The 72,089-nt window shown below is 35.8% G+C and overlaps 2 protein-coding genes across 2 annotated transcripts; one reads left to right on the top strand and one right to left on the bottom strand.

Moving 5' to 3' along the window:
* Window positions 1-36,667: 36,667 nt before the first annotated feature.
* Window positions 36,668-41,821, top strand: LOC149805963 (uncharacterized). Its single transcript, XM_089950755.1, has 2 exons — window positions 36,668-39,060; window positions 41,198-41,821. The coding sequence occupies exons 1-2, from the start codon at window positions 36,846-36,848 to the stop codon at window positions 41,227-41,229; spliced, it is 2,247 nt and encodes a 748-aa protein (XP_089806881.1). The 5' UTR covers window positions 36,668-36,845; the 3' UTR covers window positions 41,230-41,821.
* Window positions 41,822-51,355: 9,534 nt separating this feature from the next.
* Window positions 51,356-61,309, bottom strand: LOC149805962 (uncharacterized). The gene is made up of 4 exons (XM_089950754.1): window positions 60,824-61,309; window positions 56,811-56,896; window positions 55,059-55,153; window positions 51,356-51,691 (listed from the first exon to the last, which is right to left on the bottom strand). The coding sequence occupies exons 1-4, from the start codon at window positions 61,159-61,161 to the stop codon at window positions 51,659-51,661; spliced, it is 552 nt and encodes a 183-aa protein (XP_089806880.1). The 5' UTR covers window positions 61,162-61,309; the 3' UTR covers window positions 51,356-51,658.
* Window positions 61,310-72,089: the final 10,780 nt, after the last annotated feature.

Raw genomic sequence — 72,089 nt, 5'->3', positions numbered from 1 at the left:
TTCATACGGTGATCGTACTCGTGTTCCCACATTTCCACCACTTGGTATCCTTGCAGTTCTAACTTTAGGCGTCGCTGACAAGTGTCCTGGTACAAGTCTTCCATGGTCCGTTGTAAAAACTGATTTTTAGTGTCACGGTCAGGGTAACAGACGGGACATCCGTGAAATAAGCAACCGTTAAACTCGTACACGATCTTGGGGTTTTCTAAGTCCCAGCCATCGACCGAATACGTTCCGATGGTCTTTTCACCCCCTCCGTTGCGAGCATGCTGAATCCACTTGTCTTCCTTGTCGCACAAGTAATGTAACCAACGTAGGGCTTTGACCGAGTATTGACGTTTGACAAAGTGGGTCGTTTGAAGGCTGATGACAGCCACGGTGTTTTCAGGCATGAATCGTTGTCGATACACTAAGGAACACGCTTTGGCAATGGTGCAAGCTTCTTTCAAAGGATCGACCCCTCCGTGTTCCATGAATAATTCTCGAAATTTTCCACAGCAACACCGTAAAATGTCCACGTCGGAACGACAATACTTTAACATTTCTTCCTGAAAGTCGAAAGGGTCCGAGGCGTGAGCCTGGTACCAAGCGTAGAAAGCTTCTCGTTGTTCGGTACGCATGTTGTCGGGGTCGTAATAGTGAGCCTCAGGTAAATGGGGTAGAACGGCGTGTTGATTGGCTTCCGTATTGAAAAAGTGTGGAAAGTACCCTTTAGCCATTTCTCTCATTCCAAACGTTTTAGGCATTCGACTCAAAGGCATGGCCAAATAGCTCATCGAATCTTTAATCTGCACTTGTCCCACTTGCATGAAAATGATTTTGGCTCCGTTCAAAGTGACTTTAGGACGTTCGGTGCCTTGTTCCGTATAGTACCTCAAAAGAAACTGTCCATCGTATCCGGAAAAATTGTGAGCCATCACCGTGGCATGACGATGACAATCTCCGTAACGTTCGATGTCCTCTTGGCTCCACGTCTTGTCGATGGGGTCAAACCCATTGGGCAAAATCGGCTAACGTGTTCGGTCCCCGAAAGATTTTTTCACGCCCTCCAGGAATCTTGCTGCAGTGAGGGCAATGACTGAAGATAGGTTCTTGAATGCACTTCTCGCACGCTCGATGAGCCACGCAAAAATTAGGAATGTGAATGCCGGTCTCTTGCATGCATTCGAAATCGAAAAAGATGAAATTGCCTTTCTTCTTGTGACCGTCCTCTTTCTCTTGTGGAGGTTGGTATTTTTGCACGTAGCATTGGTGTTCCAAGTCCACGATGTGGTGACAAATGTGACATTTTTTCTTTCCTCGACATACGTGTGCCTTGGCATTATTGGTAAGTATGCCTTGTCCACACGCGGGGCACAATCTCAGGAGTTGACAAGCACATTTCTTCTGTGAACCTTGTGTTTTCAAATGTTGTTGGTAACAGGTAGGGCTGACAAACGTGCGCAGACAAGTTGAACAAGGCACTGGTTCTTCGCTCAGACAGGGTGGAGAGGCCAAACATCCTGGGCATTTCCATCCACAATGCTTGTGTTGCTCTCGATTATTATAACCATAATCACATTTCTCACAGTAATATCTGTATCCCAGGAATCCGGTGATACTGGTAATGGTATCGAAATGGTCATCGTGATAATAAACATGAATGTATTTTCCATCCTTAAAATCTTGGCCTCGAAACAACAGAGGCCCACGCACTTCTTGAGGGTGAACTTTCAAGGTGTAGCGTGGAGCTAGGTCATCTTGCAATTTTTGCATCTCAGGAATGCCACAGGGTGTGTCTTTGGACAGGCCAGCTTGTTGCAACAGGAGTTCTGCTTCGTTTCGTTGTTTGGTTCGGTTCGATTTTCGAATGTTCTCCCAGGTTCTTTTCCATTCTACCGTGTCGTTCTTGTTGGCATAGGTTCGTCCCACCACGATGGCACGGGCTAAACACATCTGGTCTTGAGGGTTGTTAATTCGGACGAGACTTGTTTTGGTGTTGCGAAGTCGTCCACCATAACATCTTTTTGCGTCCAGTCCCTTGAGGAGGAGAGACGTGGGCCATTTTCAGTGTGGCTTTACCAGCGGTGATGTCAAACTGGTCATTAGATTGTTGTACGTGTTGAATCTTGTCCATGACTTTGGAAGGGGTTAGTTCTGCGGGTCTGCTAAACTCGATCCAAACAGGGGATTTCAAACCGTCGTGATCTATGGATAGTGTCAAGCGATCGTCTTCTTTGGGTTGACATTGTCGCTTGAGTGCGGTGAGCAAAGAATCCCACATCTCGGTGATAAACCCTTCTGCTTTCTCCAAGGGTACGTCGGCCTTGAAATCTTTAAACTTCACCGTGTAGGTGTAAGCCGTGGTTCTAAATTTTCTAGAGGAGCGCTTTTCCGTCTCTCGAATGGAATAGTATTTTTCAGGGTTGACTAAGGGTGGTGAACTTGGTTTAGAGGTTTCAAATTCTGGTTCACTCATGTCCTCTTCAAAATCACTGGCATGAATTTGTGCCAAAATTTCAGCCCTGGTACGAGGCGATAGATCACGTTTCTGCCTCTTACTTTCTTCTTCTTTCTTCTCGAATGAATAGGATCGTTTCATCTTGAGTGCAAAACGTCAAATGACTCAAGTTTAAACACCATAGACTAATTTATAGTCATGGCAGACCAACGTATATAAAAGGGTGTGTGTCTTGTCCTTTCACTATTCATTTCACTCTCAAGCCGAGCACAACGATGGAAGAGACTAACCAAATCGAACGTTTCGTCAGAGCTTTGCGAGGGGTCATTAGAAAATTCTCTTCAGACCAGCCCACGGACTACTCTCCTTCCTTTCGAGATAAAAGTCAAGATACTTGCTATATCTGTCAGAAGAAAGGGCATTGGTCTTCAGAGTGTCCAGACCGTCAAAAAAGAAAAAAAACAGGGGCTAAAAAAGACAAAAGTCAAGATACCTGTTATTATTGTAAAGAAAAAGGACATTGGTCTCCAGATTGCCCAAAAAGGAAACAAGAGGAATCAGAAGAAAAGAGGAATTCTTCAGAAGAAGAGAGGGATTCTTCGGAAGAAGAGAGGGATTCTTCGGAAGAAGAGAGGGATTCTTCAGAGGAAGAAGAGGAAGAAAGAAGACAATTCTATTTAAAAGAGGCAAAGAAACAGGAGAAGAAAAGAAGAAGGGAAGAAAATGAGGAAAAAACGGTGAAGAAATTGAAAAAACAGAGATACTAAACAAGGAGAAAGAAGAAGTCAATGAACTTTTAATTAAAGTGTTGTGTTGTGAATTGTGAATTGGATTGTAACAATGGATAAAAGAATAAATTAATGATACAAGGTAAGTGTCTTTGAGTTGTGATTTTAAAATAAGAAGCTACACTCACGCACTCATACACAGACACGTACTATAAGGGTAAAATGGGTGGGTTTTTTTTTTTTTTTTTGAGTTATTGGCAAATTGAAATTGTATTTCTTTTCGAGAAATGTGGGTGGCCCTGAAAAGGGCCTTTTTTCTTTATGGTGTAGGGGTGAGTTTAAGCAATCAACTTTAACTGCCTTAAGCCTTTGCCACGGCTAAGGCCTACTTCTGGACTGCGTAATGTTGATGATGATGATTGGGTTGAAATCACTAAGGGTGGTACGGTAGGCTTAGTCACAGGGTTGACGTGTTTAGCTCGGGAAGGTCGTATTCTCTTCGGTCGTAATAAAGAAGTCTGATACATTTGTTTCAGACTTCTTAACTCCGCTAAAATGTCCAACAGTACCGTGACCGTTTGATTTTCACCCTCTTGTTTCTTTGCTGCTACTTCTTGCTGTTGTTGCTGTTGTTTTTTTCTTACCTCCTCTTCTTGCTGCTGTTGCTGTAAGAGAAAAGCTTGTTCCGCTTCCTTTTGTCGTTGTATAAATTTCTCCAATTCTTCTTTCTGTCTCTGTCTAAAATTCTCCATTTGCGGTAATGAAGAAGGTAACGAAGGTTCCGGAACAAATTCTTGCGAGGAGAGAAAATCCACAAAATCCCAATTCACCTCTTCTGAAAGTAAGTCCGGGTTCCCTTGGGCAGTCTCCCCTGCTGGTGCACCCCAATGGATCGTTTTCTGAATTTCCGTCATGTTGAATCACTGTCGCATAGATTGACTGTACACAAGCACTAGGGAATCTATATAGACCACGTGACGTCACAGACTGCTCTCTTCGGATTGGATGTGGGCTGACTGAATTTTGTAACGCGTGTTCAGATTGGTGAATGAACTCAATCCGTTTCAATCCTTCCTCTACCTATAAATAAGCGCAGTTCACTGCATTGATTCACCTGTTCTCGTCGCTTCAAGATGTGGACCACAGTTGAATCATCCACCCTTGTGTCTTCCATGATGTTTAGGACGGACATGCTCATGTATGTCCGGTCCAAGTGGACCGTTGTCCACAGGACAAACACCAGCCTGTGGATACGTAGGATCTACGTTGAAAGACAAGGATGCCTGAAAAGAGTGCTGATTTACCGGCCAACAGTGAGACGCAGCCTAAGGACAAGAAGAATACCAATGCGGTGCCCTTTATGTTAATGAATACATTAACATAAACCCAAAGGCCCTTTTCAGGGCCAGCCATATATCTCGAAAAGAGAATGACTTTTCAATTGCCTACCCCTTTTTTAAATTTTTAAAAAAAAAAAAAATCCCATGTTCAATTCCCCTTGTCCCTAGACAAGCCCAAACTCTATTCCTCATGTTAATTTCCCTTGTCCCTAGACAAGCCCAAACTCTATTCCCCATGTTAAATTCCCATTGTCCCTAGAGTGGCCCAGCGTTTTTCCCCATGTTAAATTTCCATTGTCCCTAGAGTGGCCCAGGGGTGTTTTTAATGCTAATTCCCATTGTCCCTAGGGTGGCCCACCTTACTACTATCGATACTCCTTGTCACTTTGTGACGACAGCCCTCATGTATACATCTAACCTCGGGTGGAGAATGTCGCCACAACCTTGGTGATTGACCTTTGTTGAGCAAGATTGCGGCTTGAATCGGCACTTGAGTGAACAAAGCGGCTGCTATTGTAAAGAGACGAAGTAGCTTGTAAAACCTAAGAGGCTGTTATTCACACTCAAGCAATGGCCTAGCCGCGGGAGAAAGAAATTTGACATGTGCATGAGAAACTAGTCAGACTACATTTCACAGAGACCCCAGTATCAAACCAGGGCTGAGTTAGGGAAATATGGGTAGAGCACCTGTCCGAAGAAGACCCTTATTCTACAGGTTATTTTACGATCACTTCAGTATTCGCCAGGATTTTGACAAACACAGAGGTCTAGCAAGTATGGGAGCGAATTCTAACAGGCTTACCCCGAATGCCCGGCATTCGTAAAAGGTAGAGTGGGAATTCAGACTTGAAAAGCTTCTTAAAGGTAAGAATTCTTCGCTGAACATTACTGAGAGTTGTAAGTTTATATGTGGTATGTATAAACTGATTAATAGAATTATATTGATATGCAGAAGTTACCTTTATTAGAGTTAATCTCACCTAAGCATTTGAGTTTTTACCTATCGGAACGTTCTGTAGAGAAATTAGTTGATTGAATTACGTAGATTGTTAGCCTGTGATTAGAATTAATTGTGTAGTTTGCTGCTGTGTGCATCGTATTGAATTATTGCATTTATTAATGAGTTATGTTAGAACTTATACTTGTTTTAATTTTGAATTTGAATACATAGTTGTGAACATATCGTGAAATATCTGCATATTTGTGTTTGAACATTGTGTGTACCTCTTATGAATTGCAAGGTACGGAATGCGTCTGATTGTGTGATGTTGGTAGTTACTAATCTCGAGAATTAAAAATGTGTACTCATGTCACGGATGTTGTTGATGTATATATCAGGAGTCGTTAATACCGTTGTTGTATTATTACCCTTATTTTATCGTACAAGCGTGTATGGAATATTTTGACGTGAGTGTATGCGTAACCTAATGATTTTAATCGCCATTATGCTGATGAAAGGTTGTGTGAGGGTGTAAGATTGTCTTGGTCGAAAGGGAGACTAGACTATATGGACATAGAACACAATTAATTTTACTATATGTTCTCTACATTTGTTTCTCAGTACTGACCTTTCCACTGTGTGACAATCAATGCAAATCATATGTTAATCTAAAATACCTTCAAAGATAACTTCACTGTGAAGTTCTTGTCAAAGGTTGACCTGCTCTTTTATGAGATGCTGGACTGTCAACAGAGCAGCATGTAAACAGAACACAGATTTCACTTCCGGATCATCACCAAGGCCTTATTACTCACTGTGCACTGACACACACAGACAACAACACCCTGAGCTCATATTATCAAGAATAAACAGTTACCTTTAAATCCCTACCAAAAATGCATAAATAAAACTCTTCTATCACCACCCAAATGAGAGAGAAAAAAATGTTCTAAAAAAAGACTAGACCTACATTCTTTGGGTACCGAACTGGGAATACTAATTGTGACCCGATTCCATACGTCGCTTATTATTTACAGAGAAGCTTTCGGTGCTGTTTGGGGTTGATCGGGTTGGACAGAGTGCCACCCAAAGGTGACAAAGTAGGGAATTTTTTATAGAGGTCACAGGACCGGATAGAATAACGGAGGCAGATATTTGAAGGCGGACCGGAGAATGGAAGTGGTGGAAATGGAAGGGTGAAGGACGTAGTCGAGAGGCGGAATGGGTACTGGAGTACCAGTCAAGGAAAAAGAAATAATACAGCCGAGTAAAGTAGCAGGGACAGGTGGAAACACTCTCACTTGCATATCAGATGATGAAATTAGCAAATTAAACAGGTCGACCGAGTGGAGAAATTGTTTAAATTTACATGTGTTGTTTGAATATTTAGATATGTTATTAAATTGTTATTCCTCCCTTTTTATTTGTTTATAATATCCACCTAGACTGTCGGCATTGCTGACTGGGAGCTCGGAGCTATCTATCCATCCATTTAAAAAAAATTTATACGTCCTCCAACGATATTAGCAAAACTACCCTAGGAGACAACGTTACACTCCTTAGCTACACAGAAGATTGCCATGAATCTCTACACACAGGTTCATTGCAAAATATAATGTCTCTTAAATGAAAATGGTGTTGCTCATATATCCAGTATAGTCGCCACAGCAGCCACCTTGAAAATCCTTTATATTGCTACTTCTTCCACACAAAAAATGGTCACGTAAAAATGGGGTTTTTACTAAAAAGAATACTTACAAGGTCTAGTTAGGCCTAAATGAAAATTGTGGTCTAGTTTGTCCTAAATGAAAATGGTGCCGATCTAACGTCCAATATGGCCCCCACGGCAATTGTCATGAAACTCTTGTATCGCTACTCCACCTTAATGGATAGTAAAATCAACGTGGGGCTCTTACAAAACGTCTTCAGCTGATGTATAATTGGTCCTAAATGGCAGTGATGCCAATCTTATATCCAATATGGCCGCCATAGGGGCCATTTTAAATCTCCTCCTAATGGAAAGTCATATCAACAAAGCGTCTTCATCAGATTTATTATGATGTTTAGATGGTACATAATGAAAACTGCGCCGATATGATATCCAGTGTAGCCATCTTGAAAGTCTTGTTATTGCTACTCCTAACTGGGATTTTTAACGAAAGTCAATTACGATATCTAATTGGTTCTTTGTGACAGTGGTGTCCATAAGATCTCAAATATGGCTGCTACAATTAAAATCTCATCACTAATTATCCTAAATGGATGCTTATATCAACTTGGGGTTTCAACCAAAAATCTTCTAATGGTGTCTTGTTTGTTCTAAATCAAAATGGTGCCAATATTAGCTCTAATACATATATATGCCTAAGTGTGAAATATAGAGTCTTACTGGCGAAATAATTTTCATATTCTTTTCATTCCTATATTTTCATACGTGAAAAATATATCCTTATATTTTCATTATAAGATTTCCCGTCATGCCATGCGACGCTTGATTGTGTGTGCCTACAAACGTTGTACATGCAGCCACAAAAAATGGTATTTTGTGAGCTAGAACAATTACATAGAGATTGCATTACAATTCTGACATGAAAATTAATCTTTGATAAAGTAATGTCATCAGACGCCGTTCGCGATTCTCTGAAGTTATTGCCCCTTACACCCATGACAACAACGACAAACCCATAGTTTACATAATGACAAAAATGTAATATACTGCAAAAGATTAGTCAACCCATCCTACCGCTTTCTTAAGTCACATATATTTAGATGATCAGCCTTTGAAAGTATGGTAAATTTACATAACGATGGTGTGGGGGATTGTGTTGTGCCGAAGAGTGAGTTTAATCTTCTAAAGTTTGATTCTGGAGCAAGTTTGGTATATAATAAAGAGAAAATTTTCTTGATATATTTCATCTTGTAGTACCAAAATGATATAGTGTAACTCGTGGTTTCGCCACTCGTAAAAAAATATCACGTTTATTGACACCACACGATGAAACTATACATTTTGTGGGCATCTAAATTTTCTTTTATGAGAATACATACCTTGTTAGTGAATTTGTTATCGTGCATTCTCCTAATATGAAGCGAGACAGGGTAAAAAATTTAAAACTTATTTTTATATGCTTTTCTTACTCATCAATGAAATTCTCTGTGAAGTGTCGTCTTTATTGAAAAACCCTGTGTATAAAGCATATTTGGCAGTCCTTCTATTAACCATGCGATTAAGCCATGTTTGGCATTCATTCTATAAGCCCTGGGAATAAACCATCGCGCTCCTTCTATAAACCCTGCGAATAAGCCCTACTTTGCACTCCTATAATCAAGGATACTTTTTCATTTTGCAGAATAGAATAGTTTTGGGGATCCCGTTCTCCACTTTCCTTGCAAACCATTAAAACGCCTTTTAATCCTATCCATGGAGAAGGAACTGTGAGAGTTCATGAAGTTTAATTCAGTGATATATTTATAATTCTCCACCTAATGAAGTGGTCATTTTAAATGAGAAACCCAGTAATAGTGCACAAGGATATAGTTGATCCATTAGTATTTGAAAGTCTACCTGGATTCTAAACCGTTTCCATATATTGTAAATTATATAGACTCTATCGGTACAACCCAAAATGGATATTCTGCTTCGTCTCTGGGCATGTTACTTTACTCCAGTTACCATGTCACCGATACCTTACTGGTGTTATTGTGCCGTAAGACATCGAACACCAAACCAAAGCAAACAGTATATTTACCAGTGGTTTGTGTTATTGTGCCGTAAGACATCGAACACCAAACCAAAGCAAACAGTATATTTACCAGTGGTCTGTGTTATTGTGCCGTAAGACATCGAACACCAAACCAAAGCAAACAGTATATTTACCAGTGGTCTGTGCATTACCTGCACCTGACAAGAACTATCTCAGTTTATCATTCATAATTATGTGTTATATCCTCTTGATTCTAATTGAATCTGAGCATCATGAGTATGCTAGTCATTCCACTCGAAAAATTTCACTAGAACCATATTCATTCCTATCACAAGTGGAATGAATGTGCAGTCCGATTTGAACTGTTCATTAAATTTGGTAGGGGAGAGGCTAGGTGCTTAAAGTTTTACCTTATTTTCTGCATTAGTTGATTTGCCAGTATTGTGAAATGCAGATGTAATCTAGTCGTGTAAATCTGTCCCTGGTGCAGGGGTGCACAACCAGTGGCTCGCGCCCGCCCTAAGGGCAAATTAATACAATATAGAAATCCGGCCCGTGAACAGTAATTATTTTAAAGAAATTAGTGTTTGCGGCCCTTGAGTGGTCTTAGAAAATGCAATCTGGCCCTTGGCCGAAAAAGGTTGTGCACCCCTGTCCTAGTTGATAAACTGCCATTTTGTTTTATTTAATGGTAAAAACAAATATCGATATTGTTGCCAGGTTAGATTTCTGAAAGAGCTATACATTTTTTTTCTCAATTACACAAGATTAAATTCTTACTGTTTAAATTCTAAACTGTAAGCAAAAGATGGATTGTTTTCCTCTGATTTAATATAAAAAAGTCAGCCCTGCAGTTTAACAATGTCGTGCTTTATATATATATATATATATATATATATATATATATATATATATATATATATATATATATATATATATATATATATATATCCAATATCAATCACTTCATTGTTATAATCTGTAATCAATAGAAGTGGATGAGGAGGTATAATTTCAGCCTGAACCGATTTATCTAAGGAGTGGAATTATTTATTTCAATAATTCATTAGAATTACAAAGTCTTTTTTGACATCTGGACTAACGCCATATCTCTCACTTACTCTCAGTTCATTCAAAGACATTCTGTATTGCATCAGTAATACACCAGGATATTCCTGATTACTGGAATTCATTTGGAACATTCGATACTTTCGAACTTGAAAACAAGGCATTTAGGATTATTTTGAGATTTAATTCACAATAATATGAGTGTTTCTTAAATTTACAATTTGTAACTTAAATAAATATCTTATTGATACTACTTAAATTTTTAGTTTCAGTTTCTTTCTCTTACTTATTTTAAGATCTGGTGTCGTAAAAGAAATTGATGGCTCGTCCGGGATCTGAAGTTCTTTAAAACATTTTAGAAATATATAAATTTGTCTTTAAAAGTTAAACTGACCTTGTTTTGGAAGTTTTGTTCTTACTGGTGAGCTTGCCAGACATTGTGATGTTTCGGAGGCGAAAGCTTCTTTAGCAAAGCAAGAAATAAAAAACATTTGGTTCATTATTTAGTGTGAAAGGGAGTTACAGCTGATGGTGCTTTGGGTTTGATTAGTAATTCTGTCCATGGTTTCGATAGGAAATTAAAGGAATTACAGTTTTAAAAACAAACCCATATATATTTAAAATTTAAAAAGCTTCGGCATCAGAAAGAAATGATGGAAATACAACTTCAGAAAAAGGAAAAGGAGAAATAAATGCAGATTCAGAGAAAGACAGAGAGATTGAACAGAGAGAAATACAAATGCAGAAAGATGAAAAGGAGAGATAGACTAAAATAGAAGATAAAAGCAGGAGAGGGAATTGATGATACAAAGGTAGAAAGAGAAATGCAATATAGATTAACAGAATCAGAAGAACTGGCAGGCGGATCACACACACACCCCTTGACACAAATTCAGGTTTTGATGTTATCAAAATTATTAGGTTATTACCCACTTTTCAAGAAAAAAAGGTAGATAAATATTTTCTTCACTCTGAGAAAATTGTTGATAATGGCCAAGAGAGCTTTTGACTGTGTTATTACAAAGTGTACTTATTTGAAAAGTTCATGAAGGCTGCACTTCAATGTCGATTCTGCTGATTGTGATATGGTTAAGGAATGTAACTTTAAGGGTTATCAGTTTGTACATGAGGCATATCGACAAATGTTTAGGAATTGTAGAAACTAGCCAAATCTATGTCCAGTTTGCAAGAGAGCAAAAACAACTATTCTTTGATAGGTGGTGATCAGCCTGAAGGTTGATAAAGATTACGATCTTACTGGGTTCAAGAATTCCATGCATAGTGATGGTAAGACCTTACTAAATGAGCAAAACGTGTAAATTTGGAAAATGTTGCTCGCACAGCTAATGCTTATGATTATTCCTTGACTCACAAACTTTCATTTCTCAATAAATCCTCCCCGCGTTTGTTTGGTTAAAAATTATTTCAAGCTTATGCGAGTAGTTCCAAATCTTAATCTGGCACAAATCAAACATTTAATAAGACTGATGTGAAAACCTTACCTCTTGCTTCATACACTTATTGTAAAATGAAGGGTCGCTTCATTTCTGATTGCTACAGGTGAAAATAAAGAAACAAAATAAATACATAGCTAATCCAGATGTTCTTACTTCAAAGAGGTCAGGGTTTCTGCCTTGCACTGAAAGCAGGTGCATTGATGTGGTCAAGCAAAGCCCAGTCTGATTCTATTTTGGAGACTTATGAACCACTTAGGTCAGAAGGTTCTATAGCACTTATTGGTGATTCTTCCGAGCATGTCATTTTAAAAATATACAGGGACAAATGAGCTCGACAAAGTCTTTTGTTTATCAAGTACATTACCTTATTTGAGAAGTTTTCTTTAGTGAAAGTATTTAATATTAGAATGAGATTTTGTTAATGTTCCTCTCCATTGTGTCAATTGGGCATCAGACTTAGTCTCAGTACCTATGTCTGTTGGAGTAGTGATTCTTTACCTATCGAGGGTATTCATTTTTTATTAATCAATGGCCTGGCTAGACATTAGTTTGTGCTTAAGTCACTTGCAACTGAGAAACCTCGCTTGGATCGTAATGGAGAATGCAATTCCCCATTTATATCTCACTTATGCAGTTACCAGACCTATGGCACAACGAACCCCTGAGAACGATGTTCATCAGGAAATTATTCATTTAGCTTACACATTTTATTTTTCATTCTTTTGATGAGCTCATGTTTGCTCCTAGTATTGATCATTCAATATATACTGATGAAAGTTGTCCTCTTTTTACTACTTATTCTCTCTATGCTGATCAGCGCGACGAAATAAAATCACTCATCGTCAAAAAGGAACAAGATTCTGAGATCTCGTGTTTGTTTCAGAGAGCTATTAACGAAAATGAAGCCACACGAGTCATGGTTTGTTATTTTGTGAAAATAATAGTGTCCTTACGAGAAAACTGAGACCACTTGAGGTACCCGCTGATGACGAGTGATCAGTGAGCTATCAAATCGTCGTTCCGAAGTCATATCGACAGCAAATTCTTAGTCTGGCATATGAAAGTCCATTGGCTGGTTATTATCTGTCAAGATCGTAAATCATTTTTATTGTCCGAAATTAAAAGTGATGTTTCTAAATAATGTAGAGCTTGCCATACCTGTCATATTGTAGGAAAACCATATTAGAATGCTCATCTGAAGCATATTCCTGCATTTGCAGAACCATTTAGCAGAGTAATGTTAGACTGTGTTGGTCTCTTACCTAAGACCAAGTCAGGCAATTTTGTTGACCATAATGAGTGCATCCCCAAGATTTCCAGAGGCTATTCTATTGAGAATATTGCTAATAAAACCATAGTTTAGGCATGGATGAAGTGTTTTTACATTTATTGTACTTCACAAATATGTCAAGTCAGATCAACGGTCAATTTTTGTTTCTGGAATTCTCCAAGAAGTTATGCATGAATTATTTATTCAACAGTTTAAATTTTTTCATATCACTCTGAACGTCAAAGGACTTTAGAACGGTTCCATCAAACTTTAAAGAATTTGATTCGAACATATTGTTTGATACATTAAAGGATTGGGATGAGAGAGTTTACATAGGGAATCAATTCAAGAATCATTGGACCTTCGTCCTTTTAAACTGTTTTGTGGACATATTGTCCGTCGAACATTGAATATATTAAAAGAGAAACGTCATTCTAATGAAAATTCCAAGATTAATTATCTTGACCATGTCTCTGATATCAAACATAAGTTGTCAAAGACTTGTGAAGAAGCAGATTCATTTCCAATGCCAAATATAGATAACTACATTGAAAAATTGGAAATGCAGGTAGTATCACCAAATTTGACTTTTTAAGAGGATTATGGCAAATTCCACTCACGGAAAGCATTTGCAACTCCAGATGGAATTTATCAATATAAAGTGATGCCGTTTGGTGCGAAAAAAAAATTCTCAATCAACACAGCGTAAATGATCATTATAACATCTGGTCTAAAAAATTGTGACGCATACATGGATAAGTCATTGTTTACAAACATACATTGAAATATTAATTGGAAATCATTTGGACATTCTTTGATCGACTCATTGACGCAAATATGACACTTAATTTAAGTAAAAGAGAGTTAAACCGTGTTTGCGTCATATTTTAGGACATATTGTGGAACATTGTGAAGTTATACCTGTAGAAGTTAAGGTCAAGAATATCTTTGAATTAACCGCACCTGTTAGTAAAAAGTAACTGATGCGAGTTTGGGGTATGGCTGCATATAATCGGAAATTTTAAGTAAGAAATCTACGTTTCAGTGGTATGACAAGTGTCACGAATCGTTGATAAATTAAAGGCTCTATTTAGAGTGCATCAGTTCTCTCAGCAACAAATTTAAGCCACTTATTAACATATCTGTCAATGGAAGTGATGTAGTGGTTGGTGCATTATCGAGTCAAGAAGACATATATGGTTTGGAACATCCAGTGTGCTAATTTTCTAACAAACTATACAAGCACGAGAGAAACTATTCTACAATTGAGAAGGAATGCTTGGCTTTAATATTCGCGTTGTGACATATTGAGGGGTGTATTAGTTCAGATCCTTTTCCCATTATTGTACACAAAACGAAAAATAAAAACAAAGATTATTAAGGTAGAGTTTGATGCTGCAGCAATACAACGTTGACGTTAGGTACATCAACGAAAACGATAATGTGATTGCAGATGCACTCTCGTGTATGGAAGAACTATGTTGCTTTATATATATATATATATATATATATATATATATATATATATATATATATACTGTGGCATTCATAAGACACCTTAGTATGTAATTTTAAGTATTATAGTATAAAATGTATATATGACGGATCCGTAAAAGAAAGACATATACAGTATATATGTGTGGGTGTGGGTGTGGGTGTGGGTGTGTAATAAACTGACAACGAACAATGCAAAACTAGTATCTGACTTGCATGAGCAACTTCGACTCTTAATGACAATTAAAACGCAAAAACAGTTGTGTTTGCAAAAATTTACATGGCTGTTTCTACAGAAATTAAACCTTTAAATGTATTATGCTTTAACTAGTTTATTTCAACTTGTTGCGGATGCTGGAGAGAAAAAATTATTCAATAAAAATATATATTACGATGATGAATATTTTCAAGTATTAAAAGTTTTAATTATGTTTAGATGAAAGTGGTCTATCTACGGCTGATTTTAAACCTCATCTTCAAGCGAAAATATTTAACAGGTCCAAATGTGTGTTTAAACAATGAACAACAATATAATGATAAATGATGTAAGAATAGAGAACAGCGCATTAGGTATTTTTAACACAAATTATTGAATCAATGTTCGAATATCACATCGAACCAACACCTAACCCTGAGGTTATCGAGATGCAAGGATTAGACACAAATAATCGTTTTTCGTCAGCACGGCAAAAGTATTAGATGTGGGAGAATATTGTATCTTATAACAATGAAAAAATTCAAAGTTGTATCTTATAGCAATCAAAAAATTCAAAGTTGCATCTTATAGCAATGGAAAATTCAAAATTGTGAATATCCACATGCAGATAAACGATTAGTGACTGCACAAGAGGAACAGAATTGTGATTCTGTGAGTGTTGTACAAATTATAAATTCAAAAATATCAATCGTGAAAGCTAATGCGATGTATTAAAACATATTAAAGTGTGAATAAAGGTGTTATCAAAGAAACGGAGTTAAAACAAATGAATGTTTATGCAAGAACAGTTCGAGAGTGTTGTTTATAGCTCGCTATTAGTTCGACATCTTGTGCAGTTAGAAAGACTGTTTAGAGAATGTGTTGAAAAGATTAATGAACAAATACAATTAGGAGAAAGACTGAAACAACTATTTCAAGAAGAGAATGTTACAAGAGGTGCTACAGCCACTGTAGCTATGACAACATCAACAATTGTTCAGTCTATTACTAAGAATGGGAAAAGTCATAGTATAAGGCGTGGAGGAACAAGTACTAGTAATGGATCCTTTTGTGGTGGAAAAGCCAATACAGGGTCACTTACTGACAAAATCAAAAAAGGTTTGAAAATATTTGTAACTATTATTTGCTAAACAAAACAGCGATAGTTTTACACCTTGTTTTCGGCAGTTTGATAGTTGGTTTGGTTGTTTCAGAGTGTTGCCAGGTTGTATCTTTCCAAGATTAGTACATTATATTATTTTAGCATAATCGTTTTTTTAATTATATATTTCGGATAAACTGTGTAAACAAAGCGTAAGGCAAAATTAATATTTTTTTTAAATATTTCAAAAACTTAAGTACAGCATCGTTTGCAACTATATGCATCAATATAAATGAATGTGTTACTTTATGATCGGCATATGTCAAGGTTTATACTCTTTAACTTTTATTGTGGAAATGCACTTAGCCTCATTCACATATTTTTTTCTCTGTCTAATCTTTGAAACATTTTTCATTATGATACCATTTTAATATCATTAAATTTGTATACTTTCCACATCTTTTCTATTGTGTATTTTTCCATTTGTTCTCTTTTTTTCTGCTGCAACTGTACATTTTTAGAATGATTACACCTACAGTATACTTGCGCACATCAATGATTAGACTTCATTTATAACATCTAGGTTTCCATGAGTGTTAGCATAAACCATTGTTGAATCTATCACTCTTGTGTATAGTTTAATAACTTCAATTTACTACCAGACATCAAGTAAAAGTATTTGTCAGTAAAAGATGCACACTTTAAGGTGTAATTACCATACCTTATTCGACGTCCCAATAAATCCCTCTTGATCACTCTGCTGGCCTAGTGATTAGAGCGTCCGCCTCGGATGTGGGAGGTCGTGGGTTCGATCCCCGGCCGAGCCATACCAAAGACTTACAAAAATCGTACTAACTGCTGCCTCGCTTGGCGCTCAGCATTACGAGGTTAGTGTAATAACTTGTCGGCCTGGTCTCAGGATGTCTGCGGCATGATGCCCGAGTGCTAGATATCACTATAAACTGACACACTGCAGACATCCATAAATCCCTCAACATTTATGAAAATTGCGTCTCCCTTTATTTCGTGCAAAATCGTATTGCCTAGCTTGACATTGTATGTTCTTCAGCTTTTTAATTATCTAGTTGACATCAACTTCATGATTGTGAATAATGTATATTTGCATTTCATTCATAACATATTTAGTTTCACTGCCAAGACACTTTTTCCAATGCGTAATATTCTGTTATTTACTATGGATGTTTATGGATGCACTTACTCTTTTCCAAAAGCTTTCTGATGAAAAGCACGTGTTATGACCCTCATGCTCTATGTTACATACTAAACTCGCAATGTTTTAAAACATCTAAAGGTTGCATGGTGCTTAGTACTTCTATCTAGGTTTGTACTTTCTTCGCTTATTTTGATGAAATATTTCATATTGTTCTCACCTCTTAAAAGATTCAACACATCTTTTCAATTTAACAAGAACATTTTGTATATGTCGTATTGTCGGTCATATATAGGTATAACACTTGTTTGTACAACATGCATTCCATCACCTCATTTTCAAGACTTCCGGTTTATAAAAATAAAAATAAAAAGATTGCCTAAAATTACTTGTTGTTTATATATTTGCCTCTTTCATTTTAGGTGTCACTTTTTAAAACTTGCATTATTTTTTAAAACGATTGCCTAAAATTACTTGTTGTTTATATATTTGCCTCTTTCATTTTAGGTGTCACTTTTTAAAACTTGCATTATTTTTTAAAACGTAGACTATCTCGCCTATTTTAAAGTCGTGTGTTCCAAATGTATCATTGTTCCGGTGAACTAATAGTTTCATCCCTGCTTTTTTATCTCTTTTCTACTTTGCTTGGTTCAACCGGAGATAGGTTTGTGATGAGTGTTATTGTAGCCATCACTGAAGTTTGATTACAAATCAGCCTAATGTATGTGTTATTGTAGCTCTCAATGAAATTGGCATCAAACCATACTTAGTTTATTGTAAGTGTTATGAAATCTGATTACAGATCAACCCATTTTAAAAGTTATTATAACGATCAATGAAATCTGATTACATATCAACCCATTTAAGTGCAATATTTCCAGATTCTAGTTTTCAGAATTGTGCTAACAAATCTACTACGTGTGCTTTTCTCGGCTGAGTGAACAAATATTCTATATTTTTTCCAACTTTTTCCTAATAGTCATGTTGCGCAACTATTTTCTTCATCAAACTATTTTCTTTCTAAAGGTTCTCAGCTGTTAGGAGATTTCATCAAAATCATCATATGTGTCATTTACCTTTTTATTCTCTCTTTACAGTCAAATAGTTATTTTTATATGTTTGCACGTCGTCTATATCCACCTGCCACTGGTCAACCATGTGACTTCCAGAAACTATTTTTTTTCTTGCTTGCATGTGCAGTATGTAAGTAGATTGTCCAATAACCACTCTTTTAATTTTAGCGTCTTTTATCATTCTGTCTTATTTTATCCGTTGAAACAATTGATTGATGTATGTTAATGCAACTGAAAGTTCAGAATCGTCCTAAATTTTGTTCTTTCTCAGTATTTAAAACAAAATGAAATCAACCAGTGAAAGCTTCATACCTTGTAAATTTCCTTTAGATGTTGTCAAGAGATCATTAGGACAATAATCTACAATACTTTTGTTTTCTACAGTTTATCGCATTGTATGTATCATTTCAAGTGTATTTCATTTATATGACAAAAGTTACCATTCCAAGGGTTTACTCTGCTATAGGTACTTCAAATACTGAGTCACAGTTCTAAAATCGAACGTTGCTTTCCATAAATTATAGCTGTTATTCAGTCATTATACAGTGACCATGTAAAGTTTACGAGAGCTTAAAGTTGTACTATTGATGTGAGGCTGTTATCATCATTGAACGTAACCTTCATACTTGCTCTATTTCTGAAGCATTGCATTATTTGATTTTTGTTATGCTTAAAGAAAGAAAATAACATGTTTTTACTCTTTAATTTTGATCTTGGGCATGTCTGGCTTTGATCAAAAGCCTCTGTCATATCCAAAAATGTGTAAAGGAAAAGCAGGCATTGATTCTTGATACTGATCGCATTGCCTTCGTGTTAGCCTCGTGAAACAGTTATATCAGTTCATCTACGAACTGTTGAATTAAGAACAATGTAACTTTGTGTTGGAGCAACCAGTCAGTCCCTAAGCGACCAATCAACATCATTACGGATGATGAGCTGATTTATCGGCCTAAGTGGATACCTGACAGTCTCCAGTGGCAGTGAACACATCCTTGTCGAGTGTTTCGACTTTCACATTGTAAGGCAACTGTTTTCTTTAGAACTAATTAAAATGTATCACTGGAGAAAATCAAATAAAATGAATTTTGACCCTATATTTTGCAGATTTTATATTTCTTACCTTTATGTTTTCTTGTTATACCTTTTACCTAATTTCAAATACACTTTACATTTTACCTATTGTCTTGTAGTACTTAACGCATACCTTTGTTTAAAAGGGTTTAACTTCATAAAGTTCTTTTTAATTCTTTATATTTTCATTTTTTTAAACTTTAATTTTAATCAACAACATATACAGTATTTTGCTGGCATGCCGATAAACCTTAATATGTATGTACTTAAATAAAAATAAGGTGAGAATTTCATTGTAATTACTTAATAGCGTTCATTAATTAATTCGGTCTAAAATGTAATTTGTAAACTACCAGTTGCAGCCCTTCATTGGTGTGCTAAAGAGACTTGTACATTCTCTATAACCTACCTGTACTTGTTTTGAAATATTTCATGACTAATCAGCATTCCTTCATGACACTGATGTATGCTCCTTGGCCCGTTCTAAATGCTCACAAAATTCCATTGACACATGAACAACGCAACACTTCATGCATCCTCCATCTGACTGCATGTTCGGAATGGATTCGCATACCATCATAAAGCAGGCTACATAGAGTGTCGTATGCCCATCTTTGTCATACATATCAATCTTACTTCGTAGCATCCCACTTTTCCACCCAAGCCTTTGTGCCGTCTCCCAGGCGCAATGAAGTTCAGATATGTGTGTGTGTGTGTGTGTAAAAGGCGCGAAACGGGGACACCAGTGTGAATACACACCAACAGACCAGGGACACACCTCGGAACGAGGGACGTCCCCGTTTTATAATTTCGGCTTCAATGGAATGTCAAGGCCTTATTTAATGATACAAGCTTTTATACTCAAATTTAGTGTTTCTCGATGTATAATAAATGTGCATGTTGGCTGAAGTATAAATAATGTGTAAGAAAACAATCAGATAATTTTTTTTTGACTCAGAGGTAAATATGTCACATTCTATTCTCATTTAGTCAGTACCATTTGATATTCTCTCTCTCTCTCTCTCTCTCTCTCTCTCTCTCTCTCTCTCTCTCTCAGCTTCATTACTTCTGCCTGTCGTTCTTCCTTCTTGCTAGCTTCATTTCTTTCTGGCCGTACGTCCCTTGTTTTTCCCTTTTTCTAAGGACTCGATGATAACAGTCGTCAATTTTTCTCTAATCAATCAATGACCACAAATATGCAACTTTAAAGTTACAACTGACTTCACTAAGCGAAAGGCGGAATATAAATAATGTTACATACAAGAGGTCTCTTTAGTGAACGAATGAAACAAACTATAATAATTTTATTCTAATTAATGCATGACCACCAATATCACAACTACACATTTACATCACAACTTCACAATTGCCTGCCTACCTCACAAATGCATTGTTTCTCCTTAATACATTTCCGTAACGTAGCGCCGGTACTTAACTACCATAAAATACAAAGCACAACTCAAACACCAAATACCAGGAACTATTTTTCCTATGCTACCTTAAGTCAGTCAAATCATGATTTTAAGCCTCATTTTGCCTGTAACTCTACACCACATTTACCATCATAGTAAGCATAAAAGGCGTCTCCAGATAACAGGATAGTCCCTTCTCGATCATTCAATTGTACAATTTACCAGTCACTGTCATGAATACTGCACATGGAGTCACACAATCGATCCAGACAATTAGATTTTAATAGGGACTATTTGGCGACAGGACACTTATGCGGCTCTGACCTGAGCTCACTAAAACTAAAATATGCCATCACACAAAATAAACCTTTGGTGTGTTTCATATTGAAGAGATCTTATCGTGCATTGACTTATTAATGAAAGGGATTGCACTAAAATGGCAATTTTTTATACCCAAAGTTACAAATGTGTTATTGTGTCAGACATTTTAAATTCTAAACCATAGTCTTGCCAATACAATTATTTTAACTATAGATTGGCATGCAGATCTTTGATTATTTTATTTGAGAAAAAGGGACACATTATTTGTAGTTTCACACAATTCTGACAATTCAACCTCTTCAAACTCCTAGACACCATTTTTACTTATATATCCAACAAACATTATACAAATATTCAACATGATAATTTTAATTCAGTTTATGTGTATCCAGTGAGATTACTGCAGTATTTCGATTGAATTGATTTCTATTTTGAATCAAAGATCATACTTATTGAATGTCCCCTATTTGATTGTATAGTTTCCAGCACTGTGTATGTATGTGTGTCCCCGTTCTGATGGTAAAGATTCTCATACAGTGTTTCTTGGAAATCAATCACAAATCAATTAGAAATGACGTGTATGTATCAAATGCATATTAAAATAGATCTTTATCGCTCATAATTTGTGAAAATAAAAATGTTCCCGTTTTGATGGTAAAAATCATGTCCCCGTTTTGTAGGGGTTACAAGTGTGTGTGTGTGTGTGTGTGTGTGTGTGTGTGTGTGTGTCTTCGTTAATCCCGACACGGTTTATCTGGAAACCTCGCTATCTGAACAGTTTCAGTGGGAACGGAATTCAGAAAAGTTCATTTGCTGCGTTATTCTTCAAATCCGAGTTCCTGATCCGGAAATCAGTACAGGAACCAACGTGTAAAATTATTATAAAACTTGCCTCGATAATCCTAAATAATCTGTCCTAAATTTTTTAGAATCCTATATGAAAAGACAGTCGGATAAAAGATTCACCTACGCAGATTTGGAGATGTGTCAATTAATCAATCTCTGATTGGTCAAATTCTAAAGGTATCAATTGATCACGTGATCATACGTGTGTGTGTGTGTGTGTGTGTGTGTGTGTGTGTGTGTGTGTGTGTAAAAACGTCAAGCAGGGTTACCGTATTGCAATCAGCACTTGTATAAACAATGTTGTTGGGTTTTTTTGCTACTCGCCTACAGTGGTGTTAATTAAATAAACAGGATGGGATCAAATACTCCACACTTTTGACCTTAGATATTGTTAATAAATAATGTGTGTCATAAGTCTATTTACTGCTATTGTTGTTGTTATTGTTTTATTTTTACCAGTTTGTTGATGGCTGTACAAATAAAGTTGATTGATTTAAGCATTGGACAGTATAGGGCTTCATTTAAAACTAAGAAGTGACATTAGTTATTGGCTCATTAGCAGCTACAGCAGGTGTCAAATAAGATTTATAAAAATGACTGCATTTTATTCATTTGCCATAAGGCATTTGACTGCGATATATCAGTTTGTATTCGTCGTACTTTTTACATTACATGTATTATGGCGACACCATCAAGCAAGCGTAAACGAAAAGAGATACCGGTAAGCATAGGAAAAGAAGATTTGCCAGTAACAGTTTAAACTTCCTTTATGTACAAGTGCATGTTATAATAAAGTGAAATAAACACGTCAGTAGATTTATTCATTAATTTATTTAAACCATTATAGAATATGCATGTACAGCTAGCAAATATGTGTACATGTATAAGTTATGATGACATCGTACAATAAAATGTGCATGATTCAGCTATCCAGAAAACTCATTAATCCATTCATATTCACTGGGAACAAAGGTGTCCGAACTAACGAAGCTCCCACACCACACACACACACACACACACACATACATACATATATATATATATATATATATATATATATATATATATATATATATATATATATATATATATATATATATATATATATATATATATATATATATATATATATATGTGTGTGTGTGTGTGTGTGTGTGTGTGTGTGATTCTTTTTTAGTTTCTATTTTAATTCATTGTCTTTCATCAAGTAAAAGAGACGCTTGGGATTTAAATATGACATTTGGTTAAAATCGAGATAGAAAAAAAAAACACTACAAACATTGCACGGCTAGAGATCCGAGTGAAAATTTGGCTATTTAATCAACGGCTAGTACACCGAAAAAGTTGGGGAGTACATCGAAACGACTGGGGGAATAGTCTTAGCGAAATGACCAACTAGCATGGGATAATACAAGTAATTCAAGCATTGAACGTTATTTACAGTTGATCTAAGGCATTGGTATACATTACTTGGCATTGCCACTGATCGTAATACTCTCTCTCTCTCTCTCTCTCTCTCTCCTGGTCTGTTTGCCAGTTTTATGATTGGAAGGTAAAACTGACATACTGGCTGACCAAACAACAGAGGTAACTAAAGGGGGTGGGAATGGAGGATTACTAAGTGATTGTTATATCGCCCATCTCCTTGTTGGTCTTTTCGTCCGTCAATTTTGCCCACATTGATCCAGTGGGAAAAGAGTGTGTGGCTTGTTTTGTTGGAGATGGCGGGTGTAACGTAGTTTTTCAGCACATGGCGGCCAGTATATTTGGTGGAGGAAGAACTTGCGAAGACCCCAACAAGAAGAACCACGAAGCTAAGACTAAGACCACTTGGCCAGGGAGAGAGAGACAGAGACAGAGAGACAGACAGAGAGAGAGACACACACACAGAGAGAAAAAAACAATTTACCATTCTGCCTACTCCTCTCCACAGGCTGTTGCAACTTTATATCGTTGGTATTATGTAAGACAAGAAAAATTCTATGGAAAGTGCCATCATTATAAAGATACAGGTTCATCTAGGTTACATGAGTAAGTTCAAGTTTACATTTTTCATCCAGCTCAAATGGCGCTTGTACTGAATCAAACTTTTTGCTAAAAATAGACTATGACATCACTGTGCCCGGCTGTCGCCATATTGTTTTCTGACAAAGTACCGAGCCATGCTTAGAAACACGTCGTAATTCACGACATATAGGCAATAATAAAGTTGTTTTTATTTGCTCTTCCCTCACCATGTAATGTTTTGATATATTCCACTATAATATATGAGTGTGTACAGTAATAATTGTGTACATTTTATTTGTTTGTCATCCTTTTGTATTGTTTTCAAATCTACTTTGAGTAAAGCTGCTGTATATACACATTAAAGGAATATATATATATATATATATATATATATATATATATATATATATATATATATATATATATATATATGTGTGTGTGTGTGTGTGTGTGTGTGTGTGTGTGTGTCTGTGTCTGTACGTGTGTTGAAACCAGTAATATTCATTTATATTTCCGTTTCAGTTAGTTTCTGTGTATAAAATGTGTATCATTTTAAGGGGGGCTGTCGTCATTAGGGACAGCAGTTTTTGTATTGCTGTTTCCATCAATACATGTGTATAATTATACTTCCAAACAAAATTTAATTGTATAGGCCTATATCTTTTAATGAGGGAAATGTGTAATCCACGTCATATAAAATATAGTCAACCAGTGCTGCTCTTTTCAACACCATAACTCTAATGAACATAATGCATTATTTTATGTTCTAAACTGTCATTTAAAATTACGATTTGTTTGTGAAACAGACATCGAAATAAACATAAATTTTCTCTCCTCTTTTTTTCTTAACTTTGTTACCGATTAACACATCAGAAACAGAAAAGGTTAATAAAATCACTAGTGCATAATACAAAAAAATACCCCCCCCAAAAAAAAATTGATAAATTGTTTTTAAACTTATGGAATATATATGCAATTTCTAGATTCTACATGCGTAATATCACATCAACTAAGCTGAGCGTAATTTGATTAGCTAAACAAAACATAAGAAAGAGTCACTTTCCTACAAACATCCCTCTCTATTTGTATGTTAAAACATGAATCACACATCATATAAGAATACTTCATCGGCATTATTTAATGGGGGGGGGGGCTGTCAGTTCATTTGGAATTTTCATCCCAAAATAATCAGGGTATTTCTATCGGTGATGAAATACAAGGAATTTGTGTATTATGCTGTTCTAGAAAGATTCATCAAATGTGATTATGATTTATACAGTCTGCAGACTTAGGCACCACTGTAACTAAATATTAGAATGGACATATATATTCAGATGAACAAGTTTAACGCCTGGCAAATGGTTTTCAGTAAGAACAATAATAACACGGAAAAGAAGACTGAACGCCATTACGCCGGTTCGCCGTGTCCGAATGGCTATTTTTAGAAACTGGTATCACTGCATGTGACGTTTCACAGAGGTGAAAAATACAATCACCACTCTTTCATCTCTCTCGCTCATGTCTTCTACGTGCAGTTGTCCGTTGCGGCATGTTAAAGAGATGTTAGGGAAACCGTGTAATGTTGTTTAATTAATGAATGGAAACTAATCACTGATACTGAGTATAAAAGTTGTTGACACAATAACAACATGCGTATTTGTAAACCATGGACATTTCCCAGTTTAACACGTACATGTGTATCAAAATGCTATATAGTAACACTTTTGCGGTACGGGCATGTGCGATTTGATTTTTTTTATATAATCTGTTTAATGGTTGAGTCTCTGAATATCGCGTAATGATTCGGAAGTATTATTTTCGCACTTGAAGTCCATTTATTTAGCTAGACAATACGATGGACACATAAGCGACATGTCTTCACTTAAATATTGAAAAATGACCAAACAAAACACGTGTAGAAGGTTGAAGGATGTAAGTCTTCTCTTTTAAGACATTGGTTTTCAACTCCACTCGAATTCTTTGAAGTGAAATACTTCTCAGTACGTTTGATAATTAAATGAAGGTGTATATCCATACTTTGAATGGCCCACATTTGTTTGATTGCTTGAGTGTGCATTTAAACCTTTTATGTTTTTTTTTTTTTATTTTATTTTTATGGATATTCGGTTGTTACTTGGATCATGCTACGTTGTCACTTGATTGAACGAGGTAATTATGAAATAGATCCTTCATCAAACCCATCCTTGATAGATTGGAGATTTCTTGCTTTTTCATTCATCTGTTATAGATTATATCGCACAGACACGATCGATATTGTTCTTTCCAATGGATGATAGGAAAGATGTTGTCGTAAATTATGCAGCCGCTTTGGAGTTTCATGATGCAAAGGTCGATAAGGTACAATGGTCACAATATTTTGTTTCTGAGAGAGAGAGAGAGAGAGAGAGAGAGTTATGAGTTACCGAAAGGAAAGAAAATCTTATAAACATTATGAACAGTTTATAACTTCATGGCTAAGATTTTTGCAACAGAGACATGGGGAGGGGAAGAGAGAAATTTACAGCAAGTACAAATTTTAATTTAAGATGGTTAGTAGTAGAAGTAGTAGTACTAGTAGTAGTAGAACATCAAAAACAACAGTAAGCGGAAACAATTACATCGTGACTCGTGTACGAGAAGTTGACAGTGAAACAACAGACGTTCAACATCACGTGATTATGCGTGAAATATTGCTTGAGGCAGTGGCGTCACTAGAGGGGTGCGGAGGGTGTGGACAGCACCGGGTGACACCATCAGAAGGGTGACACCAAAATGACTGTCTATAAAAAATTTGTGCAGTGTTTCAGCAGAATTTTTTTAAAAATATCCCTGTAGCTAGTTATAACCACAAAAAAACATTTTTCGTATGCCCAGCTAACATGTACTGTATCAATATACCTATAAGGCTAAAACTCCATGGGGGTGACACCATGAGTTACCGCACTGGGTGACACCAGCCCTAGTGACGCCACTGGCTTGAGGGGTTTCTCTGAAAGAATCATAGACTACTTTAAAGTTTATTGCTGCAAATGACACACACGGCTTTTGTATTGCGTGTACATTTTATGATTTATCAATCATCTGGTATACAATAGCATGTATGCATGTACATTTAAACATTTCTGTGTAGTACTGACGTACATTAATTACATCGCTCAACAGAAATAATCACGTAACAACAACTCCGATCGCGACTTGCATGGAGCGCATAATGGTACCAATTCCTATTGTCAATGATGAATCAATTATATTTCACTTAAATCACTTAAATCACAAGAATTCTTTTCTTTGTGTTGTTATATATATATATATATATATATATATATCAGAGGTTCCCAAACCATGGCCCGCGCGCAACTTGTGGCCCGTCAGCTCTCATAAAGTGGCCCGCGAGGCCTCTATATTTACTATAATGTATTTTAATAATTTCAACAATGTATTGACGTTTAAATAAATAAATAATAACTAGACGAAAGTTGCAATAATGAGCGATCTACAGTATTCTAGCGTCTAGAATGTTATTTCTAAGAAGTCTGTCATTTTGGTCGAGCACTCGGAGCTCCGTCGGCGTTCGATAATTCACTCTGCGCGTGGTTGTTGTTCTCGGATATAATTATCGAATGCGCCCGTTGAGTTAGCGAACGAAACGTTTGGAAATACCCTTTTCCCAGCCTTGTCGACCAATCAGAGTGCGCAAGACGTCATGATGTCATCTGTTACAACTGTTTAGTAGTCTGCAGTTTCGTGTTGAAATTAGATTTTTCAAATACAAGTTTACCGTTAAAGCCGATAAGCATGAACGTGGATAACATAGAATCAAATAATGCTAATAAGCGAAAACGTGAGTAGGTTGTTTGTCGTGAATTCAACGCAGATTGGACGGAGAAATTTATATTTGTGCCTAGTCGTAGTGGTAAACCGGTTTGCTTAATCTGCGGATTGATTTAAAACCGAAAATGACTTTAGTGCAAGACTGACACTGGCTGCTTTTAAAGTTTTAGAATTTGGTTGCTGAAAGTTAATATATTTAAAAATGATATTACACGACTTTTATAATTTTATAAACATTAATAAACATTTATAATTTTATGACGTTGTGGCCCGCTTAGTTACCGAAAATAGTAGATATGACCCTCTACTTGAAAAGCTTGGGAACCACTGATACATATATATATATATATATATATATATATATATATATATATATATCATGTTGCTTTATGGGGAGTGGGGGCTGCAATGAGATATTTATGACGTTTTGTATCATATCAGAATTCTAGACTATCAGTTGGGGACATTTGCACTCTAAATCATATAACGGCTTGTAATAAGAAGTAAATTTAATGTTTACAACGGATTTATTTAGAAAATGTATTCGTTCCAATGATGATTTTACTCCCGCGATCTTCATGTGAATCACTGCCCATATGACATGGAACTGTGCAGTTTGGACATGGGAGAGCAGGACCAATCTTTTTTCTCCTATTTTTGCTTTTAGACTCCAAAAAATAAGAAATTTCTAGGGTACTCATATTTGTGTGAGTGGCATTCAGATTATTTAAGCTGAATGTCATAGAAACGCTATGTCTTTTTTTTTCAGGTAACATAAATTTTCCGCATTTCAATACATTCGAATGTAGTTGCAGATGAAAAATATTTATTTTTGTTAATTATATATTTTTTTACTTAGGTCTGAAACATTAGTAAGACTATAAAATTTATAAGTATATAAAATCATATTATATCAGTCATTCATTTAAAAAATAACATCTATTTTTTAGGTATTTAATCTAATATATCAAGAGAATCGCAAGTCACGTGCTATTGTTTTGTAAACACAGCGCGTTAGTACAAGTTAAAGAATGCAGTGGCATGACTGGTCGATCTGAAAGTACACAAGTTCTAAGCGTGAGAAAACAAAAAAGAAAACATCGATAGTATTGCGATACTATCACATTTAATCAGTCGATCTCATGCGATAAACAGCAAATAATTAATATTGTTTTTAATTATAGCTTTTAACTTTTAAAAAATAGTTCGTAAATATAGTTTCTACAATTGATGTGGCTGTCGCGTGGACACCACGACTGAGATAATCTGGCTAAGGCAACGAAACTACAATAAGACAAGGAAGGTCAGCAAATCAGTTGGATTTCTCTGTAGAATGGGTGACAAGTCTATTTATTAATTGAGATGATTTTCTTTCTATCAAACGATACGATAGCCCTTCTCAAGAGTATGTAATACGATAAATTACGGTATAATATGTTAACAGTTTGAAGAAAAAAATTACGTTGGCTGGAATTAGTATGCAAGCTTCATAAAAGAAAATTCTCAACCGGAACCCCATACTTTGTATCATTATTGCATATTTAGTGTTTTTAATATTATAGCTGTACGAATACTCATATCTGAGAAACAGGGGCCGAATAAAGAATAACAGTGACCGAATAAAGAATAACAGTGACCGAATAAAGAATAACAGACTAGATTACCAAGGTTTACACCACATCAGTGGTTCAAAACCTTTTTGGCCGCGACAAAAACAAAGTTCTGCCATCCTCCCCCCCCCCCCCCCCGCCAACAAAAAAAGGCGACTTTCAGCGACCGTTAGGGATTGGGAACCACTGGATTTCATGGACGAGGACGGAAGAAGAAAAAAACAGCACAAGCTAAATAAATGGGGAAAAAGTGAGCTATAGTGAAACACAGTAAGGAAAAACGCCCTGCAGGAAGCATAACAGAAATGCCAAATAAAATTCAATATACCACCAAAATAAAATCCACAACGAAACAGCACCTAGACCTAGTGAAACACTAAACAAAGAAGAGAAGACACCATCAAACAAGAGAAGACACCATCAAACAAGAGAAGACACCATCAAAGAAACAGTTGCTTCAAGAGAATATTACCTCCACAAACAAAAACGAGAAAGTACAATTTTGTAGAAACACTACCCATTCAGTTAAAATTAATTGCTTCTGAACATGCATATGCAAATACTAGATAGTACATGTACTACTATAAATTGTATATATATATATATATATATATATATATATATATATATATATATATATATATATATATATATATATATATATATATATATATATATAAGCCAGATATAGGTATGAACATACGAGAGGGAGAAGGAACAGAATACATTAAACATAAATGCATGCATCATACAATACAACAATATATGATCAAATAAACTTGATCGATTGATCGATAATAGCCAATCCCAAGACAAAATTCGAAAACAAAACACAACAACATGCATGTACAAAACGAATGCAGTCAAAAGGATTGGAGGCGATAAATAAAAGCAATTGCAAACCAGTTAAAGAGGAAAGGTCTCTGAGGACTCGAAACACCTACGAGAAAGAAGACACTCATTTTATATGTAAATAATAAAAGCCTTTTGGTATTTGGAAAATCGTGAGGGATCATCTCGAAATCCCTAACCAGCTATATGTACTGTGCGGACGCGGAGGCGGCCACAAATAACAACGAATACCAAGAAAAAAAGCAAATGATTCCAACAGTGTTTCACCGCCAAAAAGTGACATAATTCATCAATTGTCCTTTCTGTCACGAAAAAGTATTGACATTGAAAAGTAGAGCACGTAAGAAACAAAAAGTGAAGAAAATATAGCGCTGGCAGCTACGTAAGTTACAATGGAGATGAGGTATTGACAATGCAACACGATATGGTCAAAAGAAGCCAATTGAACACATGGCAAATAAATCATCAATTTCTACTTTTGAAGGCAAAAATCAGGTCAATAGTAGTTCACAGTGACATAATTTATTTTGAAAACCATACTGAGCATGAAATTTGATCCCGACACAAACATACTTCTGGCATGTAACCATTTGCATTTGAAATACATTCTCTAAAGCTTCAATGCATGAATGACAAATGTATACAATGCATATCAACTCAAAGAGTTCATCGACTCCGATGCCAGTTTAATTTAATTTTTTACAATATAAAGATTCGATTCAAAATATATCCGAAATAATAAGAATCATAAAAGATTCCAATAAACCAGCAAATAATCGATAATGAACAGAAAGCGTGTATTCAGTGATGGATAAAAAAAGAACCCTACGTATAATTTACCAGAGTAAAAGATTACACTAATGGGCTCTGGACTAGATGGCTGTTAATAGTATGCGTGTTTGTCATCTCGAGTGTGTGTGTGTGTGTGTGTGTGTGTGTGTGTGTGTGTGTGTGTGTGTGTGTTTGGCTGTTTAAAAGAGAGAGAAGTGGTTGACGATACAGAAAGACAGACTCACGGGGGAAAGAAAATTTATACAGTAGTTTATTCAGAATATTATTAATTAATTCATTAACTTATTTATTTATTTATTTTGCTTGTTCCTACTTTAGAAGCAGAAGATTCTTCAATATTATTTTAGCAAAGAATCAACCCCGAAAGGTTTGGTTGCATTTTATCCATGAGAACCCTTTAACCTAACCCGTCCTCTAGAAATTTCGATTTTTGTATAGGATGGATTACGTGGAATTCCTCGTCATTAACCTATGCACGTTACCTTTTCTGTCGTTTTCTTGCCCAGATTGTTTCATTGGAATACATGGAGTGACGTCACATAGTGATGATTGCGAAGACCTTACTTACGTTCGAACACATTACACATTTCGCATTAAGGAAGTGTGTTGTCATGACATGGTATTACATATGTACTATATCACAAATATAACAATAGTCTTTATAATGTAATATCACAAATATAACAATAGTATTTATAATGTAATATCACAAATATAACATTAGTCTTTATAATGCAATATCAGTAGGTGCACTGATACGTAATATCACCACTATGTAACTGTATGTGAAACGTAATATTAAAAATGTCCTCATACGACAAATTATGTCTTTCTTTTTCTTCTTTTTTTTTTTTTTTTTTTTTTTTTGTTAAATGACCATTTCTTTCTCTTCGGTTGATATTTAAGGAGTGAGGTGTGAAAGTAATTATTTGATGACGTAATACGAATGTCATGTCTGTAATCCTGTAGAATGCCGATAATTTACTCTGAATAGAAAGTAATAGCAATTCATCTTCTTTGCTTCAATAAATCAAAATCCTGAGTTAGTGCATGGATCTTTTACGTTGGTCTCAGATCATTGTTATTGAACGTTTATTTTTCTTTTGAGAGAGGGCTAGTGTATTTTATTTCCTGTGGGTTTTTCTGGGAGTTTTCTTCTTCGGACAATAGCATTGATAATGGATGACATTCAAAACCCCTTCCTGAATCACTAACGATTAGTCGTAAATGGCGTGATGTATAAGCATGTAAAATACAACGTCGGAACAAGTGTTTTCCCAACAATATGAGCCAGGCCACAATTGCATAGACAACCGGTAAACTTCTCCACCTTAAAGAATTCATAGTTGACATGTTGCATTAAAGCATAAAATTCGACATGTAAACTATTTTTTTTTTATAGATACTTCTATATTTCTTTGTTTTATTGTGGGGTTGGGGCTCGGGTTGTTGTTGTCTTGTTTTGTTTCTCGTTTGCATTTTGTTTAGGGTTTCTTTTAAGACACACCAATACGGCTGTTTAAGAAATGAACTCAGATAAACCAGAATTCAGATGTTCACTGTTTTCCAAAATTAAATTGTGTATGCTAAAATAATTATTTTCGGTGGATATCCAAAAAAGTTACTGGATACTCTCTAAATCTGCTCTGTTTGCTGACGATTCTACATGACATATATCTGGAAAATACCTAACGCCAATGAAAATAAACTTCGAATCGATCTAAGCAATTTATCGAGTTGGTGTAAACAAACAATATATATATATATATATATATATATATATATATATATATATATCAAAGCGTCTAAAACATTGAAGACAATTGGAACAAAGCACCATCTTTTCAGTAACAGGAATGTCTCACTCCAAATGACAAGAAATTCTTGATGTCTACATGGATGCTAGAATTCAGAGAAAAATCAGCAATGTGAGATAATTGTAAAATAATTACTCTCCATACATTTCTGTTTAAGTTACTTGCTTCTCAGTCAATTTAATCTTATTTCTCTGCATGTTTATTACCACTGTTATTATACATTTACCATGCTCGAAGCGTTAAAAGAGAATGGTCGTCAAACACAGTACGACTTTCATGGTTCTCCCTTTGACGACTCGTCGGATTCTAAATGACTGACAAACATACAGACAAATATAGCTTACTAAATGGATAAAATATACAAGAGAAAAGAAACTTCAATTAGAGTCATTTGTCTGCGTAACTTAAAAACACTGTCCCCGGAGAAGCTATTTTGCAGACGTGACATTAAACAAAAGCAACATAATAAAACGGACAGGTATATAGTAGACAGCACATACATACAATAAAGCAATACGATCGTATGCATTAAAATGCCAACAACAGCAACAGCTTAGAAGACCACCAACAACTTTATAAACAACATGAAATAATTTTTAACAAAACGCTTGGATGATAAAATACATCATAAAAAGCGTAAAAAATAAAGCGCTTAAATGATATGATACATCACAGAATGGGTACATGTGAACATTTATATTTAAATAAAAAATATATGAGAATTTAATTAGCAAAATGCATGCACAAAGACTATACTAATAATTCATATATCAGGAATTGTTGTTTCAATTTTTTTTATTTGAAATAAGTAAATAAAAATAAAACAATTGTTTCAAATTCTTTTATTTGAAATAAATAAATATAAATAAAACAATCAGCAAAAGAGCAGGATTTCAACGGAATGAATTTAGTCAAATTTGGTAAACACAAATTGGATTGCCTTTTTGACACAGTGAACATTTACACTGAGGCCCTGACCACGTTATCTTAGTTCATTGAGCAGGCTGTTCCAGAACGTGCATTGTTGTATAGTTTCATAACAGAAATGTGAACCAAAATATGCTATTTACCAAGCTGTTCTTTCCCCCAAGTGTTAGGATGGAATGCGTGTTAAACGACCCCCAGTTAAACCGTGCATACAACACAGTGAACAGCATCGGTCCAGCATGTTTATCAAGTAAATTCCTTAAAGTATCAAACACCATTATTTTACAAGAGGCGGACATTTCTAAGTATTTCCAAGGGAATATAGTGTGTCATCTACAACCTTTACTTATAAGACAATACAATATTTAAATGCATTGCCAAAACTTTAAGATAGTACCGTCTGTATTCGCTTATAAGATGATTCAAATGTAAATAACAAAGATCCAGACTCGTCGTAACATAATGCGCATGCAGATCAGGGTCTATGTCATTTGCTCTACTGATTACTCCTAACAAACTGCACAGACCAAGATCTTCCGGTGTATTATGCGACGATAGAACTGAGTCTCTGAAATTTGCAGTTGGCCTCGTCTTATAAGCGAGTATAGACGTTATTACCAGCAAAAACAGAGCTCACACAAGTGAACAAACATTAGCGACACGAGGTTTTGAGGCGCCTGATTGTAACGTTCTTTAGTGGCGCCACAATTTTGTTACAGTGAAGTTTTTATATCAGTTATATCTCAACCACACCCCTTACCCATCCCCCAAGACCACGCCGGTGGCCTAGTGGTTAGAGCGTCCTCCTCGGATGCGGGAGGTCGTGGGTTCGATCCCTGGCTGAGTCATATCAAAGACTTATAAAAATGGTACCAACAGCTGCCTGACTGGTCGTCCTAGTGTCAGAATAATGTGACTGGGTGGGACATCATGCTACATGTCTGCGGCATGATGCCCCAGTGCTAGACATCACTAAAAACTACCACACTGCAGACATCGTAGAGATATGACTGAAAAATTGTTAAAGCTACGCTAAAAAGCCAAATCAGACACACAAATCCTCCCCCAAAAATAGGTGTTGTGAAAAATTACCTCCGTTACTCTCAGGTGAAAGTGAAATAAGATGACCATTTCAGTTGCAACCCCACTCTACCAACCTACCAAAAGTAAATTTTCAACTGCAACCCCACCCCTTCCACCAAACAAAATTAAAAACAACTGCAGACTCAGTCTGAACCCCATCCGCCTGGTGCCTGAAAGTAAACACACACACACACACACACACACACCTCGCGCCGTCACTGTGAACAAACTAACGTTACCGCGGAAAGGAATTTTCTCTGTTGTTGATTTCAATTACGCAAGATCAGTTCCAGGCTAAACAAGCAATCCAACTTCCATTGGTCGTGACGAAATACGGTTCAGTCATTATTTCGCTATCGCTGGTAGGCGGAAATAAGAGAGAACTTTACACGTTCTAGTGAAGCAGTACTAATCTGAACAATTAAATAAAAACAATAAATAAAAACAGGTGAATTCTTTCCTTTGCCTTTTTCTTCCTAACCTGCGATTGCTAAGAAAAACTTTAACGAAAACCATACAAATAATACATTTCTCATACTTTATCAAGGTGAGAACACACATTTAGTATACTACACACCCTTAATGATCAACATAAAATTAGTTGTTATATGATACCCAGCGGTATAAAGGGTATTTGACATAGCTCTTAATAACCATAGAATTCACCGTGACCATTCCTAGGTGACATGCAGTACTCTGGCTGTCACCGACGTCCGTTACAACGCTGTATGTCTGTATGTATGTATGTACGTACGTACACACGCACGCACGCACGTACGTACGTACGTATGTATGTATGTATGTATGTATGTATGTATGTATGTATGTATGTATGTATGTATGTATGTATGTATGCATTCATGTATTATTATTATTATTATTATTATTATTATTATTATCATTTTGAGAGAGTGAGAAATACAATTATTGAATAGAGACAGATATAGATACATGAATCAGTATATGTATCTATCGGCATCAGTTTCAGGAAGTAAATGTTCCTTAACTCATCTCATGAATTATTATCGCTAAGATATTGTTAATGATTTTATTATTATTATTATTATTATTATTATTATTATTATTATTATTATTATTATTATTGTTATTAGTTTATTATTATTATTATTATTATTATTATTATTATTATTATTATTATTATTATTATTATTATTATTATTATCATTATTAGTAGCGGTAGTAACATTATTATCATTATTATTATTATTATTATTATTATTATTATTATTTCCATTTCAGTGTCATGGACTAATATTTTCATTACACATTTTATTTATTACCTTCTCCACGTATGTCCTTTCCAGGTTATATTTCTTTAGTACATGTTGTATTAACTGGTCTTGCATGGCGTATGATTTTCCATCTTTTTTTTTTTTTGGGGGGGGGCGGAAATTATTCTCTGTACCATAAACACGCGGCTACATAAACTAATACATCTTAAATAATTTTATTTCTTTATATTAAATACAACTGTGCTATACTGACAACTCAAAATATACACATTACAAAATCGTTCTTGATCTAATAATTTAACTTTCGTTTTTCCAAGTCTATTTTGTAGATTATTATTTATATCGTCTGCAAGAGAGAGAGAGAGAGAGAGAGAGAGAGAGAGAGAGAGAGTACCTTAAAACTAATATTTTTATCATGAAAATTATATCTTAAAAGAATCAGTAGGTCTCGTTGTAGAACTTGTTTAAATTAATAAATGTATGTATAAATAGATACTAGTACTCTATGTGAAGACCCCGCTTAAGTTGAAAATTTCAAGCAAAACGACAATAATGCACTATTTATGGCTATATAGGTTGCAATAGACGGCAGTGTTTTGAAAATTCATTACAATTCGCCGAACCATGTTTTTCATTTGTATGAAACCAAGCGTTAAAACTGACGGGCGACTAGTTACATGAAAGGTTTATAACATCACACAGTTGGATGTAAATGATCAAGTAAATAAATCGTGAAATCTCTTGTCTGTCACACCTTGACACTGATGGATCTGGCCACATTTTAAATATATATTTGCTGAACTATTTTTGATTGCGTGCTTGTCTTAATTAGGAACGGTATATATATATAATAATAATAGACGATCTAGTCAGTTAGAGAGTAGAGAGCTGGCTGCCAAAACATACGGATAATCTTCGGTAAGAATTCACTCTGTCCTGATCACTGTCAAACTGCAATCGATAGTGCTGTCAACAATTAATGTGCAGTCTAAATAGGTGTTGAAAACTAACTATAATACTACGAACAATTTACCGAAGACATGATTTTAAGAGCAAGTTTGGTAGTGATTTTGGCGATATCAGCAGTTAGATGTCAGCATGGATTAACTCCCGGAGGCACACATGACGCCTTATCCGTTGGTCGTCAAGGATCTTCTCCGTCTTCATCATCCAGATCCACGTCAGTCAATGACATTCGAGGCGCTCTTAACAGTGCTCTGGATACCGGTCGTTTGGGTAGTTTGGGTGGCTCTTCAAGCAGCACGCAGAATGGTGTTCAACAAGAACCACTCCCCGGATTTGGCAGTACTGACCAACTACGCTCTTCCCCAGGTGGATTTCCACAGACAGTGGTAGAAGCTCAACCAGGCCAGGGTAGTTTTTCTGGTGGTACTACTGATCAGTTTGGTGGATTTGACACATCCAGTCAGGATTTTGGATTTGGTGGAAGAAGTGAAAACATACCTCCGCGACCACAAGATTCAACCGGTGGTGGATCATTCATGACATCGGCAGGCCGGAGCGGCACAGCGATCGGCACATTGCCTTCCGGATCAGATACCTCTACTGGGTCTTCTGGTTTTACTTTTGGAGCATCCGGTGCAACAGGCACACTTCCAGGATCTGGAACAGGCGCGCAAATGGGTCAGGGACAATCATTTGGATTTGGAGCACCTCCGACAGGTTTTGGATCTCAAATGGGACCAGGTTTTAATTTTGGTGCATCGGGTACAACAGGCACACTTTCAGGACCTGGAACTAACGGACAAACGGGTCAGGGACAATCATTTGGATTTGGAGCACCTCCGACAGGTTTTGGATCTCAGATGGGACCAGGTTTTAATTTTGGTGCATCGAGTACAACAGGCACACTTTCAGGACCTGGAACTGGCGGACAAACGGGTCAAGGACAATCATTTGGATTTGGAGCACCTCCCACAGGTTTTGGATCTCAGATGGGACCAGGTTTTAATTTTGGTGCATCGAGTACAACAGGCACACTTTCAGGACCTGGAGCTGGCGGACAAACGGGCCAGGGACAATCATTTGGATTTGGAGCACCTCCGACAGGTTTTGGATCTCAGATGGGACCAGCTTTTCCGTTCTCCCCACCCATGGATTCAGGGCCTCAAACACCCACAGGCGGGTTCGGAATGTCCCCTACCGGTGGTGCTGGATTGGGTGCCATGACAGGTATGACTGGTACATTTGGTATTAGACCACCATTAGGGGCAGGTATAACTGTAGGAAACATGACCCCTCCAGGTAACGGAATGTTCATGCCACAAGGACCAGGTTCCTTTATGATGCAGCCACCAGGTCCAGGAATGGGTGCTTTTCCATCAAGAATGAGCTCGGCAGGTCCGATGTTTGGACCGGGATCAACTGGAGGCGTGACAATTGGTGCTGACGGTAGTGCAGGTAGTGGTGGAATGCAAGGATTCCCAAGAGGGGGATCGTTTCCTGGAATGTCACTGCCATCCGGAATGACATTCCCTATGCCTGGAACGACCTTCCCTGGTGTACCAGGTTCATCAGGACCAACAACAGCTGGTGGAGGCGCTTCCTCTCGTTTTTTCAGTCCCTTCCCTGGAATGGGACCAACGGGAGGATTTGATCAATCTTTAGCCACTCCAGGAGCATCTGGGTTTTTCATAACACCTGGATTCCCACCAGGCATGATCGGAGGACAACAAACTGGATCAGGAATGTTTGGTATGCCCACCTCGACAGGCAGCGGAAGTAGTACTGAGTGGCAGACTTCTGGAGCTATGACCTCCGGACTTCCCACATCGTCCATCCCTACTGGTGCTTTCTTCCCTGGAATGACAGCGCCTGGAAGTTTTGGCTCACCATCAACAGGCACAGGTGGAACTGGGAGTAGCTTCCCAACGACTCAGGGAGGGACCGGCATGTTTCCTACTGGATCAGGGACAAGCACAGGAGGAGGTACAGATACATCGAGTGGAAACTTCCCAGGCATGGCATTCGTATCTGGAACTGGAGGACCCATTTTGCCGCCTGGCTTTTTCGTTCCTGGAGGGGGACAAGCATCTGGCGGAGGCGGCAGTTCTGGAAGGGATGGTTTTTCCCCAGACTCCACAAGAACAGGAAGTGGAGTCACTGGTGGATCCTTTGGCCCATTTGGCGATTTTTCTTCTTCACAAGGCTTTGACCCCCGTATGATACCCAGCGGAGGACCTGGTCAATTTATGAATTTCGGCGCTGGGCCCATCTTTGCACGTCGCGGAAGAAGTGAGTAAACTTATGCTGTTTCTGTCAATTTTAGATACGACAAAAATAGAATTGACAAAACTTTCATTCTCAGTCAAGAAAATATGCTAATATTTACGTACGCTTGAATCACGTCAGGGTCCTTAATTCAAAATCATTCGGTAAAATGTTACAAAAATTCTTTAGAGCAACGCAACGATCTTGAACAAAATGTTAAATATATTATAATTGCCCATTTCACTATAATAAAAATCAGACCAGCTTCTTGTTCAGAGATATGCTTCCAAACAAATCTAACATTCATTTACCAAGTAAAACCAACTTATTTAGAGACAAAATAAAATATTCAACTTGCATGGAATTGGTCAACAAAAATATACCTTTCCACAATATTCTTGAAATGGCATCAAGTTACAGATTTCGAGTATCAAAGAGTGACGAATGCCTTTAGAATACACCCCATTGTTCCATAATTAATATGATAACGAATGATGATAAGATTTTATGATGCGTTGCGGACATACTATTTCCTGAGGGAAATATTAAACGGCCGCTGATGGTACCAAAATAAAACACCACCCCTCAGCGACTACCCCCCCCCCCCACATCACAGAGAATTGTTAATATTACTCATATACGACTACGTAAAACAAGCTCTCTTACAAATCTCTGTCTGTCTGTCTGTCTCTCTCTCTCTGTCTCTCTGTCCCTATAGCTGTCTCTGTTTCTCTGTGTCTCTCTCTCTTTCTCGCTCTCTCCAACTATTTGAATATATTATACACTGACATCAACACGCGTATAAACATTACCTTGTCTATGCCTTGTTTGGTTCATTGTAGAACAGAAAGACAGCATATTAAGTAAATAAACGTGACTTTTGTGTCGGGACGAGTCTTTGGTATGAACTAAATTGTTTGTTTGTTTTAAATTACAAAAATGAACATTTCCCCAATTTAATTTTTCACTCTACTTTGAAATGTCAGTCTCGATTAATATGAAACTCGGATGTTATCAGAGCTGCTTTATCGATTTAGATGTTACATAAAAGTGTCATTCTATATGCAAGAAATTATCCCTTTGCTTTGAAAAGAAGGTGGATTTCTGGCTTATAATGATGTAGAAAACTATTCGGCAGAATATAAATTATAATATCTAGCAACATATATTGGTATATGTTAAAATCAAGGTAGACAAATCCAGGCACAATAGTGTTTCTCATCAAGAAGTGCCAACCTTTGACTTCAGCATGAGTTCGGTCTTTTATCCGGCACCTTCTTACCTCTGTATTCATTGTTCTGGACAACTTATCTGTAGGCAGGTGCAGTTAGTATTCAGAAACAACAAAATATTTAGTTCAGTTGTAAGAAGGCAAAATTCACGCATGGTGTTATCCAGAAAAGACAAAATTCGAATTAACCAGTATACATAAACAATCAAATGTCGAGTACAGTTAGTTATACGTAGAAACGGGTACAGATTGAATCGAGCACCATTGCAACCAGAAGGGACATTACTCCAGTTCTGGTAAAGGGGTCTTTGAAATAAATAAAAATATAAAACAAATCTCCGTTGAAATTGATGTGTACTAATGTTGTGTCAATATAAATATGCGATTTTATAAACAAAAAATAATAATAATAAATGTGTGAAATTAGCAAAACGGCAGTAACAGTGTCCTTTTTTTAAGTTCCGCGAAAAAAAGCCGCGGATTTAAAAGGGTATAAAATAGTTGGAGAAAAGACGACATTACAAGGGTTTCAGCCCTTTTTAAAGTCATGTTAGTATGTTATTAGCGATTTACCTGCTGGCTGACAAGCTGAAATATTTCACTTTTTCTAAACGGCGATTCGAACATCCTGTGAAAGTAAATAATCTGTCGTCTTTATATTGGGATTGCGATTAACTTTTATTTAAACGTGTTTGTTTTCAAGGGGTTAGGGAATATGTTACCTTTTCCATTTATGCCACCTACCTTTTTTGCTTGGTACTGTAAGGCCAGGATTATATGTAACAGCCTTGAAACCATATACATACCTTTATTTCAGTGCCTGTTCATTTTCGTTCATATTTACCTTTATATATTTTTGTCTTTGTATCTATTATGTTACACATTTATGCATTGTCGTTAGTGACATTTGTGTATTTATTTTGCTTTCAGTGCCCATGGATTTCTTCATCAGGAGGCGATAAATTTTCTAAAGCAGATAAAATTCATCAATGCACGTTCAAGGTCAACGTTTATGTGAAAAAACAACCAACCATCCGGGCCCACTGGCAGCCTCCCTGGGGAAGGAACAAAATGCGCTGCGCAATCATTGTCTTCTCACTTTCATATTGTTATTTCTGTTCATTGTGTGAAAGCCATTGTGTGCTGGTGTTAGACTTTGTTATAATTTTTTTTTTCGTTTCTTTTGTTTCGTAAAAATATTTGTGTGGTCCCTTTTAAATTAAATTATCTTCAAGTTCTTGATTCTGTGTGGTAATTGATTGTTCCTTTAGAACATTGCCGTAGCAAATGTGAGAGACCTAAAGACTGGCACGACGACCGATTTTATGAGAATTCTTTATTATTTATTCATTCATTTATTTAACATCCGATCTAACTTACTCTATATTTCTGCCAAGTGCAGTGAAAATAAGCTCAGGACCGAAAAGAAAGAAACGGACACAAAGTATGTAGATTTATCGCCAGTCAGTCTATTTCAAGATGTACACTCGACTTATTAAACGTCTTTGGCCTGAGGGAAGTGGTGTTTTCATGATAATAAAACTATTGACTGAGTGTTTTTCATCAAGTCTTCTCTTGTGATAATAGATATAAGATATATTGAAACAATCACTCTTTCGTTTCTTATATCTTTGACGGCAATCTTTAATGCCATTACTTTTCTGCGGCTCTGTTAAATGACTGACAATGATGCATTATTTCCGCCTGACTAATATTCATTGTCATGTCTGCGTGTTTTTCATCAAACTTGAACGGTATATGATTCATCTTATAAAGCTGATATTGATGACAGTATGTATAATTGCTTACCTTCTTATTTATACAGAATCTAATTTAACATAAACAAGTAATGCAAAGTCATAAATTGCTGGCCGTCGTAAGCATTGAAAGGAATATATGAAATTTGTACAATATCATGAAAGTACTCTATCGCATTTAATGTAAATTTTATAATAATTGACGTAATAAAATAAATTTTAATGTTACAAAAATGAACGATGTTATGCGTTGACTTCCTATTAGAATACCGATAGAGTTTTACTTAAATATGTGTTTCCATTTAATTTGAGATTTTTAATTTTCTTTTTTTTATCTTTAAGTCAGTTTGTATATATTAGGAAACTCTTTTTCTTTCAATCTAAACCGATTTTAAAAGGTAAAACAATATATTCGGATCGTGTGTGTGTGTGTGTGTGTGTGTGTGTTTGATTTGGATTTTTAACGTAGCTTTAACAATGTTTCAGTCATAACTGCAACGTGGCAGTTTATAGTGATGCCTAGCACTGGGGCATCATGTCGCAGACACGTAGCATGATGTCCCACCCAGGCACATTATCCTGACACAAGGCCGACCAGTCTTAACACTAGACTCTTAATGCTGAGCGACAAGCGAGGCAGCTTTTAGTACCATTATTGTAAGTCTTTGGTATGACCCAGCCGGGGATCGAACTCACGATCTGAGGCGGACGCTCTAACCACTAGGCCACCGGAACGGTCTATTTGGACCTTGAACAGTTATTGTTATAAATGAAGACCATACAAGAATATAGTATTTAATATATGCGAAACTTTTTATAAGTTTATTTAGAGGATAAATGGTTCTATAAAAGAACAACAAGAGGAAGGAAACGTAAACAGGGTTGATATTATCGACAATGTTATTTAGGTATCAGTTATTTACATCATCTAGCAAATTTTGTAGACCTCCCCTATCCACCCACCCATGAAAAGATAGCCGGAGGTCTGTTGTCTGTGGTTGTGTCTAAGTGCGTACAGGAAAACAAATATCAAACACTGATTGGACGTTTTAAACAATCCGAATCTGCCCCAGTCTTGTTTTAGGTCCCCAAACCTGCTAAAAGGGTGTTTCCAAATGTGTCTAGTTCTAACTAGGTCTCTTTAGTTGACGCTTTCGGTGCCTTTATCGGGATGCATCCACACTAGTTTAGCTCCAACTATATGTATCTATTCGACGCTTTCGATGCTTTAATCAGACTTTGTTTATACCTTTATTAAATGATCTTATCTCAGTAGGTGTTTTCCTTCAGAACTGGAGCGTTGTGACCTATATTTACATTGAAGTGTTCGTCAAGTTTTGTGTAAAATTCCAATCCTAATACAAATTACAGTAACAAAAAAAGACTGTGAAGAAGTGCGTCAGAGAGAATACAAAACATATTCACCACTCCAAATAGGTAATTGCTACCCTTATTTAAGTCCAGGTGTATGACCACAGATCGGCCATGCAGCCGTTGCCATGATCCATATTTGTTTCTTGTCTTTTCTTCTCTCTTTTTCTCCAAGTCATTCTTCCATTTATTAAGTATATCAAAATAACCTCAGTAAATATGATCACACATTACACAAATTAATTCAGTTTTAATCAAAAGTAAAATTTAAAGAAAATAAAGTGTCTTAGACCCCGAAAAGCATTTTCTTTTCACCAAGGCTGGAATAAGACTATATGTCATGGAGGCTATTATCTAAAAAAAGAACTAGAGATCTCAGGTTTTAAGTAACATTAGACAATATGCCCATTATATATATATATATATATATATATATATATATATATATATATATATATATATATATATATATGACACAATGACATGACAATTATATATTAGCAAACTTTGAAATGTCATACCTTGTCGAGCAAGCTCACCGTCTGGTTGACGCAACATTGTTCACGTAATACGCAAACCTCAAAACCGATCAAGCAAACGTTATAAAGATACATGTATGTATGTATGTATGTATGTATGTATGTATGTATGTATGTAAAGTTGAATTCAAACATATATCCAAGACAACAATTGACTACTTGATCGAAAGACTGAAAACTCATTGCTTGAACATCCTGGATGATGATTTTTTTTCTTTATGAATCCACACAGAATGATAAATATGATTTAATCGATCATGCGAGTGCAGCCAACCTGATGAAAGAAAACAGAAAACAGCCTTCTGACAGGTAAAATACCAGCACATGTGATGGGTGTGTATTGTTTTCAGGTTTCTCGAAGGTAATAAACAGTAAAGCTGTATGGCAAATGCAAGACCTCTTTACAAGTAGAAGAAATCTGTAAAGAATTAATAACTTAGTTCAAGACATCACTGTATTACAGACCCCCACCCCGAGCAATGTTAAACCGAAGCAATCTACAGAGATAATAATTCCAAAGACAAACCAAACAGTAATGGATACACCATATAACTTCCATCTTTTGTTTGAGATGACAGTAAAAGTACATTCAGACAATTCTAAGCACTTTAGGTACAAAGAGTGTTCACGACATCACCTTCTGCTGTGAAAGTTTTGATATTTCGAACTTGAATGACTACAACAGTTTCACGATATGCACAATTTAGTGGTTACCTAGCAGCAAGCGAGATAGAACAATGCATTAGGAATAATTAAACAAAAAAACATAAAGATTGGTCAAGGGCAGGTAGTGTACAGCTTCTTGGTGTTAACGTATACAGCTTACGGTGTATAGGGAAAATTATACTAAAAAATCATCGTCCACTTTATCCGCGTACTCTTCCAGATTAACTACAGAACTTGCAAAAGCCTCTGAATTGACAGATGGGGTAAATCAGAATTATAAACTGGGAATTATCTGCCCACAGTACTATAAGTTAGGATCAGTAGCAAGACCAATCGGTGATAACTATAGCGATGGAATCGGTTCTTTTATAATTACATAGCTTCGAAGAAATAGCAACCAGTATAGTTTTAATGTTTTGGGGTTCTGTAAAAGAATTCATTGATTTTGATAGAGTTGCCAAATATGGTTTATTTCTAATTTTTGTATTAAAGCAAAACTACCCACAACAACAACAACATAACTACACATAAATTAGTCACACAAATTTTAACAGTTTTTACACATAACCATTTATTTTTAACCTGACTTGACGCAAGAAATACACATGATAACTGATTACACAGTGTCAGCGATAAATAACCAGTAAATAGTACAATAATGTGTCCACGTGCAGATCAACGAAGAAGATTGCGTAGGATTTCTGTCTAGTCCTTGAAATAGACAAACGGGAATCTCCTTAACCACTTGTAAATTTACGACAAGTATTTTTGTCTGCTTTTTCCAACAGACTTTACCCTAATATGCAGTGTCTTGGTTCCGTCCTACAAATAATTTTTTTATCAGTTGCCAAGCTAATGTTTATTTTTTCGGCATGTATTAGATCAAGTTACAATCATATATGTTGTTAAAATATCGGTCGTATTATGTTCATTCCACATTTTATTCCAATCTCAATTATCACGGATGTCGCATAGTCTTTCAAATGTTAAAGCTTTACAAGCACCTGATATCTTCAATTCTGCATCGTGTGTTTAATATAGTGTAATGTATATTTAATTTACACTGTGTGCTAGATTTTCGTCCATGACTGAGTTTTTGGCCTACCTGATTTTTTTCTATCTCCAAAAGATGCTTACTTCAATTGGAATTTTTTAAAATGGGGTTTTCCCTGGGTAATTCCGTTGTCTTAGATCAAGTGAAATTGCCATATACAGGTTTTGTAAGTAAAGTCATATTTCTGCTTCATATCATTCCTTGGGAATCTGATTTCTCTCACCTGTCAATTTCCTTCGACAGTCATCTCAGAAGTTTTTGTGTCACATGACAACCATCAGGGACACGATTCATCGCCTTTTTCTTACGGTGAAATGGGAGAGTTGACGTTCTCTGTTAATTATGTCAAAATTATACGGCATGTCGTTGAATCACTACATATTGCATGACACATAAACCATCTTCAGAAAGGCGCACTGCAGTTTTTTATGTACTGTAATCTTGAATAATATTAACTCATCCCTTGATATATTAATTTTATGTGGTATTTAATTGGGGTCAGATCATTCGTTAAAGATGCCAATTTCTTTAATTAATGCTCTTGTCATCGTTTTTAAGAACGGCATATGGTTCATTAAATTCAGATTTTTTTTTCGAATATCAGAAAACGGTCCTTGGTATGATTCTTTAAAACTACGGATATACGTTCAAATATTAAAGCTGTTTTTTCTGTTAATTTATTACCATTGGTATTGAAGTTTTTTTCTTTCTCAGTCTAACAAGATATCATAGGGTAGAACCAGTTATATGCATTGTACTATAAATGAAAGTAACTTGTAAACCTGACAACCTCATTTATATGCAAGATACTAAGCGATTTATATTCCATGACCTTTTCACTCCATGCATTTGTTATTATGTATGATGCTAGAAAATATTATTATTTTGTGCATGCACCGTCGCTTCGCTTCGTTAATTTACTTCAAAGTCCGACTGGTCAATTCATCTTTATTTGTAAAATAAAACCATCTTTCCTAACTGGTCGAGTTTATTGTGTTCGTTTCGTGATTTTCTAAGAAAAAAGGTTTGCCTGGTCTTATATTTTTTAATGATTTTCAAAACACCCACAAGTCTGACTGGTCTAATGAGTCCCACTAGAGCGCTACATATTTTGGGAGTTCGAGAATTGCCGTTCTCGTTGTGTTCATTTATTTATGTATTTATGGTGTGTGGGCTTCGATGTGCAGTCATAATAAATTGAAATATGGTCCAGAACTCCCACTATTAAATATCACTTTTAATCCATAATTTTAATATAAGGACTACAATAGGCTAGATACCAAGGTGAAAACGTTTGATTTACTCTGATCTTCATTAACCTTACCTTAATATTTATCAAATTCCTTTTTCACAGGATTTCTCAAAAATTAATTTTGGAAAGTCTAGGGAACACATTTCAGCATGTAATTGGCTGTTAATGTTTATCTTTGAGACAAAAGTTGCAAGCTAGAAGGATTTTCTCACTGCCAGAGCCAAAGACAGAAATGGATAGTAACCGAGTTAATCGCCTCTTCGAAAAAAGTCAGATATCTGCTTTTGATTTGTTCACTGTTAATGATGACGTCATAGAAAAACTACGGATTGTGGCGTTCCCTTACTAATCTATAAACATTTACCTAAAGAAATCTCTTTTTTAATCAGATATGGGATATATCTTTATCAAGGCCGCGATTTTATTCCAGATCTCAGACATGTTTTTGTCGCTTTTGCTGCAGAAAGATTTCTTTACCAATAAAACCACCTGTATTATTATAATACATGTTATTACAAAAACGACTGAACTATATTCTGCGCGATTGATAACTTACTGACTTATTTGGGGTAACATGGAGAGGGAACTTACTGATCTAACGTTTCCAACCCGTTTGCCATTATGTGTATTGACGTCAGTGAGTTATAATAACCCGTGTTCAATCTCAAAAGGTCTTTTGGCATCACTATAAAGTGTGCTTAAAATAAAAGTATGGACTTTCAACGGATTTTGTTTTAAAATATCAACTATACACTATAATGTTATGCATATCTATATTTTGTGTAACTTCTGGTACATTGTTTTATTTAATTTTAATATTTGTAATTGTGTTATATGGTAGTAAATTTTATAGAATATCTTAGTTAAGTTTTGCCTATGTGACCTGAGTCTGTAAAGAGCATAAAATTACATTATATTTATAAATAAATGCTTACGTATATTCGGACAAGTACTACTACTAATTTTAATAGTAAGACTTATTGGCACCTTTGGATTAATTTCTGAATGGCTGAGGGGGTTTGAACTCTTCTAGAAGAATTCAGTAGCTACCCATTAGTTGGGCTAAATTACATGAAGAGGCGATTTCGAGGAATAATGAGTAGTAAAATCCGAAACGTGCGGTATATCGTGAAATATAATCACAATAGAAGGTGTATATATGAAAAGAACTGAGCAATCCGATTCATTCCGATTTTGGAGTCTCCTCATTTCTTGTATTTATGTTGCTGATAAAATTAGCGATTATGGCTATATCATAGGTCACCAGAACATGATCCTAATCGGTCGCTGTCTGATCTTTACGTAGGACACCGGAGATCTGAGGGCCTGATTTTACTCAGACTGTATTGCAACCAAGACCGCGGAAACTGTGGAATAAGCAAAGAAAGTCATAGAAACAACTGCTGAGATGATGAGAACACAACAACGACCTGGTCCGAAAAAATTCTAAAATTGTTGGAAGACTTGCAACAGGACAGGCACTTGCAAACCTTCCAAAACAAAAGCCACCTGAGTACCTACCTAAGCTGGAAATAACAATTTCATGAAAAGGCATTTGGGTGGGGGTATTACATAATTTCTTAGTCGCCACACTGAGTTGAACGTTAACCCCTTCTCGAAACGTATTGGTCTTTTTTGAAGGTGCATGACATTCTCCGAACACTAAGTTGACAATGTGGTACATTCGAAAGTACATGACTTTCTCCAAACACTAAGTTGACAATGTGGTACATTCGAAAGTACATGACTTTCTCCAAACACTAAGTTGACAATGTGGTACATTCGAAAGTACATGACTTTCTCCAAACACTAAGTTGACAATGTGGTACATTCGAAAGTACACGACTTTCTCCGAACACTAAGTTGACAATGTGGTACATTCGAAAGTACATGACTTTCTCCAAACACTAAGCTGACACAATGGTATACAAGGACAAAAACGATATTTAAAGTTAATCATTACCTTGCTAGCAAATCTTATTATAACTTTAAATACAAGGATGTTTTTAACGTCAAGACCCTCGATAGATAGATAGCTAGATAGATAGATAGATAGATAGATAGATAGATAGATAGATAGATAGATAGATAGATGGATGGATGGATGGATGGATGGATGGATGGATTGATAGACGGACGGACGGACGGACGGATAGATAGATGGATTGATAGACGGACGGACGGACGGACGGACGGATAGATAGATAGATAGATAGATAGATAGATAGATAGATAGACATTACAGTTTCAAAAACTAACTTAGTTGCCCATTAACGTTATTAAAAGATTATTTCCTCAGAAAATGCAGGTCAGCTTATATTTCACTGGCCACCTATATTATACAAACGTGGGATATTATTATAGTCATAAAAACGCATTTGTTACGTATGCATACCATAAAAATGTTTAATTAGACTTAAAAATCCTCTTTTTTAAATAAAATAAAAAATAGTCGACAATCTCCGTAAACAATCAGTAGTTTCCGCGTGCCAAAAACGGATATGACGTACATCTATCCCTTATATTCAACCCAGCCGACCCTGTTTACCAGAAAAAAAAAAGTGGATTGAAGCTGTGGGATCGAATAGGGTGAGGGATAGGAAAGTCCTACATCCTCCTAAATCCCGTAGAAAGCTCTATGGTGCAGATGAGAAGAGGGATAGAAAGAGCGTTAAGTAAAATATATCAAATAAAGGATCACAGTACAGTAATGTTACTACAGATGTAAAATATTAATGTTTAAGAGAATCATAATAAGTTTTGAGCGTGCAAGAGTGTAGACTTTGATCAATCTCTCTCTCTCTCTCTCTCTCTCTCTCTCTCTCTCTCTCTCTCTCTCTATATATATATATATATATATATATATATATATATATATATATATATATATATATATATATATATATATATATATATCTGGACACAATAAAATAAGTTTTTTTCCTGTCCCAGAAGTTTTGGTGAAACTTTTATTTCCTCAAGGTATGTGTCCCAATACTTAAGAAACGAAGAAATGTTGTGTTGAATTTGTGCCCCTCCCCTCCCCCGACTGCACGGTACAATAAAATAGATAAAAGAAACACTTATTTGAAAATAAAAACAAAGAAACTCACCTTGCATTGTTATCATTTATTCCTTCTTTTTTCATCATGCGAAATTTATTAAAGAAAAAAAAATATATCCACGAACGCATATGTAGCATACTGTAGTGTGTATCGCCTACGTCAGATAACAAAATCACAAATGAGACGGGAATATCACCCGATTGCTTGAATGCACCTGCCACTCACGCATGATACATTATATAGTGAAAAATGACCAAGATTGTATTGTATCAAGTTTAACTATACGACAGTATCTCGCAAATAAAAATCATTTATTTGAGAAAGAAAGAAAAAAAAAACATTCATTGTGAGTGCAAATTATAATCTTTTCGCTAGCATGGGTTACAAAGGTATCATTCAAGCAAGCTTTTGCTGTGTGCAATATTTACGCTATGTATATCAATGACCGTTTGTTTCAATTATGATTACATATGGCAAACAAAAAGAAGCCCGGGTGATGAATAAAAATAACTGGCATACAAAGGTTATTTTATTATCAAGCAAAGCAACCCCGGAAACTGTCTTTGGATTCTTTTAAGTGTGCCGATTTTTTTTATGAAGTCGGCCGACATAAGGATGTCAACTTTGGTTCCTTTTGGATTCTTTTAAGTGTGCTAGTTTCTTTTTTTTTTACAAAGTCGGCCGACATAGGGAAGCCAGCATTGATTCCTTGTTACGTGTATTGACGGGAGTTTTGAAAATAAATTGAAAAAGTGGAACAGTTTTGAAAGCGACACAATCTAGTGCGTCGTGCACGGATATCGATATAAGGCTGACCAGTAAATTGGTTTTCAATAGTTTCATCTAAATATCCCCTATCCATAGTTTGTAGTTTTATTTTTCGACAACATGAAACATGTATTTCGTCTTGTGGGGCTAAATGTACGTCATTTCCTGTTGGCGTCCTCTGTAGATGGGAGACCGTAGCTAAGGGGAAGTAACAGTGATATATACATGTACTTCCATTTCGAGTAATTAAATTATTATTTCTTGTTTACACTTTATATTTTTTTTTAAATTATTTTTGTGCGAGTTTAACTACTTTTAATCATGTAATGCAAATCTGATGTAAAAAGAAAAATGTTATAGTATGGCCGGTGGCGTTTAATGTTGACACGAAAGCGAAATGCGACAATATCAAGGTACACGAGAAGATGCAGTGTAATAATTAAAAGTTAACAATGAAAGGAACGTAAACTGTGAAACGGAAACTTTGTTAAGTAGTTTCATCACTATTGTTCTACAAAATTAATGGGGGCTGAGTGGAAGGTGACCAGAAGCAACGTGAGGTTTATATGAGAGAAATAGTAGTAATTAAATGATACAACGAAAATTAAGCTCACACTATTGTTACACCTAACGATTTATTTGGAAGGCAATGAATGGAGACATAAGTATAAAAGGCCAACTGTAGTCGTCAGTTGTTTTTAACTCTGCCGGATTTATCAGATCATCAAAGGGAAGTTCATTCGTTTGTCACGCTCGACCATTGTTATCATCGATTTTCAAAGGAATTTGGAAACATGTTATCACTCTTCAATTAACCCAAACAACTTTCATCAATCACTAATAGTTTCTTCTGTACTCAAGACAAATATTAATTGATGGGCTGTCCTTAAAGGGTCCTTGGTGCAAACACACTGATTCTTTAGCAGCGGTTTGTGGTACACACAGCCTGCATCTAGCGAAAATAAAAGTAAATCAATCATTATACCATTTATGTTCGAATGAGATGTTCTTTGTAGATTTTAGTTTATTTTGGTATTTTTAGTTTTCTTTCGTAATTTGTTAAATAAAAGAACACGGTATTTAAAACACATAAATTAAAACCGTATAACAATTATACCGGTATACAGCAGTGAAATCAGTTATATTTCTTGACATAAAGAATAATTGTATTGAAGGACAGACATATTATTTCCATAATATAAAAGAAGCTTTGTACACAATTATTTTACCTATGTGTACGTATTAGGCTTAATTGTAGCAAAGAATCTTTTATAATTGAACGAATTTACGTGATTGTATTAACATTCCATTATACTTTTTTAATATGTGTTTAACAAAGAAAATCTTTCATAAATCATAAATTGATAAAGTTATAAAATTCATGTCAAATAATGCTATTCAAAAATAGATTATTCATGCTTGCAAAGCTTGTCCTGAGATTTTGTTTTACATTTATTATCTTTCTACTTGAACACAATCACACACACACGCACTCACACACACGTGTGTGTGTGTCTGTCTGTGTGTGCGAACCGCCTCGTAGAGGACTGCTAACAATCTTTTCTTCTCAGATTTTGATTATGAGCTATTATTTGTGTATCATTTTTCTTGCTTTTCTTGAATCCGACCTACCGATATACGTCTATTCGCCGATTTAGATTGTAATTTTAAGTATAATCCGTATTATCCGTATTGGGCTTTTACCTTCGCTAGTAATGTATGATATAACAAACAGTGTATGCCTCAGTTTGATGTCAAACACATACATGTAGATTAAGGTCGTTCCTCTTTGTTTGACATCATAAGTAGAACGAACTGTGTAGACACAGATGTGACTGTGAATTATGTAAGCCAGATGCTAGTGAGCTTTGTTTCTGAATGGGCTAATGTTACACACGAACCTACGGTAACACTGGTCAACAGTGAAATCATTACTGACTTGAAAAGGCCCTAATCTGTAGTATTTTGCTGTGCCGAACACGAATATAACCGTGAAAAATTTGTATTGGCTCTCGTTTTGAAGATATTCATATACCTCATTTTCTATGTTTCACTGTGTAAATTTCTCCAGTAGGACTGCAGCAACATCCGGAATAATGATGTAACATTGCATAATACCATCATGCTCACATCATCCACAGTTGATTGCATCATTTTCTGATGCAATGCAATACTAATGCCATGCGGCTGCTGAAGTAAGTTGACGTCAGCAGTGTACTATACATGTGTAGGCCTATTATACTAATGCCAGGCGGCTGCTGAAGCTGACGTAAGCAGTGTACTATATAAAGCCCAATCAGATAGGTTCAGCATTTAAAATATTTTAGACGTTGTGCGAGACAGTTCAAGCTAATGTTACATAAAACTTATTATTTTATCCATTTACGTACAATAAAGAACAGTAATGCCTCGAAAGTGTGTTAATACCGCGGACAATTTTTGCTATATTTGTGGGGAAGTGACATTTGCCAACCAGAAGAAAAGTATCAATTCTCAAGTGAAGAAGGCATATCATCTTTACTTCGGATGCAAGGTTGGTGACCAAGACAAGCCTTGGGCTCCGCATATATGCTGTGCTACATGTACAACACAGCTTTCACAGTGGTTGAATTGCAAAAGGTCATCAATGCCGTTTGCAGTCCCAATGGTGTGGAGAGAGCCAAGCAACCACCTAAATGACTGTTACTTCTGCTTGGTTCCTCCTCTTTCCGGCGGAATAACGAAGCGAAAGAAGTCGAGAATAGTCTACCCAAACATTCCGTCTGCATTGAGACCAGTTCCACATGGTGAGGGACTTCCTATTCCAGAACCTCCAGCAGAATATTCTCTTGATTCATCTGACGAAGACAAAGGTGAGTCGACCTGTTCTTCTCCTGGTCCATCAGCATGCAGTGATCCAGATTTTCACTGTGGTGCATCATCAATCCCACACAGAATAACACAGGAAGAACTAAATGACCTGATTCGTGATTTGGACTTATCAAAGAACAAGGCAGAATTGCTAGGATCAAGACTCCAACAATGGAATCTTCTAGAAGAAGATGTCACAATTACTGCATATCGAAAGCGCCACCAGCAATTGGAGCCTTTCTTCAGAAAGGAAAGTAATCTGATATTCTGTTCCGATATTGAGGGCCTCATGAATGCTTTAAAAATCACTCATGACCCACAAGAATGGAGACTATTTGTGGACTCTTCGAAACTGAGTCTCAAGGCTGTGCTTTTGCACAATGGAAACATTCTTCCATCTATTCCAGTAGCGTATGCTGTCCACATGAAAGAGACATACGATAACTTAAGGCAGCTACTGAATTCCATTGAGTATAACAAGTACAGCTGGCACCTCTGTGGTGATTTGAAGGTAGTTGCCCTTTTAATGGGACTGCAGCAAGGATATACAAAATACATGTGTTTCTTATGCGAGTGGGATAGCCGAGCAAGGGAAATGCACTACATGAGGAAGGAATGGACTCACAGGCAGAATGTAGCCATTGGAGAGAAGAATATCCAACACCCAGCTCTGGTTGAGGCTCAGAAAATCTTGCTACCACCCCTTCACATCAAACTAGGTTTGATGAAGAACTTCGTGAAAGCCATTGACCGGACTTTGCCAGCATTCCGATACCTGCATGAAAAATTCCCTCGACTCAGCGAAGCAAAGATTAAAGAGGGAGTTTTTGTGGGTCCTCAGATTCGAGAGCTTTTCAAAGATGACCGGTTCAACAACTTGCTGGAAGGTGACGCGAAACAAGCATGGAATGCTTTTCGCCTAGTTTCCACAAACTTCCTCGGAAATGTTAGGGCAGAAAACTATAAGGAACTAGTAGAAGACATGTTGATGAAGTATAAGAAACTTGGCTGCAATATGTCTCTAAAGATTCACTTCCTTCATTCCCATTTGGATTTCTTTCCTAGCAACTGTGGTATTGTTAGTGATGAACACGGCGAACGTTTTCATCAAGATATCGCAACAATGGAACAAAGATACCAGGGAAAATGGTCCACTACAATGCTGGCTGACTACTGCTGGACACTCCTCAGAGATGCTCCCGAACAGCTGTACAAGAGACAGGCGAAGAAATCTAAGATGTAGTCAATGACTTGATTTTTTATAGGTAGGCTATTACAGTTGACCTTTTACTATTGGAATGCATTTCGTTATGTAAACATTAATTTCTTGCAGATTACAAAAAAACTAGAGCCAATTTTGCAATTTGACTGTCATATTCGTGTTCAGCACATAGAAATTGATAAGAATTGACTAATTTTATTTCAGTAACATGACTTTTGTAAAAATTTGTTGTCCAGTGTAATCTTACCTGTCCGTTTGAAATTTCGCAGGTACAGATGTTGTTGCATGCATCCACTGTGCGTGTTTCTGTGATCGGTATAAATTTCTGGTCAACACGGCAACCTTTTAAAGAATACAAATTCATTTGATTGGAATTGAAACCTTATTCAAAATAAGAAAATTTCACACCCGCGAGCCTATTCAAACACAAGGATATTCTTAATACACATAATTTATTTATAACATGACATCAGACAAAACATTTAATTCCCATTTCTCATTTTTTATTGAACACTGAATACTTTTGTCCAATGAGAAGTAATAAGTGAATAATTCCTATCTGTTCAATTACTATGCATAAATACCAAATGTATACGATAGTAATAATAATAATAATAATAATAGATGATAAGTGTTTCCTTCACTTTCACAAAGCTTTACAATTTGTTTATTAGAAGAAGTTTATGCAATGATGCTCCCACTCAGGTTCGTAGGAACGAAGGTAGGTAGGTAGATAAAGATAAGGTTGATAAGTGTCTGTGTATTTCACATATCTGAGTGTCATAAAACTGAGTACAACAATGTCTTTGTATTGTAAATGAATGAAAATGTAGATGGGTTTTGTTCCCGCCCGTGAGTGTATAGTTTCATCGTTGGCGACATCAAAATACTGATTTACCCTCATTGCTACAGGCATAATGCGTCAGCAATTGGGAACCCCGTTTTACCTCGAGTCCTTTGGCCTTGGATGTAACCACAGTTATAATACTTGTAGTCCTGATTGTCTCTGTATCGTCTCAATACAGATGGGTCTGGACCTGGTCTGGAAGCTATCCACATTACGCAATCAATTTTCTGTTGTTGGGTATTAGTGTGTGAAATGAAAACTATTCTTTCTTGATATCAGTTATATGTGATCAAATTGTTTAATAAATTGAATGTTTCTGGCATTATACAAAATTTTCAAAGGCAATTGTTTTTATCGGTAAAAAGGAGAAAACTAATGATACCCCTCCACTTCCAATAAACACTCATGCTACATGTCTGCGGCATGATGCCCCAGTGCTAGACATCACTATCAACTGCCACACTGCAGACTTCGTAGCGATATGACTGAAAAATTGTTTAAGCTACGTTAAAAATCCAAATCACATCACATCACATCCAATAAACACAAGGTATATCACTCTCGCGGTTCGAAATCTGACCCCTCGAGACTCAGAGCTAATTTTCCTTTTGTCGTATCCTTAATGTTCTTTGAAAGGAAACTTTTACTCGAAATCTCCGTTGTTTGTTTCTTGTCTTGTCTGCTTGAACAGTGTGTGTGTGTGTGTGTGTGTGCTTTAGGTGTTTAGCTGCTGTGAAGTTCAAATTGACTCGGAGTTTTGCAGTTGATTTATTGTGAATAATATGACTGTGTTGTGTATACTTTGGATTCATGATATAATTTGTCAGTGTAAGCAAGAAATATAAATGCACACCGCTTAACTTTCACTTTACGTCAAATAAACAAAAAATAATTAATTGTCGAACCTTTTTTTTTTTTAATTTATTAGAAATCTTCTGGAAAAGCAACTAGTATCAGCTACCATCAATCAAATAGTGACCGAAGCTAATATATAACTGATTAACATATTGTTGTGTTGTTGTTTATTTAAAGAGATAGAGAAAATAATAAACTAGGGTGTTTTCTTAAATTTTCTTTGGAAAATTATGAGCAGTGATTCTTGCATTTTCAATTAACTCAGCAAAGGTAGTATGTGAAATATATAGTGTATACCAGGTCGACATGTGCAAGGTGCTCCACTGATCCAGAACGGGCACGGCGATCCAAACAATGTGCAGTGTGTACCCTGGGGGCATCCGCTGGAGGGAAAAAAATTACACATGCACAAATGACATGTTAAGAAAAACGATATGTTGTTGAACCCAAAATGCCAATTATAAATATAGCCGATCATTCTCCTAATACAGATTTGAAAAAGTCATGATGTTGACGTTAAGGATAACATATAAATAACGTATCGACGGATGTTATTCAAACAATAAAACGTAGTAACACTCATGGTTCAGTGACCAATAATACCACTGGCAAAAGATTGAGTCATCACACGATTTATTGGATTAATGGCCGCTTGTAGGACATTCACGCATAATACGTGTCATCTTATCAACTGTCACTTATGTACAAATTCCATGTGTCATAATTTAAACATTGTTTTTAAGTTTTCATGAAAAGTTCATTATTCATTAAAACAATATATATCTAATTCACTTTGGGTAAATGTCAACATAAAATCCTCCGATTTTATATGGCGGTATATGCTAATAAGTAGGCGTGTTGTCTAGCGAAAGGTCATTTAAAACCTGCGCACGCTGTCGAGTTACCACGCAGTTGACCAATCAGCGTGAGGCACGCTACCAACCAGGCGTACATCATCATTGCAAAACAGAACAAGATTACTCCAACTCTTTGTGCGAGCTAGTGCAAGGAACATTGTTTTAGAATTATGATAGGACAACGCCAGTAAAACGGCTTAATATTTTGTATTGTCTTAGCAACTTGACAATTTGCATACACTTCATGTTCTATTTTAAGTGCGGATTTATTTCATAAATGCCGTTTTTTGATGACGTTACATGTATATGGGGAGCCAAGGGTTTATCATTTATTTTTAAAAAATTTAAAACACAGATTTTTGCTCCATATTTTTTTTTAATTATGTCTGATTCAAACCTTTATAATTTGATTTCAAATATATTTTGAGGTACAATGACACTCAAAACATTTATTTCACGCATTTAATTATTTTTAGTAATGAAAATCATGTTGCCATGATTTGATTTTATTGACCTGTAACGTAACCTACTTATAGTTACCCACCCACCCACCCCGACCAAAAAATTATAAATTAGAGAATATATATTGAGAAGCTAGTTAGGATGTCTGTTTAAATGAAGTATTATTTATTGCATCTTAAAATCAGGGGCGTCATTTCAACTTTTTTTCGGGGGGAGGGGCAAAACTTGATTTGGGGGGACACAACTTGCTTCAGAGAGAGGCAAAGCTTGAAGGGCTTGTTAAGTTTCGTATATAGGCTACAGCAATTCTACAGCACATGCAAATTCGGGGGGGGGGGGGGCATATGCCGCACTGCCCCATGACGTCCCTGCTTAAACTCTCGGGATATTGGCATATTTTAAGTCAAATTCACCGCAGCAGAGACTATGACATTAGTATGTGCTTCAATTGAAGCAATACAAAAATACTGAATATTGATTGATTAGTTGTATGTTTCATTTCGATTTTGCTCGAAATTCTTATTTTAGAGAGATACAACACTGCACTTTTGGTCGTTCCAATCTGTAATTGCTTATGGTGTTATCGACAAGCTTTTTCTTTTCTCCCATGAATTAACATTAGAGCGACTTAACAACTGGGCCCGCCTCAGGACGATTGGACCATTTACCGCGCTCACAGGGACAATGGAAGAAAATTTAAAGTTCATTATCATATAAAACTTGTTTAGAAGTTCATTTCCAAATGCCCTGCTCACAAGAGGCCCCGCGCGTAAATCCATGGGTCGCCTGAAATGATCCAAATCGGGCCCCGCGTTTGCTAAGGCTGGTCCTGGTTAACAACACCCAAACAATATACACGTTTGACGGATGTTGAAATCTGAAAATGTAAACTTGAATTTTTAAGCTTCATTTACTTATCAAAAATAAAATGAGAACTTTGCATACAGTGTTATGAAAATAAACGGAAAGCCGACCAGTTTCACAAAAAGAGTCGTAGTTTTCAATTTTGTTCTTCCCATGATTGTCCACCTTATTTACGGGGCTTTAACAAATAAGAAAATAAAATGGACTTCCATTGAAACCATAAATATGGGCCATACATCCGAGTCCGTTCACATTTATTCTCAAGTTCCTGTTTTGCATAATAATACACCATTGTAGTTAAAGCAAAAAAAAAGTGAGAAAGCTTGCCGGTAGCTTCTCGTGGTTCGGTGTTCTTTCCGGGGTTTTCCCGGGTTCTTCCTCCACCATCAATACTGGCCGCCATGTATAGCCTATCTTGTGCTGAACAATGGCGTTAAACCCTATAACAACAACAACAACAAAAAACTAAAGTAGAAAAAATACAACAAAAATAAATAAATAAATAAATAAATAAATAAATAAAACATGATTGCATGTAGTGCATAATCTTTCAAAAAGTAAACTTGTAAAACAATGTAAATGAGAAAATGCGCGGTTCATTTGAACATAAGAACATAATTTCTTTGCAGGTGCCAAGCGTCAAAATCCAGCCAAGTGAGATCTCCGTTACCATATAAAGAAACAACTTTCTAACGTTACTGTACAATAATGGCAAAGATTTTCTATCCTATGATGGGGAAAAACTTGAAATTTTAAAAAATCCCACTCAAGGAAAATTCAATACCTTTGGGGTTTTGTCTGATTTTGCTCTTTACATGTGCATTCTTGTTTCAGAATAATATATCTTTCCATCGTGTTTCTGTCGTTTAGAATATACGATTACCAAAAGAAATGTTAATTTAAGACAGGCAATGAACGCTTTCCATGACATCTTACATTGCCTGGTACGTACACCCTTGTCGAACATTTTCCCCTTTACACTCTCTAGTGTTGACGTATTGTCTTCACTGACAAATTTACATAAAAGTTAAGTAGATATTTAAGAAGTGAAAGAGATAGTATTTCGTAAAGTATTTATCACGTACATACCGAATTGGAAAATATTATGCTTCTAAGAGCGGGATCACGGGTTCAGCTTTACGCTGGGACTACTTCCCCTTAGTCGTGTCATAAAGTTGCTAGACAGTTTATTACAAAAAGTATGTAATACACAAAAGAACGTTCGTAATTCTATCACGTGACCAAACTATATTTGCTGAATGTCCCTGTTCTCTAGTGATTACAGTTTTCTTAACCGTAAACTTTCTCGAATTGTTAATGCAGGCATAATATTTTAGTGGAACGACTCGGGTGAATCTTGTCAGATATGGAGATTGAATTAAAGGGAAATATTTCTTTCCATAGACCAGAAATAAGCAAGCATAAATAAATATATGTAAATTTTAAAAGTTTAATTGCTGTATGACTGACAGTAAGTACCACACATTATCAAATGACCTGATTTAATTTTTGAAATTATATTTGTGGTGGAAATTACGTTGCCCCATTTTTTAACCAAGCAAATGTGGCATACTTAAATTTTCCAAGGTTTAATATCTGCATTGTATAGTGTTAGAAGTCAAAACAAATGAGCTAACAACATGGATTAATGTTGTATTTAATAATGATTTTTTTATGGAATAACTCAGAACCAAATGAAATATATTCACAAAGAAATCAGACCAGATTAATTAGTAAATTAACAAACGGGTTGTACCCTATGATAACTATTACACTCTAACACTAAATATCATTTACCTAATTAGAACGGTTAGAAAAATCCACGTAAAAACTTTTCTTGACAGTTATTTTTATCAAGCAAGTGAGGGTGAAAAAAAATTAAATATTAGTGAATTAATAATTTATTTTATACGTTAGAAATAAATGTTGAAATGCATGTATACAAAATATAAATTTTCTAAAGAAAGCGCTCAAATTGGCAAAGATAAGTTGTCTAAAATATTTATATTTTCAAAGTTAACGGACCTGATCATATTTTCCCTTCAATGATCACTGGCGTTTAAAAAGCAGTTTTGAATCAGTTGAATTTTAGTAGTTATTTAAAGAAACATAAATGTGAATACTTACGTTTCTCGACATGTGGAAACCCAAGGTGGAAGTCTTATCGGAAATACCCATTCAGTGGAACCCGAGGCCCAGGGATTAGGCGTTGCAGTTTCAGGCCTAATGTTCGATTGTAACTCAACGTTTGCCAGATTTGACCCGGTATTGCTTCCAAACGACCCCATGGAATTTTGTCCCCAATTATTTTGCGATGAGCCCGAGCCGCTGTCCCATGAAGACACATCTGCAAAGGTATTGGCTGCATTAGAGGACGTTCCGGTGCCGGAGAATGGAGATTGACAACAGGCTTCGAAAACTGCTATAAGTAATATTGTAAACAACACGAAGATGCTGGATGGCATTTTAAAAGTCCGATTCAGTTAGAATATATGTCTAAGAAGTACTTTTTTTCTAGAACGACAGTAATATAAACTCCGTTGTAGATATGTCGATTCCCAAAGAGTGTTGGTATATAATACGTATACAAACGCCTTGATTACCTTCAAAGTATGCTCGTAGAGCCAAGCTAATTTCTTGTTTTTATACCTATTTGATATAAATACTAAAACATTAAATTCATCAACGACATTAGTGATTGATTTGTGTTTTTCACCACAACAGTCGTTCTAGAGAGTTCCATACTGGTTCGGCTTCGCAACTATCAAATCAGGCCGAGTTATCGAGACATCAATCTATCAGTGTCCGAGGTTGTCTTCGTTTTTGCATGGGGGTGGTAATAACTTGGTCACATAAATGGACCTAACATTGAAGGGCACGGTGCAATGTGAGGTTATCCGTGATGTCCACTGTTATTGATAATGGTCACTCCGTCCGAATTCATGTCATCGGAGCACGTTCAATTGACGTCATCAGTTATTTGTTTGTTTCTTCTGCAAATGCAATCTTAGATAAACATCGAACATACAAAAATAAAAGCTTATAGATGTTGAAGTGTAATATTCTGAAATCTTCCATTTAAGTCACGAATAAAGATTATACTTTATGCTCATAAAAAAGTGTAATTATGATGGGCAAATAAGTGAAAGAAAAATAATTAATTTGTGCATGCAAAATTGTAAGGTCAGTCGTTTCCACTTGAAAACCAGTGCACAATTGTGAATGGATGCTAAGTGAGAAATAATAACATTCTCTCTTGAAAATCCATGAATGCTGTTCAGAAAAGTGACATCAGATATATCGGTGTAAAATGATAATAATAATAATAATAATAATAATAATAATAAAATCATCATCATCATCGACATCATCATCATCTAACGACGATAGCACATTTGGACATGAAAGACCCATCTGCTATGTGGTCCTTACTTTTTGTAACAGGTTTATGTTATAGAAAAACTTTTAAAAAGTAATTTGCACATACTCAGGTATGTTTGCGCACGCGCTCACACAGATTTAATTTAGGGAATTAATATATGTAACTAAAGTGGTTAATAGAGACATATATGAGCAAACATTCTATACACAGGTATATTGTTTCTGGACACAATGATACAATTCTCTATTTGGCGGCTTTAACGTATCATTCCAGCTTGTCAAGAAAGAATTTCTTACATGAGATTTTAAAAAATAGCAAGGGAATTTGAATCACGTGTCCTCCTGGGTAAGGAATTCTAGAAGGTAGATACTGATACAAGGCTCATTGACCACGGAATCTAGAGTTCGTTCTTAGATTTTGATTGGAAATTACGGTCAGTATTTGATGAGTTTAATTAAGTTAGAGATATAGTATAGAGAAATATCGTTTAAAGACTTATAGGTCGTGAATCCTTTAAAATACGGAATACTGGTGGTTTTTTTTTTTTTTGGTTTTTTTTTTTTTTAGGTTGCCTTTGTAGGCGTGGAAACAAAAGACTCAAGGGAGTCGTAACAGGAAGTTTCTGAATTATTCGGGCAGCCATTTTCTGTAGTTTGTCAGTTCTGGACAGATTATAGGTTTATGAATTATTATTTTGTCGACCATTGCACACATGTGATTGATATGTGTATTCCAGCTGAGATATTGATCAGTGTAGATACCAAGATTATTTAAATATTATTTCTAACACTAGACACGTCTAAGCTATGTTGAGTTAGAAGCATATCCATGATGGGAGACATGATTGTTATTATGGAGGAGTAGGCAATTGTTGAGATGTCCAAAAAGATGCTTGCTGACATGTTTTTGAATCATTCTGACAACGAGATATTTCCCGTTGTGCTGAAAATATCGTACTAGTATTGAAATTTAAAAATATTATGCCTGACAATATTCAAATTCCTAAAACCAGTTACATCACAAAATGTTATTGTTGTTGTTGTTGTTGTTACTATTATTATTATTATTAGTAGTAGTAGTATTATCATTATTATTGTTGTTGTTGTATTGCAGTATAAACCTATAAGAATCAACATATTAATGTGCATTTATTATTTGCAAAATATCATGCGCTAGGGAGAAAATATATGCAGGCTCGACCTCATTCCTGATCCGGATTCTGTGTCAATTTGAATAAACGAACAAATGAATAAATAAATTGGAAGATAAAATGGTGCAAGTACTGTAGAACCAATCCAAGAATTTACCTTTTTGTAACATTCACACGTCGTGAATAATTGTTTTTATTAGGAACAACCTTTTACTACCATATTACTATAGAAATATATATTCAGGCAAAAATAAATAATACATTCATCTTCCAAAATAATAAATATATTTGTGATTTCCTATTTTAAGCTAAAAAATCGTTCTTTCTATGGACCGACATGATAGTGGTGTGGGATGTAAGTACTACAGACACGTTTACTCTATACATGTTTGGATTAAAAAAATTTCTAGCATTGTTATAAATCAAAATTTTACAATTTCTAGCAAAATAGTTTTAACAAATATATATATATATATATATATATATATATATATATATATATATATATATATATATATATATATATATATATATATATATATATATATATATATATATATATATATTGATGTCCAGTACTGGGACATGATGCCGCAGACATGTATCATCATATCCCACCCAATCACATGATCTGGACACCAGGCCGACCAGTCCTAACACTAATCTCTTGATGCTGAGCGCCTAGCGAGGCAGCTTTTCGTATCATTTATATTAATCTTTGGTAAGACTCAGATAGGGTTCGAACCCACGACCTCCCGCATCCGAGACGGACGCTAACCACTAGGCCACCTGAATGTAGGGAAGAGCTCTACCTGGACTTACGTGAACTTCACATTACAGAGTTCTGACTTTTCCTTTACATTTCAAACCCTGCACCTCTCCGCACCAAACAATGTAACGACCATCGACATCGTAAGGTGCGATACCTCCGTAAAGAATGGCAGAAACTCTATTACTTTCTCTTACGATTTGAGACTTGTTCCACTAATAAACTGGGTCATGATGTTGAAAAGAACTTTAACTTAAATAATCATCACACAACAATGTGGTGAAAATAGTGGCAAATTAAGTTTAATAACAGGAATATGCTTGTAGATGCACATGATGCCCACAGTAGGCGTGTTTAGTCCTAAATTAATCTATCAACAACAAGATTACTTGTATATTTTGCAAAACACAGGCAGTGAACCATTCGTTGTTCTTGGTTCTAATTAATTGTTGTATTAGAGAGTTTATTCAGCTAAACATAGTCAACACTGTTTAGTGTTAATTACTGTTCCTCAAATAATTAGGAAGCCACTTCTATCACACCAATCAGTGCCATTGAATCTCTTAGGTAGGCAGTTTGGCTGGCCTGGTTACTGAGGTCAAACAGTGCTATTATAATGACGTCTGTATTTTGATTTTGATTGACGGGTGGCGCATGGCGTGGGAGGAGGTTGAAAGAAGGAATTAAAGAAAAAGAACTCTGTGGGAAGGGTACAGTTTATCTGTGAAAAGTGACCTTTTGGTGAGAGAACGGAGAGGGAGAAACTGAACGAACTTTATAAGTAGCCAAGATATTGAGTACTCCAGACCAACGAAAATATCTTTGAATTAATACGACCGATTACAACTAACAAATATACTGGTGGCTTCACCTACTTTTTGTCCAATGTATTATTATTATTATTATTATTATTATTACAGTAAGAAATGAATAGACTGTTCACACCTGAATGTGTTATTTTACAAATTAAAAAATCACTAGACCAATCTGATCATTAAAGCAGCAAAGCGAGCACTAGAGCAATCCGATTTTGTCTGCAAATATACATGTAGAAAGATGCATTATAGAGTGAAGGTCACTTGATGATTATTTTTAATGATTTAGTAAACTTGTTCATAATACGTAAGTTTGGTGATCATAAGGTATGTAGCTCGAAACTCGTCAAGGATGAAAACCTGTGTACAAAAGAGCTTGACAATGTTGAAAAAAGATCAGTAGTAGAAAAGCGAAGCCCGTTCTTGATTTTCGCTAAGATGCACATAAAACACTGACGTATTTCCGAGATCGTTTAGTCGTTTAGACTTGGGCCTATGAAACGACTTAGGTTGTGAAAAACACTTATTAGGTACTTGTGAGAAAGTGGCAGGTTTATGGTGAAGTTCTTTTCGTTTGCAACATGCACATGTTGGCATATCTCTATATTATTTTCATGTACTGTGGCTGAAATTTCTTTGGGCATTGTGCTTGTAGAAATTGCACATGATCTAAGCACAGAGCTATCCAAAATGGCTGCTCCTATGTGCTCAAAAATTAAATCAGTCTGAAATAGTCTAAAATACACCGTCTTTACCGGTTATTAAAAAAGCGAAAACATATTTTGCCAGCTAAACAATACCAGCTTCTAAACATAGGATGAACGAATTACAAAATACATAAAACGTAAAAATGTTACCGGGCTTCTTTTTTCCTATTTACCTCTGAAGTCCAGGAAGTGAAAATGGCCTAGCTGTAGTCTCTGTAATCCAAATTATACCCTTCAGTCATACACCAAAATAAAGAGAATTAATTTTTCTTTTAACAATACAAAGATGGAAAAACTTTTCCAAATGCCAAGGAGAACAGTGAGGAAAACATGGGGAGTTCTTTTTTCTTTCTTCAAAATCTAACCCTAAGCAAAATGCGAAAATGCACAGTGCTACATGTATTCAGTATTCATTCAACCGCAAAACGAAGACGTATATGAGCACATAAAACAATGACGTATCATTCTTATGCACAATTGTAGGGTGTATATGTAGCGTATTACATTAAAATGAACATTTCAATACCTGATGCACAAAAGGAAAACAAATACAAATTATTACAACTCCTTTAGTACGTTTTCTAACTAGAAAAGAAAAAGCAAGGATGAATAAACCAAATTAAAAAAGTTGTGAACAAATGACTTAGAGTATGTATGTATGTATGTATGTATGTATGTATGTATGTATATACGTATGTTTGTATGTATGTGTGACTGACTTCCTTCCATTATTTTCTCTTCAAAAGAGATTTCCTTCAGTGATTTTCATTATTATGTAGTAGCAGGGTGTACTTGTAAAATACTAAAACTTGCATGTTAGTTATTATCGTATCAAAAGTAGCATTGTACCACAGACTAATTTGAGCGGATGGCTGTATCCTAGAAATGCTAGACCATTATATATTATTTCTCCAATAATTGCAAATGCTGCTGTAATCACGGGTAGTAAAGTTTCTTACTGCTTCCAGCCTTTATTTTGCCTGTTAATTGAGACGATCTATATGACAAGAGCACAGGGACCGTCTGAATTAACTCTTATATTGAACTGTTCATGTTTAATTTTTGTCAGATATAAACGAAATTAGTATATCAACTGAAATGATTGTCAGAAATGTCATTTTTAAAAGGTACAGTAAGCAAAGCATTAACATCGTCATCGATAGGTGGCGCTCAAACTTATTGTTCTCGTCCACTTCATCAGACTAATAAACAGAAGATTGTATTTATACCCGTTGTTTTAAGTGAATCACTTCTTTTATTTTGAAACGTTGCATACTCGGCAAAGTTTGGTAAGATCTCTTTTTCATAATCAACATTTGTTGTTGTTTGGGCTGGTTTGGTTCTTTTCTTTTCTTTTTTATGAAAATCAAATTGGCATTTATCTATTTTCTTCCCTAAGTTTTACATACTGAAACCCATTTTCTACAACTAATTCAAGGTTTTATTCAGTTTTAAATGTCTCCATTTCTTAGGTGATACTATTTCTGCGTCTTTGTCTATTTCAGTTCCAAAAGCATCCGTTTTCATTGAACACTTTGGTTCTGAATCAGTGAAACCTTTTAATGTTTCATCCTTTCGTCTGTTTTGTCAATATTGCCTTTATAGCAGTTCTTGATTTCATACGTCTTTTGTGTCGCTATTAGATTGTTCAATCTCTGCATGTATAAATGGCGTGAATCTCTTTATCGTTTTCATATCACCGCTCTGCATGTAAAAATGGTGTGAATCTCTTGATCGTTTTCATATCACCGCTATGCATGTAAAAATGGCGTGAATCTCTTGATCGTTTTCATATCACCGCTCTGCATGTAAAAACGGTGTGAATCTCTTGCTGGTTTTTATCATCGCTCACATCACTAATCAAAGAATGGTAAAGTTGTTTTCATATCTTGTTCCTCGTGTCGAATTCTTTGATTTGTTTTTCTTCTTCCTTTGGTAATCTCGATTACATCACTTTGACGAATCTGACAGAATATTAGCGTTTTCTGTTATTTTTCTATTCAAGTCAGTAATTTTCTGATACAATTATCTTTTGCTTTTGAATTTCTTCACCATTTTGTTTGACTTCGTTTCGTTTCATAACGAATGTTCCAGCTGAGACCCTAAAGTACTGTAATCTTTAAGATATATCATCACGCTTTCCTTGCTGATGTTTAAAACCCATCTCAGTGTGCATCCTCTCCTCTGTTCAACTGGTTGTGAAAAGTTTGGTATTTCGACTGCTCTTTCCCTTACAGCTTGTTAGGTTTATGTGTTGAGTCATCTATCAAAGAAGTCTTGAGCATTTAAAATCATTTATATTTCTGTTCTCGCCCATTTATTTGGTAGTCCTGGTATTTTGTAAGCTGTTTCATTATCACTATGTTGCGTATCTGTAAATTTACTGTCTGCTTTTTCTCCGATCGTTTTAATAACTTTCGATGTATTGTAGTTCAAAAGTTGTACGTATTTCGCCATCTAAATTTGTGACACGGTTATTGTTTGAGGCTAAAGTTGCTATTAACTGCAGCACCTCTTGACCTATTTACTGTTCCTGGTTTTGTCTGGATGTTTAAAGGTAAACCTACGATATTAGGATTGCTTCAAAAAATTTATTTCATCAAGGCCTGTTACTTTATATGGGAAGCATACGATGCAGGCCTATTGTGAAAATCAAATACTTTTTAATCTTTTATGCTGATATGAAATCTATTTACGGCTCAACTTTCTAATTGTTTTAATATTCAAGATTAGAGCAATAAGAACTTGACAGGAAAAAGAACAAAGATAATATGAAAGTAGAAGAATTACCGTTAAAATATATATAGGATATGATTTCATCAAGGTCAGTGAACATTATTTTGGGTTTCAAAATCCCGGAACAGTAGACACTTATATCGGTGTCCGGCTATTAAAATCTGACAATTTAGAATCGTGTTTGGTGAAATACACTGTGTTATTATTACTCCGAGTTATTTAAAATTTGAGTTGTTTTTCGCCAAACAATTTATATCCTTACTTTCCTTGTTATCAAAATAAGCAGTCATTCTGTTTTTGACGTTATTCGTGTAGATCCTGTGGTTTTAAAAGCGCCAGCAACTAAAATAATGCTTCTTTCATTGTAGTAATTGTTGTAAAAGAATATGTTAATCTTTTACTTCAATGGAAACAAACTAGTATCTAATAATGATATCCTCTTAGAAAATTAATATATTCCCATTCTGCTGTCTAGTAAATTCGTTGAATATTGCTTCCTCAGGTCATGGTTGACATGATATAATCACTGTATGAAAAGTATAAACAAGTATGATTGATATACAGTTCATCCACACGTGTGATAATTGCATACTTGATTTTCACTCGCATAGAGACATTGAATTAACTTTCCACAAAATAGTAATATCGAATTAGGTTTATCACAAAAAGTAATACTTCATTTGATTAAAAAGTGGAACATGTGACATTTATCTTGTGACACCCAGTAGACAATCACGAGACGTTTCCGATTATGCAGTTTCCGAACAACCTCACGTAGTCCCCTCCGCCCAACCTGCCGAAGGATACCTCGAGAATCTCCTTATCTTGCAGACTCGTTGGTCCAGAACTTTTGGCCCCTCACACCGAGCAGACCAGAGTCGTTCTTGAAGCCAACGTAATCTTCGACCGCAACATCCGGGTTATACAAAAAACCCAGGGCTCAAAGACTCCCCCGTAAATAGGTAAGAAATATAAAGAATGAACCGTGTAATGCATAATACATGATTAAGTAAAAATACAGTTATATGTATCACGAATGCGCGCACGTGAATTGACTTGGTTATTCATTAAATTGTTTCGACAGAACGATTACACGAGTTTATTTTCATACTAACCACGTTCAGTTAAGAATAATGTTAACTTGGATTTTCAACTTTGAAAATAAATGAGACTCGTTTTTATAAACGGTAGAACAGATTATTGTTTATCGACAGAATACTACACCAGTGTCACGGAATAAGGGTAAGAAAATAACTTGGTATTGCCTTTAAACGATTATGTATAATTGATTTCGTTGACGCGAACAGCAAGTCGCTCTCAGTGCGAAACGTATATTTCATGATGTGCACGGGTACTTTACCATTGGGTCTTGCATGCGTTTTTTTTCTTCTCTTTCTTCTCCTTTAATACTTATAGAAATTATACTGCTGTGTGTAGGCACAGTGATAACCGAGATTTGTCAGGTGTCTACTTTAGGCAACTTTCTACAGCCTTTAGGCTGTTATAGCTGGCATCGTGGCAGCACAGGGCTGGCAGTAGCACCGTCCTGGCAGTGTGGTAGAATATAGGTGGCAGTGTGGCTGCATAGCTGTTAGTGTAGCAGCGTAGGGCTGGCAGTGTAGCAGCGTAACTGTTAATGTAGCAGTATGACTGGCAGTCTGGAAACTTAGCTGCTAGCGTGACAGCATGATAACATAGCTGGCAGTATAGTGGCATAGTTGGTGGCCGTATGGTGGCGTAGTTGGTGGCAGTATAGCCACATAACTGACCAAAAAACAAAACAATGGCGTCACGGAAAAAGGAACGGAGGATCAAGAATTCATTCTAAGGATGTGAATTTTGAATTGTGCAATAAGACATTGACTTGTGAATTTGAATTGTCAGGACACATGATTATATTAATCATACACATTTTTTTGATAATATTAGCATATAGTCATATGAACCGTACTAATTTATTTTGTTTAATAACATATTCACAGTATGGTGTTATATCATTATGTGAATGATTCTAATTTTTTTTAAAGTGTTCATGATAGAGTCTAGTTTCGTCGAATTGTGTCATAGCGTTTACGGCAGTTCATTACCCGAGTAAACGTGCTTGTTTGTTGTATATTTTCATCCATCTCATTGTTACATTAATATTCACTGAGTCTGACGTACTTCATTTAACATAAAATGTTATCATTCGCATACACTGTGTTCGGTGTGAAAAAAATTGGTATCATTCGCATACACTGTTCGGTGTGAAACAAATTGTTTGTTATCATTCGCATACACTGTGTTCGGTGTGAAATACATTGTTTTCATTCGCATACACTGTGTTCGGTGTGAAATAAATTGTTTCACTCGCATACAATGTGTTCGGTATTTTTACTTTATATAAATCCATCGGTGAACATTTTTCAGCATTTGACCAGCTTTACTAGATACTTATATGACTGGCAGTCAAAATATTTCTTAACTTCTTGTGGAAGAGCAACGACTTTTCTGGATCTTTCTGAGAGTTTTATCAGACGGTCTTAGAATTGTGCGATGGCATCAGTTCTTATATGAGAAATTCTCAGTGACTGGTATTTATTTTTTAACTAATCATTAACTCTACGTAACAGATCACGATCAGAAGAAAGGAATATTTGTTGGTCTTGTGGTGTTCAGCGTCTTTATTGTAGAGGTATAATATAAAGCTTTAAGGCCAAGGTGCATAAGCATGTCCCGAACATGGCCTAATTTGAGCATCTTGAAAATATCGGTGAATTTCTTTCTTGTGAATAACCATACAATGCTGCTTTATGTCTTAAGATCCGATTTGTTGTACCAATGTAATACAGGAGATCACCCCATGCCTGACAAAAGGAACCATTGATTTTCCCCAATCATAGTGTGGATTATTATTTTTTGTTTGTTTGTTTGTTTTTGAGTTCGTCATCAAAAACTTGGAACCTATGATGGAGCTGTCACGTGTCAGCATGAAGCTATATTGAGAGGTTAGTTCGTTTTTATAGTGGAAGCAATGGCCCTATGTCATACATAATTTTTGTTGGATCTAAAGAATCGCTAGTGCTCTAGTTTCATGTAACTGTTCCCCTATTATTTGTTAAAATGTTGAAATGTCTACTTCTAACACTTTCGACACGATCACTTATTTAATTTGTTCACTCTGATGCACATACACAACGTGACTTCATGTAGAATACGAACATATTTATGAAAAGTACGCTTGATCTGTTATTTTTTAAAAGTAAATCAGCTGCTAGCTTGCTTGCTACATTGATTTATTGTTAATAATAATAATAATAATAATAATTATAATAATAACAATAATAATAACAAAGAAAAGCCAAACAACTTTATACATGCAAGTGTTGTGGTAGTTGCAAAGGCTCTGATCTACAGATTGTGCAACAAAACTGCGAATAAGCAGTCCATATGTGAAGCAATGGGCACCGAAAAGTAATGAAGCGAAAGAGTATTTAAGAAGACTAAATGCTAGGGCCGGTAAACTTCAATCCTCTATAACAAGTATCATCTAAGCTGCAAGACACTGAAGGAATGGTTAAAGAATTAAAACAACTCAAATGAACAATTACAAAGATAGTGTAATGCAGTACAAACAAAACTAGTCATTTAAGACCAACCGAAGCAGGAGTATCGAGAACTCATATGGGAAGAGAAGAGCTATTGCAATGACATGTCCTACAAACTGGAAGCCATAAGGTTACGGAGCAGTATACGTGGCAAACCATCCAAGCACAAGAGCGACGCAGGTGGCTGGAGAGATTCACAGATGGGATCAGGGATATTGATCTTCAGTAAGATAACATCATAATTGAT

This window comes from Sinohyriopsis cumingii, chromosome 2 (genome assembly GCF_028554795.1).
Source record: "Sinohyriopsis cumingii isolate HCF-2022 chromosome 2, ASM2855479v2, whole genome shotgun sequence".
NCBI classification, from domain to species: domain Eukaryota; kingdom Metazoa; phylum Mollusca; class Bivalvia; order Unionida; family Unionidae; genus Sinohyriopsis; species Sinohyriopsis cumingii.
Note: the sequence above shows the minus strand (reverse complement) of the source record. Positions and strands in the feature narration are given on the sequence as shown.

Bases quoted from the DNA above. Each gene is read 5' to 3' on its own strand.
- LOC149805962 (XM_089950754.1), bottom strand. From the start codon at position 61,161: ATGCCATCCAGCATCTTCGTGTTGTTTACAATATTACTTATAGCAGTT. The intron at 55,154-56,810 runs GTATACACTATA...ATTCTTTAAAAG, and splicing joins ACCTTGCACATGTCGACCTG to GTTGCCGTGTTGACCAGAAA. The intron at 51,692-55,058 runs GTAAGATTACAC...TATTTTCGCTAG, and splicing joins GCGAAATTTCAAACGGACAG to ATGCAGGCTGTGTGTACCAC.
- LOC149805963 (XM_089950755.1), top strand. From the start codon at position 36,846: ATGATTTTAAGAGCAAGTTTGGTAGTGATTTTGGCGATATCAGCAGTT. The intron at 39,061-41,197 runs GTGAGTAAACTT...TTTTGCTTTCAG, and splicing joins CTTTGCACGTCGCGGAAGAA to TGCCCATGGATTTCTTCATC.